Here is a 70,280-nt window from a genome sequence, read left to right as displayed (position 1 = left end):
GATGAATTCTAATTTTTTGCATTAAATGCGGCTAACGTTGGGACAGTGCAAGCCAACATAACCGCGCGTACCAGCTGCAATGAATTGCGAAACTGGTACATGTTCCAAAAATTAGTTTAACATCAATAGGCACCCGATGGGGGCCCTATCAGATATTAAGCTGATAAGAACAGATGTCTCGCACTAATGTTTGCAAACACTAAAGCATGGGCTCATAGCGTGCGTTAACATAGACAGTAAGGTACCACTCGGGTCCGACAAGCGGAGGCCTGCTTCGCTTACGTCTTTAGTGCGAGTCTTTCGATTACTCTATGAGACTTCGTCACGTGTAAGACAGCAAGAGGCTGCTTACGACGTTGACTAACGCCTCGTGAAAGCTGAAAGATAAACTATAAAAAGGTTAAGCAAACATAAACTATACATGGAATAACAATAATAAACTATACACTGACAACAAATATAAACTCTAAACAATTAACAATCATAAACTAATAAAGATTTCAACAATACGTAAACTCTAAAGACACAACAGCTGAGGAGGCGTGGATGTTATCAGGAGCAGCGACGACGTGGACATAAGTTGTCCGTAGTTGTGAAGCACACATTAGAGTTAGAGCTGACCCCAGACGTCTAAGTCCGACGGAAAGTCCTGGAGTCAGCCCAAACGCACACAACACAAATACACAAAACAGCAGGCAATAACGATTTACACATCACTTGGTGGCTCCGGAGGGGTCAGATGTTCGGCGAGGTCAACCCCATCGGTGAATTGCCGATGCCCAGTAATGTGCTCGACGTATATGTCACGAGACCACCTGATACAGTCGCTAACACACAACTTTCGAAACTTGTTGAGGTAGCCCCGCGACATAAACTTCGACAAAAACCTGTCGTTTTCGGGATCCCAAGCTCCCAGTGCTCCAACAACAATAGGAACGATTGTCGCCTGCACTCCATTTGAGGAATAGAGGGGGAGAAGACTCGCATATTTGTCATGCTTCAAGCGTTTAGCCTTCTCGAAGCCCTCCATTCTGTTTTCAAATGGGATGGTTACATCCACGACGAAGATCTTGTTCCCCGACTGCACCACTAAGTCGGGACGAAGATTGTCGGGGCCCACTCGTTGGTTCTCTGAAATAATCGTGCACCTGGTAGCAAGCGCCTTTTTCACCCGTGCTACGATGGTGTCGTGCCGGAGTTGCCAGCCACGAGACCTGCCCTTACAATGGTTGAGGACGTGGGGCAGAGTCTCAAGGTCGGCCTCGTTACATCTCCGACACCTCTTGTTATCTTTCCATGGTTGGCTTCCATTAAGGGGGAGGAGGTTCAATCTCGCCCTGTGGACAAAGCGCCAGTCAGCAAAGCGGGTGTACGTGCCATCAGCAATGAAGTGTGAGCTCGCAGGTGACTGGGCCACACACTCCATTGCCTTACCCTGACTGGGTTTGTTGATTAGGGCGGTCGATCGATTGTTCCTCAACCGGTCCCTAATGGAGAAGATGACCTTTCTTCTACCAGATGCACGAACGACAATTTCGTTATACTTCACCCTTGGCACTCCGTCGTCAAATTCCCACACTACTCCGAGACGTCTGGAGGCGAGTCTGGCACAAGTCCAGACGTTGGAGTAGGCGTTGTCGGAGGTGGAGAACGGGCCCTCCGTCACCCCAGACAGGAACTCCTCCAGGTGTGCATCGGTGGGGGACGGGATCTTCAGCCTGTGGGCGATGGTTTGCCTGAGGTCTTCAGTGGCCAGAAGAACTATCTCTTCGTCTGAGGAAGTCAGAAGCTTAAATGCAGTGTCGATCCTATTAAGATCTGACTCCTCAGCGGCAATTGGTATAGAGCAAGAGCCCTTGCTCTTGTGGCCATACAGGTATTCATTGGCCGCGTTCTCCGGGAGGCCAAGGGTGTTCTTAATTTCGCCTCTAATTGTGGCGTCCAACGCCTGCCATGCAGTTTTCTGGAACTGCGCTGTCCGCATGGGGAACTGGAGAGCCGGGAAGAAAAATGACTTGAGTGCATCCAGTCTCTGCCATGGAGCAAGGGCAGAGGAAAGGATCTTGGCCCCAATGCCGGACAGGTCATTCAAGCTGTTATAGTCGGGCCAGGCGTTGAACCCCACAGGTCTGCCTAGGAATTTGGTGAATTCACCCTCCTTTAGCGGAGAGATGTTTTCACCACCAATTCGAAAACTTGTGTTTTTTACACCGACCGGGGTGCAGCCAGAGAAGTGCAGGGACACCGATTTTCTTGGATTCAATGCCATGCCGAGTGCAGCAAGTTGAGCCTGTACAGAGTCAAGGTTGTTTTGAAGCTCAACTGGACTGGCGGCTAGGAGGCACAGGTCATCCGCAAAGGCCAGCACTTTGTGCTCTACGTGGTCTCCTTGTATGCTCCTGATGACAGGATCTATACAGATGTTAAAAAGGAGACCACTAATAGGGCACCCCTGCTTGACCCCGCTAAGGATTGGAATTTCGGACGTCACGCCGCCGTCCGAAAGGATCTTAGTCCTCGAACCTCTGTACAGGTCTCTAATGATGTCTACAAAAAGAGGACCAGTCCCCACGGCTTCTAGGGCCTCAAAGATGGCTTCATGAGGAAGTGAGCCAAAGGCGTTCGAGACATCGAGCCACCCGATACAAAGGTCTTTCTTGTGTAATCTTGCCGCGTCGAGTCTCCTCTGGAGGGAATAATTGTGTTCTATCACGCCGTCATGAGGAGTGAACCCCTTCTGGCAGCGCGATAGAACCGAGTATTTCTCGCACCAAGTGCTCAGCCTAGCCGTGAGGCACTTGGTGAAGATCTTGTAGATTGTGGAGGAGAGGGCAATAGGCCTCCAATTAACGGGCAGAGTTGGGTCTCCAGATTTGGGCAGGAGGATGGTGGTGGAGGTTTTCCAACTCTCGGGTATTTTCCGCAGGTGCAGGACCACGTTGAAGACTCTTGCCAAAAATTTCGGGGCACCTGGAACCGACCTCCAATGATGGTAAGTAAGGCGGTCCGGTCCAGGTGCAGTGTTTTCGGCCTTCTTAATCTTTTTTTCGATCTCTGCCGGAGTAAACAGAGAAGCAAGAAGGGGCTCCCGTTGGTCGGAGCAGGCGGTGAAGAAGCCAGAGGCGAAGTCAGCTTGACCCCAAGCGTCTCTGAAGTAGGCATCCAGGGTGGAGGTGGGAATGCTACACCTATCCCCAGAGACACCAGTGATCTCCCTGATCGCCCTTCGCCTGTTCCTTCTGTATAACTTTTGGCAGACCTCTGCGTTTTCGATGTCAATCATTGAATCCCCTACTTTAGATGTTCCTCGCCGGCCAGGGTCTCCAGGGACAACAGACGAGTAAATCTCCGCAAGGGCCTGGTCCAGGGTGGCCTGGAAATAGTTGATGCTATTGTCATCGGGGTCCACCGCTAACATTTCGTCAAACATGGCAATATAGGGAGCAAGAAGACTGGAGTCATCCCCACTTGCGTTGTTGGAGGGAGGAGGAGTGGGCAGGATGGAATTTGTGGGCAAGAGCACAGCCGAGGGATGAGATATGCTCTCGTCCACATTGCTCGCAGCGTTAGGATTGACACCCAAGCGACGTCTCCGTCTCCTCTTAGGCACCGCGAGTTGGAGTTGGGGGCCAGAGCTAGCGATGGCATCCTTAGCGTGACTGGCAGAGTGATTCTTCAGCCCATTCTCAGAAGGGAATGAGGCCGGACAGGAGTTGCACCTCCAATTGAAAGGCATAAGCGGGGGAAGAATAGGCCCAGAACTCTGCAGGCACGGGTGGCTCGATGGCGCCTTAGAAATGCGGCCCTTGCACAGGGCGCACCAAAAGTATGAGGCCTCGATCTGGATAGAGTGTTCTCTCTTGAAATGGCGCAGCAAGTTCCCCTTCATTGAGTTCCATGACTTGGACACAAACGAAGAGGAACAGTCCGGCTCAGGACAAGAGAGGCATCCTTCAATGGGAAACAGGATGTTTACAGAATTTCCATTCCTGCACAACTCCGCTGGGATGTTGGCAGGCGCAGGAGTGTGCCGCGTGCTCTGTCTAGAAGAAGGGCTGGAATTCGGGAGATCCGGGGACTGGACCACTGACTGAGTGTTGCTGGGCAAACTTGAAGTAATCTGAGCAGCGCTACAGCCGGCTCGGTCTGGGTGGATCTTGTGAACTACTCCCGAGGGAGGCGGAGATGTTAAATTGGCATCCAGAGTGGTGGGAGGCGGAACATGCTCCTGCGAACGAGTGGTCGACCTCTTTGCAATAGGAACAGAATGCTGACGATACCTGTGGAACCGCAACCCCTTCCTAGTTTTGGCCAGGAAGTTGCAGTCCACACAGGGCAACATAGGCCTTGGCTCCGGTGGAGTAGAAGAAGAAGACACTCCGAGAGCACCTCCCAAGTTTCTGACACATGAAGAGGAGTTGCTTGCGTCGGTGGACTTCGGCTTCTGCGTTGGAGGAGCAGCTTTCGAACTAGTGGCACTGGGCTGGGTGGGCCTCAAGGGATTATGGGAGTTATAGTTATGCTCCCGGAGCGCTTTCTTGTTGTCGAAGAGGATACTACATTGGCAACAAAAGCGTGAAGAGGTATCACCCGGAGCCGAGGGAGCAACCGGTGACATAGGGCACTTGTGCAAAACGTAGGCAGACCGCATGCTAAAAAATGCCAGGCAGCGCGGACACTGGAATGCTGGCCTTGGAGGAGGGTTGGCCGGAAGTTTCCTCGAAGTCGCAGCTGCGTACGAGAGAGACCCTTTATTGGAGACCACCTGTTTGGAGTTGGAAGTTGCAGGGCGTGTCCGCTTTGTAGAAGAAGAGGCCAGTTCAGGGGGATCTGAACCCAGGGGACTCTTGGAGGAAGCGTCAGCCGTTTCTAGGCAGCGATGGGCAAGGAGCGAAGGCTTGAAATGAAATGCTGCCTTGCACTTGTCGCAAACAAATTGAGGCAACAACCTCAGAGCAGGATTTGATCTTGAGGGCGCTACAGGAGCAGCAGATTTTGAAGGGCTGCGGATAAGATGTACCTCTTCGAGATGTAACTTGAGAGATACAGGAGAGGAGAGTACTAGCTCGCAGTATTTGCAGATGGATTTGGTCACAGGAGGCAGAGATGCAAACGCCTTGGCAGGAGGGGGCCCACTTAACAAGCCCAGGAACATCTTTGTCCACTCAGATGGATCGTCAGGAAAATTGGCCAGCGGACTATCATTTAGGGTGACCACCTCCTGAACATCTGGTTTTTCAGGGGAGGGGGACAGATACAGCTGGTCTTCCAGAGAGGAGGGAGGAGATTTGGCCAAGACTGGAGAACTCTGAGATGGGAGAGTATTCAGTCCAAGAGAACCCAGAGAAAAGTTAGGCATCACATTCTGGCACTGTGGATCGGAAGGGTGACCTTTGGGGCAGGCATCCTTGTCCGGCTTCTTCTCTGGAGATGTTACAACGTGGGGGAGGTTCCCAGCTGTAGAATGTGTTCCAAGAGGAAGAGGTTCAGACGTAGAGGCTGCGACCAAGTCAGTGCACTCCTCTGTGGCAAGAAGGGGTCCCAACGGCATTTTCAAGGGATCGCAAGACAATTTCTCTTGAGAGTTAGGAGGCACAGCTTGTGACTTCAACTGAGGCGAAGCGCTGGCTTCAACCTGCTTCTTAGCAGCAAGTTTGGAGCGGGTCCTCTCGCACACAGCAGATCCAGGTTTTGTAGCGACTGTACCCAGACCAGAGCACGACGTAGAACTATCGTTGACAGCAAATTTGTCGCACTGGGAGGGATCCGGGCAATTCAGAGCATTACTGGGATCGGAGTTACGAGAAGGCCGCACAGGATCGTGAGAAGAAGGACTATTGCCCAAGCACGTTTTGTCCGGCGAAGGGGGCAGTGGCGGACCCACATTAGCACAATTGGGAGACCGCGGGGAAAGCACAACACTCGGCAGCGCAAAAGTTTTTGGCGGACTTACTAGCGAGGCAGTCTTAGGGAAAGACAAATTTTCCGAGACCTTAGTCGGGGAAGACATTTTTGGCTATAAACTGAACTAAACTTCAGAAGATCAGACAGGAGTGCCGGGTGAGACATAAGAGCAACATACATAAACCGATCACTTGTTTACTAGAATCCGGAGATGGTGGGGCGTGCAAGGGGGTAGAACTTAATACTGAAAGAACGGAAAGCTAACAGAAATTACATGGGGCCAGTTAAACATAAAAAAAAAAAAAAAAAAAAAAAAAAAAAAAAATAATTATAAAGCAACTAAAAGTCAAGAGAATGGTGTACACAAAAACCAAAATATTAAAACACGGAAAGCGGAAGCAAACAAAACAGATTAAACTAAAAAACAAGAGGGCCGGGGGGAGGACATTACAAAAAAAAAAAAAAAAAAAAAAAAAAAGACACTATTGAGGAGATTATTTAGAACAGATTAGACAAGTTTGGGGGCCGCCTCAGACACCCCACAATCACCAGATCCAGCACAGAGACCCCCCAAGACCGATCATCATGGTACATAGAAGACAATCTTAAACAAATTAAAATTAACATTAGAGGGGAAAAACATTAATGAAAAGGTAACAACTTAGAACTAGAAACAAAAAAAAAAAAAAAAAAAAAAAAAAAAAAAAAAAAACGATTAACTATTGCAACACAAACTTAAGCCGGGGGGGAAGCATTAACAATTTAAAACCAGGTACAGAAAAATAAAAACACACGATTAACTATTAAAACACATTCTCCGAAGAGACCAAAAAATATTTAAACGAGGAGTAACTATACACGATGCAGAGATCGGGATCGCATGTATGAATAGCTAGTCAAATGATCAATACTCAAAATCAAATACAATGACCGAGGAAACCACATAAGTAAGAATTTACCCAGTGGGAGAAAAAACCCTTTAACACTGAGCTCAAATGCATGCAACACAATAAAATAGACCCCACTGAAACAATAAGTATACACAAGCAAAAATCACTTAAACTAAAAAAAAAAGATAAAAATACCCGACTAAATAAGGTCAAAAATAATATAAAAAAAGAGCAATTTGTTATCTGAAAAAGAAACACAAAAAAGGGCACAGTATACTCCAGAACCAACTCGGTTCGAGAGGACAGAACTCAAGACAACAAAATAGTGACAATCAAACAAAAATAAAAAGATAAATAAATAAAATAAAGACAATTAAGAAATAAAATAAAAAAGCTACGTATAAAGCTATCGCATTAATCGGGCACACACAACTAATACAAAACAAATCTAGAAAAGAAGGCGTGAGTGATAAACAAGGTACTAGCCCCAACGCAAACCCATCAAATCAACACGATGACAGCATTGACAGTTGACACAAACACGCGGGCAGAAGTAAACAAACCTAGAGGGAGGGAGGGGGGGGGAACACGAATCGTTAAAACGTATCGTTTCTCCGCGCGCGCTATCACCTGCACCTACTAGGATGTCATACTGCGCTGTGATTGGTCAACGGCCAGGAAAGGAGAAAAATTACGATTTTAGGAAAATTAGGCAAAAGTACTCATTGAAACCACTCCCTATCTATTAAGATTATTCCCCGCGATCAAATAATGCAAAAAGTTCTACAAAAATAATAAGGATAGGAGAGAAATCAGAGCGTTTAATCTCAGATCCGCACTCCGCCGCTAATGTTTACATTAAGAGACGCGAGGAGAAGCACTAGCCGTATGCACCAAATTAACACAACAGACATAGAAATTAAAAGAAAACATGTTTAAAATGATCTAGAATATACAATACAGGTTTTGGAATTATTGGGGGGAAGGAAACGGAGAAAGAAACAAATTCAACTGCATCCTGCCAATTCCGCAGCGGATCGCTAAAATTAGCTCTCCCGTTAACGGAAGGGGATGGCAGTCGAATTTGATCTAATTCCATCGGCCCTAATCCGCGCAATAACACAAAAATAACTAATCTAGGTTACGTAAGAAGGCTATGAGAAGGCTTAAGACACAAAAATAAATGAATACCAATAAAAATAAACAAAATTTCCGCGAGGACACGTGGGTTGGATCGGGGCTCTAGCGCGACGGAAATCCAACTCGATCCATTCCAATCCGCCAGAAATAGCGCAAAATACACAAAATAAAGACACAAAAATGCATAAAAACACATTTAAAAAAAGAAATACACAGAAATAACATTTAATATCAAAAATAAGCCACAACTTTTAAACGCGACCACGTGGGCTGGATCGGGGCTCACGAGCGACGGTAGTCCAACTCGATCCATCCCAAGCCGCAAGAAATAGCACAAAATACTCAAAATAAACAAAATAAATACACTAAAATGCATAGAATCATATTTAAACAAGAAATACACAGAAATACCAATTAATATTAAAAATAAGCCGCAACTTGGAAACGCGACCACGTGTTCCCGCGAGACCACGTGTTGCGTTTTTCGCACAAATTGCAAAATAAAACATACTAAATGCACTCAAATGTAAAAAATAAAAATACCCTCTCATAGCCCGTAAAAAGTTACACAATATACAAATAATAAATCATGGTTAAACATAAATTAAATATGCAAAATAAATTAAAAACTGGGTCAAATCCTGATAACGATAGCGCACGTTGCACGATGTCAACATGGCATCGTTACCAGGCGGATGGCACATAAACACAAAAATAATCATAACTCCCGATCTACTGCACCGAAATTCATGAAATTTGTACCAAAATGATCGGAATTAAAAGATCTCTATGAAAATAAAATCATTATGAACTCACCCGGCACGGCTCCCGAATTAGTTTAATCCAATTTCATCCCCGTGGGTAGCCAACACGGAGGGAGAAGAAAAACACATTTTCTATCACAAAAAACACAAATATTAACCAAAAGTGGTTATTGACACACCAATCGATGAACAATTCACTCTAGAATAGTATTCCAGCAGAAAAACCGCACTTTTCTGAGGAAAACCGGTAGAAAACAACTTTTTTCTGTCGGCGGGGCTTCACTAGACACTCGAAAATGGCAAAGTTCGCGCTAATTTTCTAATTAGCGCGAAAACTAATTAACGCAGAAACACACTAATTAGATCATCTTGTAGCACTAGTCGAGCTGCACACGCACATACAAAAAAATCTCAGCTAACATCAAAATTTCCGCATTTTTTCGACTTAGAAACGGGAGCTCAAAAAACACGACTACACTTTGATCTTAGCCAAAAGGCCGAGAAGCGATAAAGAATTTAAAAATTTAAAAAAATTTGAGGGGGGGCCAATGCTTTCTTCCACATAATTCGGCCCTCCTCTCCCCCACAGAAGGCTTCTGGACCCATCTCGCAGAGACACAACCTCCTCCGTGGGTGACACGCACTGCATCTGGCCTAACTGCTCACTTGGAGAAGCAGCACGTGGTATGACAACTCGTTGCCAACATTTAAACAAATGTCACTGAGAAACAGGCAACGGCACAGTGAAGGAAATGATCTCATCTGATATGTCACATTAAAATTTCTTTGAAATCTACACAAAAGAGAGCTTCTGTATCACAAATACAATTGCAAAAGTTATTTATTTCTATCTCAGTTTCTAAAAGATGTTTCATGTGTTCTGAGAAGAGGGTTCAAATGGAGCTATAGAATACCTTGTAAATATTGCCATTTGGACAGAAGTGCATTAAAATGGCAATTTGATTTCGTTAAGTACATAAAGCAAACATGCATGTCATGTAGATGAATTATCGGGAATTCATTGCAGACAGAAAAAACACTCATCTCAAATTCAGATAATTATAACAATTAACAAAACACCTGGAACTTCCCATGTTTAGAAAGATGCAATTACATTTCATGATAACAATAATAATAACTGGAACAACTAATTTGTAAGAAAACAGAGACAACACAAAAGAAATCATCATGGAACAAATGTTTGGACAATTCGCTGACAACAAGATTCGAACTGACAACCTGTCTGGTTACGAGTGTAGCAAAGAAGCTGATCAAGCCACATTTTCACAGGCAAGGATAACAAATTTGCTACAGCACTTATACATTTAGAATAACTGAATTCACTAAAGCCATTTGTACAGTCAGGAAAAGAAAAACAACTAAAATAAAATTAGGAAAACAATCATACCAAGATAATCCAAAAATGCCCTTTGAAATTCACAGTGAATCAGTCAATCAAATCTCTATCTCACCATTCAGCATTAAATAGCATGATTGCATTGTCCAAGAAATTAGGAAAGCTACAAAGAAACAAACAAAAATTTGATTAAACTTTCTTTGAACTGAAATAAATACACTTAGAAATGAGCTCACATGAGATTATTCTACTCTAACATAAAACTAATTAAAGTGTCAACAACGGAAAACTACTTATCAACTGACTTCAATTCAACTTATGAACCATATTTGCTTGAAAATTACTTAAGAAGCACATCAAAGAATTTAGGAAAGTGGGAGAATAAATAAATAAATAAAAAAGAAGGAGGCATATAAATAACAATAAAAATTCTATGAAATCACAGGCCAAAATAATTTATGCAGCAATACTGAATACAGAAAAAATAACTCAGTTATTGAGGATCTTCAAGATGAGCAACATTACCAGCCATGAAAAATTAGCCTTACTATTTGTAAAAGTAATACTATTGTGGAATGAATATGCATTTGTAAGAAAAGACGACAAAGTAAGCTACAGAAAATAATATACGTGCACATAAATAACATTTCTAATTCCTAAAAAATACAGAACAGTATATATACGCAAGTTCAAATCAAAAATGTTTATATTACCATCACAGTCCAGTTTCAAGCCTGCTCAAAACAGGCTCAGAAAAATGCTGAACACAGATGCTGAATTTCAAGATGAACACAGGGCATTGCAGAGCATAGATAATAATAGTAAGAATTGACATATTAAAAAGTATTAAAAATAAAGTAACAGTTCAAATGAAACATGAAAACACACACACACACACAAAATAATGTACAGGACACATATGTAAGCTAATTAAAAATAAAAGTGAAATTAAAATGAAAGTCACAGAAAGCATACTCACAAGGAGATACATATAAAAAAGGTTTCTCTAAAGAAAAAAAAAAAAAAAAAAAAAATCAAAGGAATTTAGTGATAGCACTGGCAATCAGTTTTTCCACAAGATTTGAGTAATAAACAATGTGGCAAATATTATGCATGAAATAAGAAAGTAATTATGTCGCAAATAAATGAGAGGTAGGAAAATAATAATAATACAAAAAGAAGTGACATTTAGAAATGAAAATTTTTCAAGTATTATGATAATGATTAAAAACTTAAAACAAACAACAAAATACTCACCCTCTGCCATTTTTAACCCTCTCTGAAGCGCAAAACTTCTTATTCAAGTGGGGAATATCCGACACTAGAAAACCAAAATCTGACACGCAATTTCATTTCAAAACATGCCAGCAGCAAGGTTTTCGTGTTGGACTGTGAGGCACCAGTAGCTTGTTACATTGCCTGGAAATCTTTCGAGCAGGAAACTGTTGAAATTGTGGCGGATTGCGATGAGCTAGGATAGAACCCAGGACCTTGTGGTTCGCAGCCCAGTGACATGACCACAGTGCAAACAGTGTTTTCAATGCAAAGGTCAGTTGTGTGCACATATATGGAAGATACAATAAATAGTGTATATGATCAAAAGTATGTAGAAATGATCTCATTGGTAATCATGATAAAATCACAATAAACCCTGAGATATAAAAATATTCAATAAAAAGAATCGCAAAATAAAATGGTCATGAAAGGGGGAAAAATGCATAAACGGAAATATCAAATATATATAAATCGAAATTAATTTAAAGATAGATAAAAAGCATGAAAAAGGAAATCAGTATTAAAAGAATGAAAAAATAAATAAAAACACACAAACAAACAGAGGGGGAAAAAAAATGAAAGTCAGAAATCATTATTACTAAAACAGGATCAGTTTCGGAGAAAAATAAACCGAATACGTGAAATCAACAAGATTAAATAATAAGAAAGAATCATTAAACACATATATTCAGTAAGGTAACGGAAGAAATAAATTATATGTAAAGTGGTTATTAGTAATCAGATTTAGAAATCTGACAGCTCGGGGGATCACGTGACAGTATCATAACAAGTCGATGGGGGGGGGGGGGAGCAAAATCGCTTTGAAACGAAACGCCTTTCTTATCAGTACCCACTGCCACACACAATTTTAGTAAATAGTATGAAATGGAAGTAAAATTTAAATGATTGGGACAGGGGCAAATGAACCAAAATTCAAGAGAGAGAAAGAAAATAAATGAAAGAATGAAAAACACCAAATAAATTGGGGGGGGGGGAGAGAATTCACTGCTTTGTGTGCAGATTGATGAGACAAAACATGACCAAAAAAGAATAATAATAATAATAATAAAAAGACAAAATAGAATTATGACTTGAAAAAGTTAATTCACAACTGGTGATAAGTGGGGAATAGGTTAAAACAAGGCTTCAGTTAGAAATACATTTTTGGGAAAAGCAAGAAAACAAGAGATTTTAAAATTAACAAGGACACTTAAGAAACTTGAGAAGAAACAAGGAAATCAATAAGTAAGAATTTTCATATTGTGAAAACAGATTAATAAACAAAACATTAAAGTAAGGGATCAAAGGCAAAATGAAGAAAAATATAATAAATAAAAATAACAATGACAGGGAAATAGTACATTCAATGCAGAGATCAGTTGTGATGACATGCATGGTATATACAGTAATATATATGTTCAAAAAATATTTAAAAATGTTAATATTGGTAATCGTAATAAAATTGAGATATAAGATCAGACAATATACAGATCCAAAAAACAAATAGGCATAAGAGAAAAATAAATGCATAAATCAAGGTACCAAATGCATAATGAAATAAAATAAAATAAATAAATGGGTAAATAAACGCCTGAAAAGGGATATCAACATTAAAAGAATAAAAGCACATAAAATCCCTTAATGGTAAGAATCAAAAAATCATAATGATCAAAACAAAATTAGTTCAGTGGAAAAAATAATCTGAATATGTCACAAATAAAAGAAATATTTATTAATAAAAACACATAAATAAAAACATACATTCAGCAAGGAACGGAATAACAATATTGAATGTGAAGTGGGAATAATGTTAGATTTCAAGAGCAAATGGAATCGAAACTAGTCAGATTCAGAGACCATGCGACAAAACGACAAGCGGAGGGGGGGGGGGGGCACACGAAGCCCCAAAGAGAATCGTTTTTCTAATCAGTAATCACTGCCCCAAACTGCGCCTTGTTTGGTCAGCAGACGGTGAAAACGAAATTCAAACTAAATTAATTACATAGCATTTACAGTACACTAAAACCACTCCATATCCATTAAAAAAACTCCCTCGCAATAATTTACAGGTATAAATTTCTCCCAATTAATTGAAATAAGAGAGAAATCAAAGCGTTTAATTTCCGAACAGGACGCCACCACCATTATTGTTCATAAGTCAACACGGAGAGAATTAAATATCAATCTTAATCAATTAATCTTAGAGAATCCATCTCCAATGAACTTAAAACATACTTTAAATGTTCAAGATTAATATTAGAGTACTTTTAAAATTATTAGGGAAGAGGAAAACAGAATAATAATCAATTTTAATTCTCCCGCCAGGGCCGGCATTTATGATCAAAGTGTCATCCGAAAGGGAATGACTAATCTTAATCCGACTCCATCCATATCAATCCACAAAATAACCATTAAAAATATCCACACTATATTAAATAATAGACTTATGTGAATGATATTCACATAAGAATAATCAATTTTAGCGATAATAACAATACGATTTTACCGCGATACTCGGAGCATCGGCGAGACCACGTGCTAAAATTAACACATAAAAACTACTGAAATAACACATTAAATCGATTCAAAAACAAAAATGAATACTACAGATCGATTCCCCGATTCAATATGCATACTGTATATATCACATATAAATTTTAAACATTAAATTAAAGCATAAATAAATTAAAAATAGGTAGAATTGTACAGTTAACACAGTATCGTTTCCAAACGGACAATACGAAAACACAAAAATTAACATAACTTCTTATCTACCGCATCGAATCACACAAAATTAGTACCAAAATGATCGGAATTACAAGATCTCTGTGAAAATAAAACCAATGTGTACTCACCCGGAGCGGATCCCGGTTTAAATTAATCCAATTTCATCCCAATGGTAGCACAACATAGGGGGAGAAGAAGAAGAACACATTTAATAAATCACACAGTTTTTGCACAAAACTTGCTTGTAACACACCAATCGATGCAGAAATCACTCCGGAGTATATATTTCACCAGAAAACCGCTCTTTCCTTCGAAGAACAAGCAGATAACAACTTTTTTCCACTCCGGGGGCTTCACTTTTGGCGCGAAAATGGCAAAGTTCACTCATTTTTCGCAAAAAACATGGAAACTAATTGACGAAACAAGACAAAAATAATATGAAGCAGTAGATCTCACTTAGCTGCACACACACATATAAAAATTACGATGCTGGTACCATTATTTCCGCACTTCTGGACCAAAATGCAGGAGCGACGAAAAACACGACTTCAATCCAATGACGCGACCAAGCCAAGTGCATCGCTAGAGGTAAAACTGAACCGGATCTCCACGGGAAAGCTCGCCTGCAGGCAGACTGATTACTCTCGATTCGTGTGCGACGGACACGGAGCCATCTAGCCAGACGGGGGGAGGATGCCATGAAAAAGCAGAAATATATATAACGAAGAATAAAGTCGATGCTTAGCACAGCGCCCTACGTTTCCCTCTTCCTTCTAGGGTGCGTATCGCGCGTCCTGCGTTTGGGCGGCCCCCTTTTCGCCTTTTTTGGGCCCGCGGCTTTAGCCGCGGGCCCAAAAAAGTGGGGGCCCCCCCGCATGGCCGCACAAACGCAGGACGCGCGATACGCACCCTAGAAGGAAGAGGGAAACGTAGGGTAGAGTGGGGCTACATCACAGTAGGAATAATTACTACAAAGACTGGTGAAGTTAAGTTAATGCTTTCTTAAGCATTTATGAAAAGTAATATCACATTTCAAGAGTGTATATGTAAAGTGGATAGCATTTACATGTGAAAGGAAATACAGAGATTACATCAATAATTCTGATGTTTTTAAAGACACAAAGCTAATCTTGCTTTCTTTTGGTCTGTTCGTTGTGTTTCAATGAGTCTTTCCTGTTTGATATATGTTAAATGAACACATTTTGTATGTAACATTGCACTTTTAACTATTGATCAATGGGTGATTTGTATAAAAATCTAATGTTCATTCAAGTCACCCATTTTAACTAAAGAGAAAGTAAATGCAGTCAGCTTTGCCACATTATTACAAAATAAACACAATTCATGAATGAATACAGACAATTTAATTACAAACATATCATTTTACACTTAACAAGCAGAAACAGAGATTCGCTTCAGAGAAATGCAGGTGACGGTGGAAAAGACGAAACGAATGACAAGATTTTAAATAAACAGGGATTTCTGTGTGTCCTGAGGAAGATACAGTTGCAGTATTTTCATTTGGCGACATGTTGAAATTCACACATGGTGACTTGTACTCAGCGACTTGCCAGGGCTTTTCCATGGTTAGGAAAGAGACGGCAAACATTCATGTGAGGAGACATCTGTGGGTGGTAAGGCTTTTTTACTGGTAATTTCTGATGAATTCTAATTTTTTGCATTAAATGCGGCTAACGTTGGGACAGTGCAAGCCAACATAACCGCGCGTACCAGCTGCAATGAATTGCGAAACTGGTACATGTTCCAAAAATTAGTTTAACATCAATAGGCACCCGATGGGGGCCCTATCAGATATTAAGCTGATAAGAACAGATGTCTCGCGCTAATGTTTGCAAACACTAAAGCATGAGCTCATAGCGTGCGTTAACATAGACAATAAGGTACCACTCGGGTCCGACAAGCGGAGGCCTGCTTCGCTTATGTCTTTAGTGCGAGTCTTTCGATTGCTCTATGAGACTTCGTCACGTGTAAGACAGCAAAAGGCTGCTTACGACGTTGACTAACGTCTCGTGAAAGCTGAAAAATAAACTATAAAAAGGTTAAACAAATATAAACTATACATGGCATAACAAGAATAAACTATACACTGACAACAAATATAAACTCTAAACAATTAACAGACATAAACTAATAAAGATTTCAACAATACGTAAACTCTAAAAAACACAACAGCTGAGGAGGCGTGGATGTTATCAGGAGCAGCGACGATATGGACAGACTTGTCTGTAGTTACGAGGCACACATTAGAGTTAGAACTGACCCCAGACGTCTAAGTCCGACGGAAAGTCCTGGAGTCAGCCCAAACGCGCACACCGCGCACACACACGAAGGAAGCACAGATGACTTACCGTTGGAAGTTGTCGAAGTCGACGTCGATTTCAGGCTCACTAGGCACAAGGGCTTCAAGTGGCCCAGAGTCCTCCTCGAATTGGCGGTGGCCAGTGATATGCTCTACATATATGTCTCTGGACCACTTGATCGCCTCACTGACACAGAGCTTCCTAAACTTGTGAAGATAGCTCTTCGACATGAATTTGCTCAGTGAGACGTCGTTGGTGGGGTCCCAAGCACCAAGTGAACCGACAAGAATGGGTACGACACTTGCCACGAACCCTTGGCTTGTAAAGTGGGAAGCAAGGGAGGCGTATTTATCAAGCTTCCTCTGCCTTGCCTCCTCAAAAGCGCTTAACCTGTTCTCGAACGGGCAAGTGACATCAAAGATGAAGATCTTTCTGCCATTCTTGAAGACCAGATCCGGGCGCAGGCCATCCGGACCAATGCTCTGATTCTCCGCAACGAGCGTGTTCTTGGGCAGGAGGGCTTTCTTGATCCTGTCCACGATGTTGTTGTGGCGAAGTTGCCAACCTCTAGACCTTCCCTTGCAGTGATTAAGGACATGGGGGAGGGTTTCAAGGTCGGCTTCATTGCACCTCCTGCACGCTCGGTCATTCCCTGTCTTCCAGGCCTGGGTGCCATTCAGGGGGAGGAGGTTCAGCCTGGCTTTGTGTATAAACCTCCAGTCAGCAAACCTGGTGTAGGCACCGTCAGAGATGAAGTGAGAGCTGGCTGCTGACTGGGCGACGCATTCCATGGCCTTCCCCTGATCAGGTTTTGTAAGGAGCTTGCCAGACCTGGCCATCCGGAGCCTGTCCCGGATCGAGAAGATCACCTTCCTACGTCCAATGGCCTTGATGGTCAAGTCGTCGTAGAGTAACCTGGGGACACTGTCACTGAACTCCCAGGTTACCCGCAGCCTCTTGGACGCTTTCCTGGCACACGCCCAGATATTAGAAATGTCGAAAACTTCGGCCACGCTGGTCCCAGACAGGAAGGCACCTAAGTCCTCGTCATTTGCCACAGGAATACGAAGACGGGCCCGTACCGTCGCTCCGAGGTCGTTCATCGCAAGCTCGACAACTTGTGGGTCTTTGGATGTTAACAACTTGAAGGCGGTGTCGATGCGGTTCAAATCGGACTCCTCGGCAGCGACAGGCAGCCCACACGAGCCAGTCTTCCGGTGTCCGTAAAGGTACTCGTTTGCAGCATTTTCAGGCAACCCCAAGGTGTTCTTGACTTCTCTCCTCATCGCTCGGTCAATTTCCTCCCATTCGGTTTTTTTGAACTGGGAGGTTCTCATCGGAAACTGGAGCGCAGGGAAGAAGAAGCACTTCAGGGCGTCAAGCCTCTGCCAGGGAGCAAGAGCCGAAGATAGAATGTTTGCCCCTAGCTTGGACAGATCATTTAGTTTGGTGTAATCCGGGCAGGCATTGAACCCAACAGGCCTCCCCAAGAACCTGTGAAACTCCCCTTCGCCCACTGCCTTAAGCGTATTGCCGCCAACAGTGAAAGGGGAGGGTAGGAGACCGACAGGTGATCTCCCCCGCAGATGGAAGGCGACCGATTTCCCAGGATTCAGGGAGAGACCTATTTGGGCAAACTGGTCCCCGATACTGTCCAGCATCCCTTGCAGTTCAGATGGAGAGTCGGCGAGCAGGCAGACGTCATCGGCAAATGCGAGGACTTTGTGCTTTGAACTTTCACCCTGAATGTGCCGAATTGCGGGGTCGACGCATATGTCAAACAGCAGACCGCTCACAGGGCATCCTTGTTTCACGCCACTCAGGATGTTGATGTCTGAGGAGATACCACCATTGCCGAGGATTTTGGTCGTTGACCCCAGATAAATATCCTTGATCAAGTTGGTGAAAACTGGGCCAACGCCTGCAGCTTCCAGGGCTTCAAAAATCGCCTGGTGGGGAAGAGCACCAAATGCATTAGTAACGTCCAGCCAGGCGATGCATAGATCTTTCTTGCCCTTCCTTGCCGAATCGAGCCTTTGCTGCAGGACAAAGTTGTGCTCGATCACTCCATCATGGGGTGTAAAGCCCTTCTGGCAGTGTGAAAGCACGGAGTACCTCTCACACCAATCGCTCAGTCGGGCCGCAAGGCACTTCGTGAAGATCTTATATATGGTGGAAGACAGAGCAATCGGTCGCCAGTTGTTTGGCAGCGAGAGGTCCCCGGACTTTGGCAGCAAGATCGTTGTCGACACCTTCCATGATGGAGGAACCCTCTGAAAGTGCAAACAGGCATTAAAGAGGGCGCAGAGATATTTAGCTGCTCTCGGCAAGGACCTCCAATGGTGATAGGTCAGTCTGTCTGGGCCAGGAGCAGTGTTTTCGGCGTTCTTTATCTTTCTCAAGATCTCGTTTGTTGAGAAAGGTCTTGAGAAGAGGTCCTCCCTTGTGTTGTTGGTCTGGGCGTAGTAGCCAGGAGAAAACGAAGAGCTCCCCCAGGCATTTGCGAAGTATTCCTCCAGAGCCGGAAGACCAATCTCGCACCTCTCCCCACTCGTGCCATTTATCTCACGAATGGCTCTTCTTCTGTTCCTCCTGTACAGGGATTGACAGGTACGAGGATCTTCAATGTCAACCGCCCGTACAGGTCTCCGGTCGTTGGAATCATGCAGAGCAGGGCCGGGTAGTAAGGCAGACTGAATTTCCGCCACTGCCTGGTCGGAAAGAGAGCAGAGATACTGGAAGGCTTCTTCAGTCGCCTCGCCCTCGACGAGTTGACTGATTTCACGGATGTAGGGGTCCAGTATTCTGCTCTCACTATCCTCATTCGTATCAGGTGGCGTGAGGACATCAACAAGAGCTCTGTCGTTCAGGTTGGAAAGAGCGGGGGAGGCAGGGGCCGATGGAACTTGTACAGCTTCGTCTTCGGACTCTGGAGGGGTGGGGCCTTGAATGCGACCTCTCCTTCTCCTCCTCCTCGGTATAGAAATTTGCTTCCTCGTCCCACTACCGAGAATCTCTTCCTTCTTGTGGGCTGCAGCATGGTTTTGTAACCCCTTCTCGGTGGGAAACGAGGCCGAACAACTCACACAGGCCCATGGAAATGGTGTGGCAGGTGGAACGATAGGCGAAGAGCCAACTAGACAGCTGTGTCCAGCAGGGCTCTTGGCGATCCTGGCCGAGCAGAGGGAGCACCAGAAGTACGTGGCATAGATTTGGATCTTATGCTCTCTCTCAATGTGGCGCTTCAGGCTCTGTTTCACCGAAGTCCACGTCTCTCCAGAGAACTCCCGCGAACATCCGTTCTCAACACAGACAAGCTTGCCCATGATGGGGAAGAGGATGTTCAGAGAGTTACCCCTTCGACACGTGTTCTCCGGTATCAAGTCGGGACATCTTGTGACAGGGATGTTGCGAGATGTGGACGCAGAAGGACTGGATCGAGGAGAAGGGCAGCTAGTTTGGCTCTCGGTTGTCCCGGAGTTAATCACTGGGATGGAACGAGGGGTCGGTTTCCTCACAGCCACATTCCCAGGCTTCGTGGGCACAGTTTTCTGGTTGTTGGAAGGGCCGACAGACACAGAGCTGGGGGAGACTCTTCTGTTAGAGAACACAGGGCCAGTCTTCGTGTTCCTGTGCTTAGTGTGGAGATGGAACCTAAGACCTCCCGAATTCCGGGCTATGAAAGGACAGTGGGGGCACTTCCGCCCCGGAGAGGGCCCATTCACACTCGGAGGGGCAGAACTCTTGCAATCGTGAGCCTCCAGCGAAGCAGCGAATGTGAAAGCAAGGCCACACTTCAAGCACTTGTGTTGCGGCGAGGAAGGAAGAGGGCCACCTTTACTACTAGCCACTGCACCCGAGCCTGCAAGAGTGGCGGCAAACGACCTGGAGTTTGACGAGGTGCCAGGGCGAGGAGACGTATCGTTTGCAGGCTTGGTGGCAATCAGGTCAAACTTAGCTAGTAGTTTGGTCTTTGCTAGCTGGACCGAGCGGCAAGAGTGGCTTCGGAAGGGTGCTTCAAAGAAGAAGGAGTCACCGCAGGTGGGGCAGCAGAATCTCCTCTCGAATGGATCTCTCTCATTCGGGTTCATCCTCTTGATGGTATCCGGAGAGAACATGTGTAGCTCCCTCATGTGGACTCTCCAGGAGCAGGGGGAAGACAGCACCAGATCACAGTAGTGGCACGTCACTTTCCCTCCAAACGGCGGTTTAGTCGGGGGGCCCGTGCCAGATCCTCCAATCATCCTAACGATCTCGTCGTAGTCAGGCGAGCAGTAGGGGGTTTTCTTGGGACTTCCAGAAGGCGAGGATTGCAACGGCACTGCGGGGGACGCCAAGTCTTGCCACGCAGGCGGAGGAGACCTACTCTCACTGGAATTCGACGACATCAGCTCAACTGAATCTGGACTGAGCGGAGGCAGGGGGTCTACAGGCAGAAGAACAGGTTCTGGATCATCCTCAGTTCCGTTGCCCTTTGACAGGGGGGACACCGGGGAGGCAGAGATAGGCCTGTTTCCCTGTAGGACAGGCGAAGAATGCTCCTCCACACTACTTTTGGCAGCGAGTCGTGCCCTCGTCCTCCGGTAGATGGGAGAATCTGAGTGCTGGAGGTCTGTCAGGAGCACAGAGCAAGGCGTGATGCGGATATGTCCAAATTCCGAGAAGGTTGCCGAGTCAGAAAGTGCACGAAGAGGACTGATCGTGGTTTTGGTGTCAAGGCAATCCTGGAGAGCAGTGAGACTTGACTCGATTGCGCGTTCAGGCGTACCATTGCACGAAGGAACAGAGACTGGCCCTTCCTCTTTAAGGTTTGCGTCGACTTCAGACAACTTCATGGACAAGCACAGAGGCGACGTCGATAGAGAGTGGGTCTTGCCCTTAGGAGACCCAACCACAGTGGAACCACCATTCGGGGACAAAAAAACACTGGGAAGAATAGCCGCTTTCGGAGGGCTAACGATAGACGCAGTCACAGGACCGCCAGAGTCAGACGGGATACTGTTGGCTGAAACACAGATATTCGGTACCTTTGAAGGCGACGACATATTAACAAATGGAAGAAAAACGCTAAGGAAAAGAACAAGGGCTAAGCCAAGGACGCGGGAGTGCCGGGTGAGACACAACGAGACAGGGTTAAACACATAAAAAGACATAGATATTGCAACACTCTCAAAACCTCCACGGAGACCCTCCAAGTCCGATCAAAATGGCACCACGAAAACCGACATTAACTTAAAAAACAAAAAGGGTACTATTAACAGTTAAAAACAGAAAACAAGCTATTGGGGTAGATTAAAGAACCAGTGTTACGATTAATCCTAGGCAGAGAGAGACAAAGATGCACAGAGCAAACAAGAAAACACAAAAATTAATCAAAACCAGAGGGGGGGAAAGTATTACGAATTTAACAAGACCACAAATTTAACAAGTTAAACATCTTCTCTGACAAGACCTAAAACAATTTAAAGGATGAGACATTGAACACGATGCAGAGATCAGGATCGCAAGTATGATTAGTTAACACTCATCAAAAAGATCAAAACTCAAAATAAATAAAAAAATAATAATAAATAAAAAGCAATTTGTTATCTGAAAATAAAAAAAAAAAAAAAAAAAAAATAAAAAAAAAAAAAGGCACAGTATTCTCCAGAACCAACTCGGTTCGAGAGGACAGGCTCAAAACAACAAAATAATGACAATCAAATAAAAATAAAACGATATAAAAAAAAAAAAAAAAAAAAAAAAAAAAAAAAAAAAAATAAAGACAATTAAGAAAGAAAAAACTACGTATAAGGCTATCGAATTAATCGGGCACACACAAATAATACAAAACAAATCTAAGGAAGAAGGCGTGAGTGATAAATAAGGTACTGGTCCCAACGCAAACCCACCAAATCAACACGATGACAACATTGACAGTTGACACAACCACGCGGACAGAAGTAAACAAACCTAGAGGGAGGGAGGGGGGGAACACGAATCGTTAAAACGTAACGTTTCTCCGCGCGCGCTATCACCTGCACCTACTAGGATGTCATACTGCGCTGTGATTGGTCAACGGCCAGGAAAGGAGAAAAATTACAATTTTAGGAAAATTAGGCAAAAGTACACATTGAAACCACTCCCTATCCATTAAGATTATTCCCCGCGATAAGTTAATGCAAAAAGTTCTACTAAAATAATTAAGATAGGAGAGAAATCAGAGCGTTTAATCTCAGATCCGCACTCCGCCGCTAATGTTTACATTAAGAGACGCGAGGAGAAGTACTAGCTGTATGCACCAAATCAATTCAACAGACATAAAAATAAAAAGAAAACATGTTTAAAATGATCTAGACTATAACGATACTGGTTTTGGAATTATTGGGGGGAAGGAAACGGAGAAAGAAACAAATTCAACTGCATCCTGCCAATTCCGCAGCGGATCGCTAAAATTAGCTCTCTCGTTAACGGAAGGGGATGGCAGTCAAATTTGAACTAATTCCAACGGCCCTAATCCGCGCAATAACACAAAAATACCTATTCTCGGTTACGTAAAAAGGCTATGAGAAGGCGAAAGACACAAAAATAAATGAATACCAATAAAAATAAACAAGATTTCCGCGAGGACACGTGGGTTGGATCGGGGCTCTAGCGCGACGGTAATCCAACTCGATCCATCCAACCCGCCAGAAATAGCACAAAATACACAAAATAAATACACTAAAATGCACTAAAATTCATAGAATCACATTTAAAAAAGAAATACACAGAAATAGCACTAAATATCAAAAATAAACCGCAATTTGGAAACGCGAACACGTGGGCTGGATCGGGGCTCACGAGCGACGGTAGTCCAACTCGATCCATCAAAAACCGCAAGAAATAGCACAAAATACACAAAATAAACAAAATAAATACACTAAAATGCATAGAATCATATTTAAAAAAGAAATACACAGAAATAACAATTAATATTAAAAATAAGCCGCAACTTGGAAACGCGACCACGTGTTCCCGCGAGACCACGTGTTGCGTTTTTCGCACAAATTGCAAAATAAAACATACTAAATGCACTCAAATGTAAAAAATAAAAATACCCTCTCATAGCCCGTAAAAAGTTACACAATATACAAATAATAAATCATGGTTAAACATAAATTAAATATGCAAAATAAATTAAAAACTGGGTCAATTCCTGATAACGATAGCGCACGTTGCACGATGTCAACATGGCATCGTTACCAGGCGGATGGCACATAAACACAAAAATAACCATAACTCCCGATCTACTGCACCGAAATTCATGAAATTTGTACCAAAATGATCGGAATTAAAAGATCTCTATGAAAATAAAATCATTATGAACTCACCCGGCACGGCTCCCGAATTAGATTAATCCAAATTCATCCCCGTGGGTAGCCAACACGGAGGGAGAAGAAAAACACATTTTCTATCACAAAAAACACAAATATTAACCAAAAGTGGTTATTGACACACCAATCGATGAATAATTCACTCTAGAATAGTATTCCAGCAGAAAAACCGCACTTTTCTGAGGAAAACCGGTAGAAAACAACTTTTTTCTGTCGGCGGGGCTTCACTAGACACTCGAAAATGGCAAAGTTCGCGCTAATTTTCTAATTAGCGCGAAAACTAATTAACGCAGAAACACACTAATTAGATCATCTTGTAGCACTAGTCGAGCTGCACACGCACATACAAAAAAATCTCAGCTAACATCAAAATTTCCGCATTTTTTCGACTTCGAAACGGGAGCTCAAAAAACACGACTACACTTTGATCTTAGCCAAAAGGCCGAGAAGCCAAAAGGCCGAGAAGCGATAAAGAATTTAAAAATTTAAAAAAATTTGAGGGGGGGCCAATGCTTTCTTCCACATAATTCGGCCCTCCTCTCCCCCACAGAAGGCTTCTGGACCCATCTCGCAGAGACACAACCTCCTCCGTGGGTGACACGCACTGCATCTGGCCTAACTGCTCACTTGGAGAAGCAGCACGTGGTATGACAACTCGTTGCCAACATTTAAACAAATGTCACTGAGAAACAGGCAACGGCACAGTGAAGGAAATGATCTCATCTGATATGTCACATTAAAATTTCTTTGAAATCTACACAAAAGAGAGCTTCTGTATCACAAATACAATTGCAAAAGTTATTTATTTCTATCTCAGTTTCTAAAAGATGTTTCATGTGTTCTGAGAAGAGGGTTCAAATGGAGCTATAGAATACCTTGTAAATATTGCCATTTGGACAGAAGTGCATTAAAATGGCAATTTGATTTCGTTAAGTACATAAAGCAAACATGCATGTCATGTAGATGAATTATCGGGAATTCATTGCAGACAGAAAAAACACTCATCTCAAATTCAGATAATTATAACAATTAACAAAACACCTGGAACTTCCCATGTTTAGAAAGATGCAATTACATTTCATGATAACAATAATAATAACTGGAACAACTAATTTGTAAGAAAACAGAGACAACACAAAAGAAATCATCATGGAACAAATGTTTGGACAATTCGCTGACAACAAGATTCGAACTGACAACCTGTCTGGTTACGAGTGTAGCAAAGAAGCTGATCAAGCCACATTTTCACAGGCAAGGATAACAAATTTGCTACAGCACTTATACATTTAGAATAACTGAATTCACTAAAGCCATTTGTACAGTCAGGAAAAGAAAAACAACTAAAATAAAATTAGGAAAACAATCATACCAAGATAATCCAAAAATGCCCTTTGAAATTCACAGTGAATCAGTCAATCAAATCTCTATCTCACCATTCAGCATTAAATAGCATGATTGCATTGTCCAAGAAATTAGGAAAGCTACAAAGAAACAAACAAAAATTTGATTAAACTTTCTTTGAACTGAAATAAATACACTTAGAAATGAGCTCACATGAGATTATTCTACTCTAACATAAAACTAATTAAAGTGTCAACAACGGAAAACTACTTATCAACTGACTTCAATTCAACTTATGAACCATATTTGCTTGAAAATTACTTAAGAAGCACATCAAAGAATTTAGGAAAGTGGGAGAATAAATAAATAAATAAAAAAGAAGGAGGCATATAAATAACAATAAAAATTCTATGAAATCACAGGCCAAAATAATTTATGCAGCAATACTGAATACAGAAAAAATAACTCAGTTATTGAGGATCTTCAAGATGAGCAACATTACCAGCCATGAAAAATTAGCCTTACTATTTGTAAAAGTAATACTATTGTGGAATGAATATGCATTTGTAAGAAAAGACGACAAAGTAAGCTACAGAAAATAATATACGTGCACATAAATAACATTTCTAATTCCTAAAAAATACAGAACAGTATATATACGCAAGTTCAAATCAAAAATGTTTATATTACCATCACAGTCCAGTTTCAAGCCTGCTCAAAACAGGCTCAGAAAAATGCTGAACACAGATGCTGAATTTCAAGATGAACACAGGGCATTGCAGAGCATAGATAATAATAGTAAGAATTGACATATTAAAAAGTATTAAAAATAAAGTAACAGTTCAAATGAAACATGAAAACACACACACACACACAAAATAATGTACAGGACACATATGTAAGCTAATTAAAAATAAAAGTGAAATTAAAATGAAAGTCACAGAAAGCATACTCACAAGGAGATACATATAAAAAAGGTTTCTCTAAAGAAAAAAAAAAAAAAAAAAAAAATCAAAGGAATTTAGTGATAGCACTGGCAATCAGTTTTTCCACAAGATTTGAGTAATAAACAATGTGGCAAATATTATGCATGAAATAAGAAAGTAATTATGTCGCAAATAAATGAGAGGTAGGAAAATAATAATAATACAAAAAGAAGTGACATTTAGAAATGAAAATTTTTCAAGTATTATGATAATGATTAAAAACTTAAAACAAACAACAAAATACTCACCCTCTGCCATTTTTAACCCTCTCTGAAGCGCAAAACTTCTTATTCAAGTGGGGAATATCCGACACTAGAAAACCAAAATCTGACACGCAATTTCATTTCAAAACATGCCAGCAGCAAGGTTTTCGTGTTGGACTGTGAGGCACCAGTAGCTTGTTACATTGCCTGGAAATCTTTCGAGCAGGAAACTGTTGAAATTGTGGCGGATTGCGATGAGCTAGGATAGAACCCAGGACCTTGTGGTTCGCAGCCCAGTGACATGACCACAGTGCAAACAGTGTTTTCAATGCAAAGGTCAGTTGTGTGCACATATATGGAAGATACAATAAATAGTGTATATGATCAAAAGTATGTAGAAATGATCTCATTGGTAATCATGATAAAATCACAATAAACCCTGAGATATAAAAATATTCAATAAAAAGAATCGCAAAATAAAATGGTCATGAAAGGGGGAAAAATGCATAAACGGAAATATCAAATATATATAAATCGAAATTAATTTAAAGATAGATAAAAAGCATGAAAAAGGAAATCAGTATTAAAAGAATGAAAAAATAAATAAAAACACACAAACAAACAGAGGGGGAAAAAAAATGAAAGTCAGAAATCATTATTACTAAAACAGGATCAGTTTCGGAGAAAAATAAACCGAATACGTGAAATCAACAAGATTAAATAATAAGAAAGAATCATTAAACACATATATTCAGTAAGGTAACGGAAGAAATAAATTATATGTAAAGTGGTTATTAGTAATCAGATTTAGAAATCTGACAGCTCGGGGGATCACGTGACAGTATCATAACAAGTCGATGGGGGGGGGGGGGAGCAAAATCGCTTTGAAACGAAACGCCTTTCTTATCAGTACCCACTGCCACACACAATTTTAGTAAATAGTATGAAATGGAAGTAAAATTTAAATGATTGGGACAGGGGCAAATGAACCAAAATTCAAGAGAGAGAAAGAAAATAAATGAAAGAATGAAAAACACCAAATAAATTGGGGGGGGGGGAGAGAATTCACTGCTTTGTGTGCAGATTGATGAGACAAAACATGACCAAAAAAGAATAATAATAATAATAATAAAAAGACAAAATAGAATTATGACTTGAAAAAGTTAATTCACAACTGGTGATAAGTGGGGAATAGGTTAAAACAAGGCTTCAGTTAGAAATACATTTTTGGGAAAAGCAAGAAAACAAGAGATTTTAAAATTAACAAGGACACTTAAGAAACTTGAGAAGAAACAAGGAAATCAATAAGTAAGAATTTTCATATTGTGAAAACAGATTAATAAACAAAACATTAAAGTAAGGGATCAAAGGCAAAATGAAGAAAAATATAATAAATAAAAATAACAATGACAGGGAAATAGTACATTCAATGCAGAGATCAGTTGTGATGACATGCATGGTATATACAGTAATATATATGTTCAAAAAATATTTAAAAATGTTAATATTGGTAATCGTAATAAAATTGAGATATAAGATCAGACAATATACAGATCCAAAAAACAAATAGGCATAAGAGAAAAATAAATGCATAAATCAAGGTACCAAATGCATAATGAAATAAAATAAAATAAATAAATGGGTAAATAAACGCCTGAAAAGGGATATCAACATTAAAAGAATAAAAGCACATAAAATCCCTTAATGGTAAGAATCAAAAAATCATAATGATCAAAACAAAATTAGTTCAGTGGAAAAAATAATCTGAATATGTCACAAATAAAAGAAATATTTATTAATAAAAACACATAAATAAAAACATACATTCAGCAAGGAACGGAATAACAATATTGAATGTGAAGTGGGAATAATGTTAGATTTCAAGAGCAAATGGAATCGAAACTAGTCAGATTCAGAGACCATGCGACAAAACGACAAGCGGAGGGGGGGGGGGGGCACACGAAGCCCCAAAGAGAATCGTTTTTCTAATCAGTAATCACTGCCCCAAACTGCGCCTTGTTTGGTCAGCAGACGGTGAAAACGAAATTCAAACTAAATTAATTACATAGCATTTACAGTACACTAAAACCACTCCATATCCATTAAAAAAACTCCCTCGCAATAATTTACAGGTATAAATTTCTCCCAATTAATTGAAATAAGAGAGAAATCAAAGCGTTTAATTTCCGAACAGGACGCCACCACCATTATTGTTCATAAGTCAACACGGAGAGAATTAAATATCAATCTTAATCAATTAATCTTAGAGAATCCATCTCCAATGAACTTAAAACATACTTTAAATGTTCAAGATTAATATTAGAGTACTTTTAAAATTATTAGGGAAGAGGAAAACAGAATAATAATCAATTTTAATTCTCCCGCCAGGGCCGGCATTTATGATCAAAGTGTCATCCGAAAGGGAATGACTAATCTTAATCCGACTCCATCCATATCAATCCACAAAATAACCATTAAAAATATCCACACTATATTAAATAATAGACTTATGTGAATGATATTCACATAAGAATAATCAATTTTAGCGATAATAACAATACGATTTTACCGCGATACTCGGAGCATCGGCGAGACCACGTGCTAAAATTAACACATAAAAACTACTGAAATAACACATTAAATCGATTCAAAAACAAAAATGAATACTACAGATCGATTCCCCGATTCAATATGCATACTGTATATATCACATATAAATTTTAAACATTAAATTAAAGCATAAATAAATTAAAAATAGGTAGAATTGTACAGTTAACACAGTATCGTTTCCAAACGGACAATACGAAAACACAAAAATTAACATAACTTCTTATCTACCGCATCGAATCACACAAAATTAGTACCAAAATGATCGGAATTACAAGATCTCTGTGAAAATAAAACCAATGTGTACTCACCCGGAGCGGATCCCGGTTTAAATTAATCCAATTTCATCCCAATGGTAGCACAACATAGGGGGAGAAGAAGAAGAACACATTTAATAAATCACACAGTTTTTGCACAAAACTTGCTTGTAACACACCAATCGATGCAGAAATCACTCCGGAGTATATATTTCACCAGAAAACCGCTCTTTCCTTCGAAGAACAAGCAGATAACAACTTTTTTCCACTCCGGGGGCTTCACTTTTGGCGCGAAAATGGCAAAGTTCACTCATTTTTCGCAAAAAACATGGAAACTAATTGACGAAACAAGACAAAAATAATATGAAGCAGTAGATCTCACTTAGCTGCACACACACATATAAAAATTACGATGCTGGTACCATTATTTCCGCACTTCTGGACCAAAATGCAGGAGCGACGAAAAACACGACTTCAATCCAATGACGCGACCAAGCCAAGTGCATCGCTAGAGGTAAAACTGAACCGGATCTCCACGGGAAAGCTCGCCTGCAGGCAGACTGATTACTCTCGATTCGTGTGCGACGGACACGGAGCCATCTAGCCAGACGGGGGGAGGATGCCATGAAAAAGCAGAAATATATATAACGAAGAATAAAGTCGATGCTTAGCACAGCGCCCTACGTTTCCCTCTTCCTTCTAGGGTGCGTATCGCGCGTCCTGCGTTTGGGCGGCCCCCTTTTCGCCTTTTTTGGGCCCGCGGCTTTAGCCGCGGGCCCAAAAAAGTGGGGGCCCCCCCGCATGGCCGCACAAACGCAGGACGCGCGATACGCACCCTAGAAGGAAGAGGGAAACGTAGGGTAGAGTGGGGCTACATCACAGTAGGAATAATTACTACAAAGACTGGTGAAGTTAAGTTAATGCTTTCTTAAGCATTTATGAAAAGTAATATCACATTTCAAGAGTGTATATGTAAAGTGGATAGCATTTACATGTGAAAGGAAATACAGAGATTACATCAATAATTCTGATGTTTTTAAAGACACAAAGCTAATCTTGCTTTCTTTTGGTCTGTTCGTTGTGTTTCAATGAGTCTTTCCTGTTTGATATATGTTAAATGAACACATTTTGTATGTAACATTGCACTTTTAACTATTGATCAATGGGTGATTTGTATAAAAATCTAATGTTCATTCAAGTCACCCATTTTAACTAAAGAGAAAGTAAATGCAGTCAGCTTTGCCACATTATTACAAAATAAACACAATTCATGAATGAATACAGACAATTTAATTACAAACATATCATTTTACACTTAACAAGCAGAAACAGAGATTCGCTTCAGAGAAATGCAGGTGACGGTGGAAAAGACGAAACGAATGACAAGATTTTAAATAAACAGGGATTTCTGTGTGTCCTGAGGAAGATACAGTTGCAGTATTTTCATTTGGCGACATGTTGAAATTCACACATGGTGACTTGTACTCAGCGACTTGCCAGGGCTTTTCCATGGTTAGGAAAGAGACGGCAAACATTCATGTGAGGAGACATCTGTGGGTGGTAAGGCTTTTTTACTGGTAATTTCTGATGAATTCTAATTTTTTGCATTAAATGCGGCTAACGTTGGGACAGTGCAAGCCAACATAACCGCGCGTACCAGCTGCAATGAATTGCGAAACTGGTACATGTTCCAAAAATTAGTTTAACATCAATAGGCACCCGATGGGGGCCCTATCAGATATTAAGCTGATAAGAACAGATGTCTCGCACTAATGTTTGCAAACACTAAAGCATGGGCTCATAGCGTGCGTTAACATAGACAGTAAGGTACCACTCGGGTCCGACAAGCGGAGGCCTGCTTCGCTTACGTCTTTAGTGCGAGTCTTTCGATTACTCTATGAGACTTCGTCACGTGTAAGACAGCAAGAGGCTGCTTACGACGTTGACTAACGCCTCGTGAAAGCTGAAAGATAAACTATAAAAAGGTTAAGCAAACATAAACTATACATGGAATAACAATAATAAACTATACACTGACAACAAATATAAACTCTAAACAATTAACAATCATAAACTAATAAAGATTTCAACAATACGTAAACTCTAAAGACACAACAGCTGAGGAGGCGTGGATGTTATCAGGAGCAGCGACGACGTGGACATAAGTTGTCCGTAGTTGTGAAGCACACATTAGAGTTAGAGCTGACCCCAGACGTCTAAGTCCGACGGAAAGTCCTGGAGTCAGCCCAAACGCACACAACACAAATACACAAAACAGCAGGCAATAACGATTTACACATCACTTGGTGGCTCCGGAGGGGTCAGATGTTCGGCGAGGTCAACCCCATCGGTGAATTGCCGATGCCCAGTAATGTGCTCGACGTATATGTCACGAGACCACCTGATACAGTCGCTAACACACAACTTTCGAAACTTGTTGAGGTAGCCCCGCGACATAAACTTCGACAAAAACCTGTCGTTTTCGGGATCCCAAGCTCCCAGTGCTCCAACAACAATAGGAACGATTGTCGCCTGCACTCCATTTGAGGAATAGAGGGGGAGAAGACTCGCATATTTGTCATGCTTCAAGCGTTTAGCCTTCTCGAAGCCCTCCATTCTGTTTTCAAATGGGATGGTTACATCCACGACGAAGATCTTGTTCCCCGACTGCACCACTAAGTCGGGACGAAGATTGTCGGGGCCCACTCGTTGGTTCTCTGAAATAATCGTGCACCTGGTAGCAAGCGCCTTTTTCACCCGTGCTACGATGGTGTCGTGCCGGAGTTGCCAGCCACGAGACCTGCCCTTACAATGGTTGAGGACGTGGGGCAGAGTCTCAAGGTCGGCCTCGTTACATCTCCGACACCTCTTGTTATCTTTCCATGGTTGGCTTCCATTAAGGGGGAGGAGGTTCAATCTCGCCCTGTGGACAAAGCGCCAGTCAGCAAAGCGGGTGTACGTGCCATCAGCAATGAAGTGTGAGCTCGCAGGTGACTGGGCCACACACTCCATTGCCTTACCCTGACTGGGTTTGTTGATTAGGGCGGTCGATCGATTGTTCCTCAACCGGTCCCTAATGGAGAAGATGACCTTTCTTCTACCAGATGCACGAACGACAATTTCGTTATACTTCACCCTTGGCACTCCGTCGTCAAATTCCCACACTACTCCGAGACGTCTGGAGGCGAGTCTGGCACAAGTCCAGACGTTGGAGTAGGCGTTGTCGGAGGTGGAGAACGGGCCCTCCGTCACCCCAGACAGGAACTCCTCCAGGTGTGCATCGGTGGGGGACGGGATCTTCAGCCTGTGGGCGATGGTTTGCCTGAGGTCTTCAGTGGCCAGAAGAACTATCTCTTCGTCTGAGGAAGTCAGAAGCTTAAATGCAGTGTCGATCCTATTAAGATCTGACTCCTCAGCGGCAATTGGTATAGAGCAAGAGCCCTTGCTCTTGTGGCCATACAGGTATTCATTGGCCGCGTTCTCCGGGAGGCCAAGGGTGTTCTTAATTTCGCCTCTAATTGTGGCGTCCAACGCCTGCCATGCAGTTTTCTGGAACTGCGCTGTCCGCATGGGGAACTGGAGAGCCGGGAAGAAAAATGACTTGAGTGCATCCAGTCTCTGCCATGGAGCAAGGGCAGAGGAAAGGATCTTGGCCCCAATGCCGGACAGGTCATTCAAGCTGTTATAGTCGGGCCAGGCGTTGAACCCCACAGGTCTGCCTAGGAATTTGGTGAATTCACCCTCCTTTAGCGGAGAGATGTTTTCACCACCAATTCGAAAACTTGTGTTTTTTACACCGACCGGGGTGCAGCCAGAGAAGTGCAGGGACACCGATTTTCTTGGATTCAATGCCATGCCGAGTGCAGCAAGTTGAGCCTGTACAGAGTCAAGGTTGTTTTGAAGCTCAACTGGACTGGCGGCTAGGAGGCACAGGTCATCCGCAAAGGCCAGCACTTTGTGCTCTACGTGGTCTCCTTGTATGCTCCTGATGACAGGATCTATACAGATGTTAAAAAGGAGACCACTAATAGGGCACCCCTGCTTGACCCCGCTAAGGATTGGAATTTCGGACGTCACGCCGCCGTCCGAAAGGATCTTAGTCCTCGAACCTCTGTACAGGTCTCTAATGATGTCTACAAAAAGAGGACCAGTCCCCACGGCTTCTAGGGCCTCAAAGATGGCTTCATGAGGAAGTGAGCCAAAGGCGTTCGAGACATCGAGCCACCCGATACAAAGGTCTTTCTTGTGTAATCTTGCCGCGTCGAGTCTCCTCTGGAGGGAATAATTGTGTTCTATCACGCCGTCATGAGGAGTGAACCCCTTCTGGCAGCGCGATAGAACCGAGTATTTCTCGCACCAAGTGCTCAGCCTAGCCGTGAGGCACTTGGTGAAGATCTTGTAGATTGTGGAGGAGAGGGCAATAGGCCTCCAATTAACGGGCAGAGTTGGGTCTCCAGATTTGGGCAGGAGGATGGTGGTGGAGGTTTTCCAACTCTCGGGTATTTTCCGCAGGTGCAGGACCACGTTGAAGACTCTTGCCAAAAATTTCGGGGCACCTGGAACCGACCTCCAATGATGGTAAGTAAGGCGGTCCGGTCCAGGTGCAGTGTTTTCGGCCTTCTTAATCTTTTTTTCGATCTCTGCCGGAGTAAACAGAGAAGCAAGAAGGGGCTCCCGTTGGTCGGAGCAGGCGGTGAAGAAGCCAGAGGCGAAGTCAGCTTGACCCCAAGCGTCTCTGAAGTAGGCATCCAGGGTGGAGGTGGGAATGCTACACCTATCCCCAGAGACACCAGTGATCTCCCTGATCGCCCTTCGCCTGTTCCTTCTGTATAACTTTTGGCAGACCTCTGCGTTTTCGATGTCAATCATTGAATCCCCTACTTTAGATGTTCCTCGCCGGCCAGGGTCTCCAGGGACAACAGACGAGTAAATCTCCGCAAGGGCCTGGTCCAGGGTGGCCTGGAAATAGTTGATGCTATTGTCATCGGGGTCCACCGCTAACATTTCGTCAAACATGGCAATATAGGGAGCAAGAAGACTGGAGTCATCCCCACTTGCGTTGTTGGAGGGAGGAGGAGTGGGCAGGATGGAATTTGTGGGCAAGAGCACAGCCGAGGGATGAGATATGCTCTCGTCCACATTGCTCGCAGCGTTAGGATTGACACCCAAGCGACGTCTCCGTCTCCTCTTAGGCACCGCGAGTTGGAGTTGGGGGCCAGAGCTAGCGATGGCATCCTTAGCGTGACTGGCAGAGTGATTCTTCAGCCCATTCTCAGAAGGGAATGAGGCCGGACAGGAGTTGCACCTCCAATTGAAAGGCATAAGCGGGGGAAGAATAGGCCCAGAACTCTGCAGGCACGGGTGGCTCGATGGCGCCTTAGAAATGCGGCCCTTGCACAGGGCGCACCAAAAGTATGAGGCCTCGATCTGGATAGAGTGTTCTCTCTTGAAATGGCGCAGCAAGTTCCCCTTCATTGAGTTCCATGACTTGGACACAAACGAAGAGGAACAGTCCGGCTCAGGACAAGAGAGGCATCCTTCAATGGGAAACAGGATGTTTACAGAATTTCCATTCCTGCACAACTCCGCTGGGATGTTGGCAGGCGCAGGAGTGTGCCGCGTGCTCTGTCTAGAAGAAGGGCTGGAATTCGGGAGATCCGGGGACTGGACCACTGACTGAGTGTTGCTGGGCAAACTTGAAGTAATCTGAGCAGCGCTACAGCCGGCTCGGTCTGGGTGGATCTTGTGAACTACTCCCGAGGGAGGCGGAGATGTTAAATTGGCATCCAGAGTGGTGGGAGGCGGAACATGCTCCTGCGAACGAGTGGTCGACCTCTTTGCAATAGGAACAGAATGCTGACGATACCTGTGGAACCGCAACCCCTTCCTAGTTTTGGCCAGGAAGTTGCAGTCCACACAGGGCAACATAGGCCTTGGCTCCGGTGGAGTAGAAGAAGAAGACACTCCGAGAGCACCTCCCAAGTTTCTGACACATGAAGAGGAGTTGCTTGCGTCGGTGGACTTCGGCTTCTGCGTTGGAGGAGCAGCTTTCGAACTAGTGGCACTGGGCTGGGTGGGCCTCAAGGGATTATGGGAGTTATAGTTATGCTCCCGGAGCGCTTTCTTGTTGTCGAAGAGGATACTACATTGGCAACAAAAGCGTGAAGAGGTATCACCCGGAGCCGAGGGAGCAACCGGTGACATAGGGCACTTGTGCAAAACGTAGGCAGACCGCATGCTAAAAAATGCCAGGCAGCGCGGACACTGGAATGCTGGCCTTGGAGGAGGGTTGGCCGGAAGTTTCCTCGAAGTCGCAGCTGCGTACGAGAGAGACCCTTTATTGGAGACCACCTGTTTGGAGTTGGAAGTTGCAGGGCGTGTCCGCTTTGTAGAAGAAGAGGCCAGTTCAGGGGGATCTGAACCCAGGGGACTCTTGGAGGAAGCGTCAGCCGTTTCTAGGCAGCGATGGGCAAGGAGCGAAGGCTTGAAATGAAATGCTGCCTTGCACTTGTCGCAAACAAATTGAGGCAACAACCTCAGAGCAGGATTTGATCTTGAGGGCGCTACAGGAGCAGCAGATTTTGAAGGGCTGCGGATAAGATGTACCTCTTCGAGATGTAACTTGAGAGATACAGGAGAGGAGAGTACTAGCTCGCAGTATTTGCAGATGGATTTGGTCACAGGAGGCAGAGATGCAAACGCCTTGGCAGGAGGGGGCCCACTTAACAAGCCCAGGAACATCTTTGTCCACTCAGATGGATCGTCAGGAAAATTGGCCAGCGGACTATCATTTAGGGTGACCACCTCCTGAACATCTGGTTTTTCAGGGGAGGGGGACAGATACAGCTGGTCTTCCAGAGAGGAGGGAGGAGATTTGGCCAAGACTGGAGAACTCTGAGATGGGAGAGTATTCAGTCCAAGAGAACCCAGAGAAAAGTTAGGCATCACATTCTGGCACTGTGGATCGGAAGGGTGACCTTTGGGGCAGGCATCCTTGTCCGGCTTCTTCTCTGGAGATGTTACAACGTGGGGGAGGTTCCCAGCTGTAGAATGTGTTCCAAGAGGAAGAGGTTCAGACGTAGAGGCTGCGACCAAGTCAGTGCACTCCTCTGTGGCAAGAAGGGGTCCCAACGGCATTTTCAAGGGATCGCAAGACAATTTCTCTTGAGAGTTAGGAGGCACAGCTTGTGACTTCAACTGAGGCGAAGCGCTGGCTTCAACCTGCTTCTTAGCAGCAAGTTTGGAGCGGGTCCTCTCGCACACAGCAGATCCAGGTTTTGTAGCGACTGTACCCAGACCAGAGCACGACGTAGAACTATCGTTGACAGCAAATTTGTCGCACTGGGAGGGATCCGGGCAATTCAGAGCATTACTGGGATCGGAGTTACGAGAAGGCCGCACAGGATCGTGAGAAGAAGGACTATTGCCCAAGCACGTTTTGTCCGGCGAAGGGGGCAGTGGCGGACCCACATTAGCACAATTGGGAGACCGCGGGGAAAGCACAACACTCGGCAGCGCAAAAGTTTTTGGCGGACTTACTAGCGAGGCAGTCTTAGGGAAAGACAAATTTTCCGAGACCTTAGTCGGGGAAGACATTTTTGGCTATAAACTGAACTAAACTTCAGAAGATCAGACAGGAGTGCCGGGTGAGACATAAGAGCAACATACATAAACCGATCACTTGTTTACTAGAATCCGGAGATGGTGGGGCGTGCAAGGGGGTAGAACTTAATACTGAAAGAACGGAAAGCTAACAGAAATTACATGGGGCCAGTTAAACATAAAAAAAAAAAAAAAAAAAAAAAAAAAAAAAAAATAATTATAAAGCAACTAAAAGTCAAGAGAATGGTGTACACAAAAACCAAAATATTAAAACACGGAAAGCGGAAGCAAACAAAACAGATTAAACTAAAAAACAAGAGGGCCGGGGGGAGGACATTACAAAAAAAAAAAAAAAAAAAAAAAAAAAGACACTATTGAGGAGATTATTTAGAACAGATTAGACAAGTTTGGGGGCCGCCTCAGACACCCCACAATCACCAGATCCAGCACAGAGACCCCCCAAGACCGATCATCATGGTACATAGAAGACAATCTTAAACAAATTAAAATTAACATTAGAGGGGAAAAACATTAATGAAAAGGTAACAACTTAGAACTAGAAACAAAAAAAAAAAAAAAAAAAAAAAAAAAAAAAAAAAACGATTAACTATTGCAACACAAACTTAAGCCGGGGGGGAAGCATTAACAATTTAAAACCAGGTACAGAAAAATAAAAACACACGATTAACTATTAAAACACATTCTCCGAAGAGACCAAAAAATATTTAAACGAGGAGTAACTATACACGATGCAGAGATCGGGATCGCATGTATGAATAGCTAGTCAAATGATCAATACTCAAAATCAAATACAATGACCGAGGAAACCACATAAGTAAGAATTTACCCAGTGGGAGAAAAAACCCTTTAACACTGAGCTCAAATGCATGCAACACAATAAAATAGACCCCACTGAAACAATAAGTATACACAAGCAAAAATCACTTAAACTAAAAAAAAAAGATAAAAATACCCGACTAAATAAGGTCAAAAATAATATAAAAAAAGAGCAATTTGTTATCTGAAAAAGAAACACAAAAAAGGGCACAGTATACTCCAGAACCAACTCGGTTCGAGAGGACAGAACTCAAGACAACAAAATAGTGACAATCAAACAAAAATAAAAAGATAAATAAATAAAATAAAGACAATTAAGAAATAAAATAAAAAAGCTACGTATAAAGCTATCGCATTAATCGGGCACACACAACTAATACAAAACAAATCTAGAAAAGAAGGCGTGAGTGATAAACAAGGTACTAGCCCCAACGCAAACCCATCAAATCAACACGATGACAGCATTGACAGTTGACACAAACACGCGGGCAGAAGTAAACAAACCTAGAGGGAGGGAGGGGGGGGGAACACGAATCGTTAAAACGTATCGTTTCTCCGCGCGCGCTATCACCTGCACCTACTAGGATGTCATACTGCGCTGTGATTGGTCAACGGCCAGGAAAGGAGAAAAATTACGATTTTAGGAAAATTAGGCAAAAGTACTCATTGAAACCACTCCCTATCTATTAAGATTATTCCCCGCGATCAAATAATGCAAAAAGTTCTACAAAAATAATAAGGATAGGAGAGAAATCAGAGCGTTTAATCTCAGATCCGCACTCCGCTGCTAATGTTTACATTAAGAGACGCGAGGAGAAGCACTAGCCGTATGCACCAAATTAACACAACAGACATAGAAATTAAAAGAAAACATGTTTAAAATGATCTAGAATATACAATACAGGTTTTGGAATTATTGGGGGGAAGGAAACGGAGAAAGAAACAAATTCAACTGCATCCTGCCAATTCCGCAGCGGATCGCTAAAATTAGCTCTCCCGTTAACGGAAGGGGATGGCAGTCGAATTTGATCTAATTCCATCGGCCCTAATCCGCGCAATAACACAAAAATAACTAATCTAGGTTACGTAAGAAGGCTATGAGAAGGCTTAAGACACAAAAATAAATGAATACCAATAAAAATAAACAAAATTTCCGCGAGGACACGTGGGTTGGATCGGGGCTCTAGCGCGACGGAAATCCAACTCGATCCATTCCAATCCGCCAGAAATAGCGCAAAATACACAAAATAAAGACACAAAAATGCATAAAAACACATTTAAAAAAAGAAATACACAGAAATAACATTTAATATCAAAAATAAGCCACAACTTTTAAACGCGACCACGTGGGCTGGATCGGGGCTCACGAGCGACGGTAGTCCAACTCGATCCATCCCAAGCCGCAAGAAATAGCACAAAATACTCAAAATAAACAAAATAAATACACTAAAATGCATAGAATCATATTTAAACAAGAAATACACAGAAATACCAATTAATATTAAAAATAAGCCGCAACTTGGAAACGCGACCACGTGTTCCCGCGAGACCACGTGTTGCGTTTTTCGCACAAATTGCAAAATAAAACATACTAAATGCACTCAAATGTAAAAAATAAAAATACCCTCTCATAGCCCGTAAAAAGTTACACAATATACAAATAATAAATCATGGTTAAACATAAATTAAATATGCAAAATAAATTAAAAACTGGGTCAAATCCTGATAACGATAGCGCACGTTGCACGATGTCAACATGGCATCGTTACCAGGCGGATGGCACATAAACACAAAAATAATCATAACTCCCGATCTACTGCACCGAAATTCATGAAATTTGTACCAAAATGATCGGAATTAAAAGATCTCTATGAAAATAAAATCATTATGAACTCACCCGGCACGGCTCCCGAATTAGTTTAATCCAATTTCATCCCCGTGGGTAGCCAACACGGAGGGAGAAGAAAAACACATTTTCTATCACAAAAAACACAAATATTAACCAAAAGTGGTTATTGACACACCAATCGATGAACAATTCACTCTAGAATAGTATTCCAGCAGAAAAACCGCACTTTTCTGAGGAAAACCGGTAGAAAACAACTTTTTTCTGTCGGCGGGGCTTCACTAGACACTCGAAAATGGCAAAGTTCGCGCTAATTTTCTAATTAGCGCGAAAACTAATTAACGCAGAAACACACTAATTAGATCATCTTGTAGCACTAGTCGAGCTGCACACGCACATACAAAAAAATCTCAGCTAACATCAAAATTTCCGCATTTTTTCGACTTAGAAACGGGAGCTCAAAAAACACGACTACACTTTGATCTTAGCCAAAAGGCCGAGAAGCGATAAAGAATTTAAAAATTTAAAAAAATTTGAGGGGGGGCCAATGCTTTCTTCCACATAATTCGGCCCTCCTCTCCCCCACAGAAGGCTTCTGGACCCATCTCGCAGAGACACAACCTCCTCCGTGGGTGACACGCACTGCATCTGGCCTAACTGCTCACTTGGAGAAGCAGCACGTGGTATGACAACTCGTTGCCAACATTTAAACAAATGTCACTGAGAAACAGGCAACGGCACAGTGAAGGAAATGATCTCATCTGATATGTCACATTAAAATTTCTTTGAAATCTACACAAAAGAGAGCTTCTGTATCACAAATACAATTGCAAAAGTTATTTATTTCTATCTCAGTTTCTAAAAGATGTTTCATGTGTTCTGAGAAGAGGGTTCAAATGGAGCTATAGAATACCTTGTAAATATTGCCATTTGGACAGAAGTGCATTAAAATGGCAATTTGATTTCGTTAAGTACATAAAGCAAACATGCATGTCATGTAGATGAATTATCGGGAATTCATTGCAGACAGAAAAAACACTCATCTCAAATTCAGATAATTATAACAATTAACAAAACACCTGGAACTTCCCATGTTTAGAAAGATGCAATTACATTTCATGATAACAATAATAATAACTGGAACAACTAATTTGTAAGAAAACAGAGACAACACAAAAGAAATCATCATGGAACAAATGTTTGGACAATTCGCTGACAACAAGATTCGAACTGACAACCTGTCTGGTTACGAGTGTAGCAAAGAAGCTGATCAAGCCACATTTTCACAGGCAAGGATAACAAATTTGCTACAGCACTTATACATTTAGAATAACTGAATTCACTAAAGCCATTTGTACAGTCAGGAAAAGAAAAACAACTAAAATAAAATTAGGAAAACAATCATACCAAGATAATCCAAAAATGCCCTTTGAAATTCACAGTGAATCAGTCAATCAAATCTCTATCTCACCATTCAGCATTAAATAGCATGATTGCATTGTCCAAGAAATTAGGAAAGCTACAAAGAAACAAACAAAAATTTGATTAAACTTTCTTTGAACTGAAATAAATACACTTAGAAATGAGCTCACATGAGATTATTCTACTCTAACATAAAACTAATTAAAGTGTCAACAACGGAAAACTACTTATCAACTGACTTCAATTCAACTTATGAACCATATTTGCTTGAAAATTACTTAAGAAGCACATCAAAGAATTTAGGAAAGTGGGAGAATAAATAAATAAATAAAAAAGAAGGAGGCATATAAATAACAATAAAAATTCTATGAAATCACAGGCCAAAATAATTTATGCAGCAATACTGAATACAGAAAAAATAACTCAGTTATTGAGGATCTTCAAGATGAGCAACATTACCAGCCATGAAAAATTAGCCTTACTATTTGTAAAAGTAATACTATTGTGGAATGAATATGCATTTGTAAGAAAAGACGACAAAGTAAGCTACAGAAAATAATATACGTGCACATAAATAACATTTCTAATTCCTAAAAAATACAGAACAGTATATATACGCAAGTTCAAATCAAAAATGTTTATATTACCATCACAGTCCAGTTTCAAGCCTGCTCAAAACAGGCTCAGAAAAATGCTGAACACAGATGCTGAATTTCAAGATGAACACAGGGCATTGCAGAGCATAGATAATAATAGTAAGAATTGACATATTAAAAAGTATTAAAAATAAAGTAACAGTTCAAATGAAACATGAAAACACACACACACACACAAAATAATGTACAGGACACATATGTAAGCTAATTAAAAATAAAAGTGAAATTAAAATGAAAGTCACAGAAAGCATACTCACAAGGAGATACATATAAAAAAGGTTTCTCTAAAGAAAAAAAAAAAAAAAAAAAAAATCAAAGGAATTTAGTGATAGCACTGGCAATCAGTTTTTCCACAAGATTTGAGTAATAAACAATGTGGCAAATATTATGCATGAAATAAGAAAGTAATTATGTCGCAAATAAATGAGAGGTAGGAAAATAATAATAATACAAAAAGAAGTGACATTTAGAAATGAAAATTTTTCAAGTATTATGATAATGATTAAAAACTTAAAACAAACAACAAAATACTCACCCTCTGCCATTTTTAACCCTCTCTGAAGCGCAAAACTTCTTATTCAAGTGGGGAATATCCGACACTAGAAAACCAAAATCTGACACGCAATTTCATTTCAAAACATGCCAGCAGCAAGGTTTTCGTGTTGGACTGTGAGGCACCAGTAGCTTGTTACATTGCCTGGAAATCTTTCGAGCAGGAAACTGTTGAAATTGTGGCGGATTGCGATGAGCTAGGATAGAACCCAGGACCTTGTGGTTCGCAGCCCAGTGACATGACCACAGTGCAAACAGTGTTTTCAATGCAAAGGTCAGTTGTGTGCACATATATGGAAGATACAATAAATAGTGTATATGATCAAAAGTATGTAGAAATGATCTCATTGGTAATCATGATAAAATCACAATAAACCCTGAGATATAAAAATATTCAATAAAAAGAATCGCAAAATAAAATGGTCATGAAAGGGGGAAAAATGCATAAACGGAAATATCAAATATATATAAATCGAAATTAATTTAAAGATAGATAAAAAGCATGAAAAAGGAAATCAGTATTAAAAGAATGAAAAAATAAATAAAAACACACAAACAAACAGAGGGGGAAAAAAAATGAAAGTCAGAAATCATTATTACTAAAACAGGATCAGTTTCGGAGAAAAATAAACCGAATACGTGAAATCAACAAGATTAAATAATAAGAAAGAATCATTAAACACATATATTCAGTAAGGTAACGGAAGAAATAAATTATATGTAAAGTGGTTATTAGTAATCAGATTTAGAAATCTGACAGCTCGGGGGATCACGTGACAGTATCATAACAAGTCGATGGGGGGGGGGGGGAGCAAAATCGCTTTGAAACGAAACGCCTTTCTTATCAGTACCCACTGCCACACACAATTTTAGTAAATAGTATGAAATGGAAGTAAAATTTAAATGATTGGGACAGGGGCAAATGAACCAAAATTCAAGAGAGAGAAAGAAAATAAATGAAAGAATGAAAAACACCAAATAAATTGGGGGGGGGGGAGAGAATTCACTGCTTTGTGTGCAGATTGATGAGACAAAACATGACCAAAAAAGAATAATAATAATAATAATAAAAAGACAAAATAGAATTATGACTTGAAAAAGTTAATTCACAACTGGTGATAAGTGGGGAATAGGTTAAAACAAGGCTTCAGTTAGAAATACATTTTTGGGAAAAGCAAGAAAACAAGAGATTTTAAAATTAACAAGGACACTTAAGAAACTTGAGAAGAAACAAGGAAATCAATAAGTAAGAATTTTCATATTGTGAAAACAGATTAATAAACAAAACATTAAAGTAAGGGATCAAAGGCAAAATGAAGAAAAATATAATAAATAAAAATAACAATGACAGGGAAATAGTACATTCAATGCAGAGATCAGTTGTGATGACATGCATGGTATATACAGTAATATATATGTTCAAAAAATATTTAAAAATGTTAATATTGGTAATCGTAATAAAATTGAGATATAAGATCAGACAATATACAGATCCAAAAAACAAATAGGCATAAGAGAAAAATAAATGCATAAATCAAGGTACCAAATGCATAATGAAATAAAATAAAATAAATAAATGGGTAAATAAACGCCTGAAAAGGGATATCAACATTAAAAGAATAAAAGCACATAAAATCCCTTAATGGTAAGAATCAAAAAATCATAATGATCAAAACAAAATTAGTTCAGTGGAAAAAATAATCTGAATATGTCACAAATAAAAGAAATATTTATTAATAAAAACACATAAATAAAAACATACATTCAGCAAGGAACGGAATAACAATATTGAATGTGAAGTGGGAATAATGTTAGATTTCAAGAGCAAATGGAATCGAAACTAGTCAGATTCAGAGACCATGCGACAAAACGACAAGCGGAGGGGGGGGGGGGGCACACGAAGCCCCAAAGAGAATCGTTTTTCTAATCAGTAATCACTGCCCCAAACTGCGCCTTGTTTGGTCAGCAGACGGTGAAAACGAAATTCAAACTAAATTAATTACATAGCATTTACAGTACACTAAAACCACTCCATATCCATTAAAAAAACTCCCTCGCAATAATTTACAGGTATAAATTTCTCCCAATTAATTGAAATAAGAGAGAAATCAAAGCGTTTAATTTCCGAACAGGACGCCACCACCATTATTGTTCATAAGTCAACACGGAGAGAATTAAATATCAATCTTAATCAATTAATCTTAGAGAATCCATCTCCAATGAACTTAAAACATACTTTAAATGTTCAAGATTAATATTAGAGTACTTTTAAAATTATTAGGGAAGAGGAAAACAGAATAATAATCAATTTTAATTCTCCCGCCAGGGCCGGCATTTATGATCAAAGTGTCATCCGAAAGGGAATGACTAATCTTAATCCGACTCCATCCATATCAATCCACAAAATAACCATTAAAAATATCCACACTATATTAAATAATAGACTTATGTGAATGATATTCACATAAGAATAATCAATTTTAGCGATAATAACAATACGATTTTACCGCGATACTCGGAGCATCGGCGAGACCACGTGCTAAAATTAACACATAAAAACTACTGAAATAACACATTAAATCGATTCAAAAACAAAAATGAATACTACAGATCGATTCCCCGATTCAATATGCATACTGTATATATCACATATAAATTTTAAACATTAAATTAAAGCATAAATAAATTAAAAATAGGTAGAATTGTACAGTTAACACAGTATCGTTTCCAAACGGACAATACGAAAACACAAAAATTAACATAACTTCTTATCTACCGCATCGAATCACACAAAATTAGTACCAAAATGATCGGAATTACAAGATCTCTGTGAAAATAAAACCAATGTGTACTCACCCGGAGCGGATCCCGGTTTAAATTAATCCAATTTCATCCCAATGGTAGCACAACATAGGGGGAGAAGAAGAAGAACACATTTAATAAATCACACAGTTTTTGCACAAAACTTGCTTGTAACACACCAATCGATGCAGAAATCACTCCGGAGTATATATTTCACCAGAAAACCGCTCTTTCCTTCGAAGAACAAGCAGATAACAACTTTTTTCCACTCCGGGGGCTTCACTTTTGGCGCGAAAATGGCAAAGTTCACTCATTTTTCGCAAAAAACATGGAAACTAATTGACGAAACAAGACAAAAATAATATGAAGCAGTAGATCTCACTTAGCTGCACACACACATATAAAAATTACGATGCTGGTACCATTATTTCCGCACTTCTGGACCAAAATGCAGGAGCGACGAAAAACACGACTTCAATCCAATGACGCGACCAAGCCAAGTGCATCGCTAGAGGTAAAACTGAACCGGATCTCCACGGGAAAGCTCGCCTGCAGGCAGACTGATTACTCTCGATTCGTGTGCGACGGACACGGAGCCATCTAGCCAGACGGGGGGAGGATGCCATGAAAAAGCAGAAATATATATAACGAAGAATAAAGTCGATGCTTAGCACAGCGCCCTACGTTTCCCTCTTCCTTCTAGGGTGCGTATCGCGCGTCCTGCGTTTGGGCGGCCCCCTTTTCGCCTTTTTTGGGCCCGCGGCTTTAGCCGCGGGCCCAAAAAAGTGGGGGCCCCCCCGCATGGCCGCACAAACGCAGGACGCGCGATACGCACCCTAGAAGGAAGAGGGAAACGTAGGGTAGAGTGGGGCTACATCACAGTAGGAATAATTACTACAAAGACTGGTGAAGTTAAGTTAATGCTTTCTTAAGCATTTATGAAAAGTAATATCACATTTCAAGAGTGTATATGTAAAGTGGATAGCATTTACATGTGAAAGGAAATACAGAGATTACATCAATAATTCTGATGTTTTTAAAGACACAAAGCTAATCTTGCTTTCTTTTGGTCTGTTCGTTGTGTTTCAATGAGTCTTTCCTGTTTGATATATGTTAAATGAACACATTTTGTATGTAACATTGCACTTTTAACTATTGATCAATGGGTGATTTGTATAAAAATCTAATGTTCATTCAAGTCACCCATTTTAACTAAAGAGAAAGTAAATGCAGTCAGCTTTGCCACATTATTACAAAATAAACACAATTCATGAATGAATACAGACAATTTAATTACAAACATATCATTTTACACTTAACAAGCAGAAACAGAGATTCGCTTCAGAGAAATGCAGGTGACGGTGGAAAAGACGAAACGAATGACAAGATTTTAAATAAACAGGGATTTCTGTGTGTCCTGAGGAAGATACAGTTGCAGTATTTTCATTTGGCGACATGTTGAAATTCACACATGGTGACTTGTACTCAGCGACTTGCCAGGGCTTTTCCATGGTTAGGAAAGAGACGGCAAACATTCATGTGAGGAGACATCTGTGGGTGGTAAGGCTTTTTTACTGGTAATTTCTGATGAATTCTAATTTTTTGCATTAAATGCGGCTAACGTTGGGACAGTGCAAGCCAACATAACCGCGCGTACCAGCTGCAATGAATTGCGAAACTGGTACATGTTCCAAAAATTAGTTTAACATCAATAGGCACCCGATGGGGGCCCTATCAGATATTAAGCTGATAAGAACAGATACTACACTTTGATCTTAGCCAAAAGGCCGAGAAGCGATAAAGAATTTAAAAATTTAAAAAAATTTGAGGGGGGGCCAATGCTTTCTTCCACATAATTCGGCCCTCCTCTCCCCCACAGAAGGCTTCTGGACCCATCTCGCAGAGACACAACCTCCTCCGTGGGTGACACGCACTGCATCTGGCCTAACTGCTCACTTGGAGAAGCAGCACGTGGTATGACAACTCGTTGCCAACATTTAAACAAATGTCACTGAGAAACAGGCAACGGCACAGTGAAGGAAATGATCTCATCTGATATGTCACATTAAAATTTCTTTGAAATCTACACAAAAGAGAGCTTCTGTATCACAAATACAATTGCAAAAGTTATTTATTTCTATCTCAGTTTCTAAAAGATGTTTCATGTGTTCTGAGAAGAGGGTTCAAATGGAGCTATAGAATACCTTGTAAATATTGCCATTTGGACAGAAGTGCATTAAAATGGCAATTTGATTTCGTTAAGTACATAAAGCAAACATGCATGTCATGTAGATGAATTATCGGGAATTCATTGCAGACAGAAAAAACACTCATCTCAAATTCAGATAATTATAACAATTAACAAAACACCTGGAACTTCCCATGTTTAGAAAGATGCAATTACATTTCATGATAACAATAATAATAACTGGAACAACTAATTTGTAAGAAAACAGAGACAACACAAAAGAAATCATCATGGAACAAATGTTTGGACAATTCGCTGACAACAAGATTCGAACTGACAACCTGTCTGGTTACGAGTGTAGCAAAGAAGCTGATCAAGCCACATTTTCACAGGCAAGGATAACAAATTTGCTACAGCACTTATACATTTAGAATAACTGAATTCACTAAAGCCATTTGTACAGTCAGGAAAAGAAAAACAACTAAAATAAAATTAGGAAAACAATCATACCAAGATAATCCAAAAATGCCCTTTGAAATTCACAGTGAATCAGTCAATCAAATCTCTATCTCACCATTCAGCATTAAATAGCATGATTGCATTGTCCAAGAAATTAGGAAAGCTACAAAGAAACAAACAAAAATTTGATTAAACTTTCTTTGAACTGAAATAAATACACTTAGAAATGAGCTCACATGAGATTATTCTACTCTAACATAAAACTAATTAAAGTGTCAACAACGGAAAACTACTTATCAACTGACTTCAATTCAACTTATGAACCATATTTGCTTGAAAATTACTTAAGAAGCACATCAAAGAATTTAGGAAAGTGGGAGAATAAATAAATAAATAAAAAAGAAGGAGGCATATAAATAACAATAAAAATTCTATGAAATCACAGGCCAAAATAATTTATGCAGCAATACTGAATACAGAAAAAATAACTCAGTTATTGAGGATCTTCAAGATGAGCAACATTACCAGCCATGAAAAATTAGCCTTACTATTTGTAAAAGTAATACTATTGTGGAATGAATATGCATTTGTAAGAAAAGACGACAAAGTAAGCTACAGAAAATAATATACGTGCACATAAATAACATTTCTAATTCCTAAAAAATACAGAACAGTATATATACGCAAGTTCAAATCAAAAATGTTTATATTACCATCACAGTCCAGTTTCAAGCCTGCTCAAAACAGGCTCAGAAAAATGCTGAACACAGATGCTGAATTTCAAGATGAACACAGGGCATTGCAGAGCATAGATAATAATAGTAAGAATTGACATATTAAAAAGTATTAAAAATAAAGTAACAGTTCAAATGAAACATGAAAACACACACACACACACAAAATAATGTACAGGACACATATGTAAGCTAATTAAAAATAAAAGTGAAATTAAAATGAAAGTCACAGAAAGCATACTCACAAGGAGATACATATAAAAAAGGTTTCTCTAAAGAAAAAAAAAAAAAAAAAAAAAATCAAAGGAATTTAGTGATAGCACTGGCAATCAGTTTTTCCACAAGATTTGAGTAATAAACAATGTGGCAAATATTATGCATGAAATAAGAAAGTAATTATGTCGCAAATAAATGAGAGGTAGGAAAATAATAATAATACAAAAAGAAGTGACATTTAGAAATGAAAATTTTTCAAGTATTATGATAATGATTAAAAACTTAAAACAAACAACAAAATACTCACCCTCTGCCATTTTTAACCCTCTCTGAAGCGCAAAACTTCTTATTCAAGTGGGGAATATCCGACACTAGAAAACCAAAATCTGACACGCAATTTCATTTCAAAACATGCCAGCAGCAAGGTTTTCGTGTTGGACTGTGAGGCACCAGTAGCTTGTTACATTGCCTGGAAATCTTTCGAGCAGGAAACTGTTGAAATTGTGGCGGATTGCGATGAGCTAGGATAGAACCCAGGACCTTGTGGTTCGCAGCCCAGTGACATGACCACAGTGCAAACAGTGTTTTCAATGCAAAGGTCAGTTGTGTGCACATATATGGAAGATACAATAAATAGTGTATATGATCAAAAGTATGTAGAAATGATCTCATTGGTAATCATGATAAAATCACAATAAACCCTGAGATATAAAAATATTCAATAAAAAGAATCGCAAAATAAAATGGTCATGAAAGGGGGAAAAATGCATAAACGGAAATATCAAATATATATAAATCGAAATTAATTTAAAGATAGATAAAAAGCATGAAAAAGGAAATCAGTATTAAAAGAATGAAAAAATAAATAAAAACACACAAACAAACAGAGGGGGAAAAAAAATGAAAGTCAGAAATCATTATTACTAAAACAGGATCAGTTTCGGAGAAAAATAAACCGAATACGTGAAATCAACAAGATTAAATAATAAGAAAGAATCATTAAACACATATATTCAGTAAGGTAACGGAAGAAATAAATTATATGTAAAGTGGTTATTAGTAATCAGATTTAGAAATCTGACAGCTCGGGGGATCACGTGACAGTATCATAACAAGTCGATGGGGGGGGGGGGGAGCAAAATCGCTTTGAAACGAAACGCCTTTCTTATCAGTACCCACTGCCACACACAATTTTAGTAAATAGTATGAAATGGAAGTAAAATTTAAATGATTGGGACAGGGGCAAATGAACCAAAATTCAAGAGAGAGAAAGAAAATAAATGAAAGAATGAAAAACACCAAATAAATTGGGGGGGGGGGAGAGAATTCACTGCTTTGTGTGCAGATTGATGAGACAAAACATGACCAAAAAAGAATAATAATAATAATAATAAAAAGACAAAATAGAATTATGACTTGAAAAAGTTAATTCACAACTGGTGATAAGTGGGGAATAGGTTAAAACAAGGCTTCAGTTAGAAATACATTTTTGGGAAAAGCAAGAAAACAAGAGATTTTAAAATTAACAAGGACACTTAAGAAACTTGAGAAGAAACAAGGAAATCAATAAGTAAGAATTTTCATATTGTGAAAACAGATTAATAAACAAAACATTAAAGTAAGGGATCAAAGGCAAAATGAAGAAAAATATAATAAATAAAAATAACAATGACAGGGAAATAGTACATTCAATGCAGAGATCAGTTGTGATGACATGCATGGTATATACAGTAATATATATGTTCAAAAAATATTTAAAAATGTTAATATTGGTAATCGTAATAAAATTGAGATATAAGATCAGACAATATACAGATCCAAAAAACAAATAGGCATAAGAGAAAAATAAATGCATAAATCAAGGTACCAAATGCATAATGAAATAAAATAAAATAAATAAATGGGTAAATAAACGCCTGAAAAGGGATATCAACATTAAAAGAATAAAAGCACATAAAATCCCTTAATGGTAAGAATCAAAAAATCATAATGATCAAAACAAAATTAGTTCAGTGGAAAAAATAATCTGAATATGTCACAAATAAAAGAAATATTTATTAATAAAAACACATAAATAAAAACATACATTCAGCAAGGAACGGAATAACAATATTGAATGTGAAGTGGGAATAATGTTAGATTTCAAGAGCAAATGGAATCGAAACTAGTCAGATTCAGAGACCATGCGACAAAACGACAAGCGGAGGGGGGGGGGGGGCACACGAAGCCCCAAAGAGAATCGTTTTTCTAATCAGTAATCACTGCCCCAAACTGCGCCTTGTTTGGTCAGCAGACGGTGAAAACGAAATTCAAACTAAATTAATTACATAGCATTTACAGTACACTAAAACCACTCCATATCCATTAAAAAAACTCCCTCGCAATAATTTACAGGTATAAATTTCTCCCAATTAATTGAAATAAGAGAGAAATCAAAGCGTTTAATTTCCGAACAGGACGCCACCACCATTATTGTTCATAAGTCAACACGGAGAGAATTAAATATCAATCTTAATCAATTAATCTTAGAGAATCCATCTCCAATGAACTTAAAACATACTTTAAATGTTCAAGATTAATATTAGAGTACTTTTAAAATTATTAGGGAAGAGGAAAACAGAATAATAATCAATTTTAATTCTCCCGCCAGGGCCGGCATTTATGATCAAAGTGTCATCCGAAAGGGAATGACTAATCTTAATCCGACTCCATCCATATCAATCCACAAAATAACCATTAAAAATATCCACACTATATTAAATAATAGACTTATGTGAATGATATTCACATAAGAATAATCAATTTTAGCGATAATAACAATACGATTTTACCGCGATACTCGGAGCATCGGCGAGACCACGTGCTAAAATTAACACATAAAAACTACTGAAATAACACATTAAATCGATTCAAAAACAAAAATGAATACTACAGATCGATTCCCCGATTCAATATGCATACTGTATATATCACATATAAATTTTAAACATTAAATTAAAGCATAAATAAATTAAAAATAGGTAGAATTGTACAGTTAACACAGTATCGTTTCCAAACGGACAATACGAAAACACAAAAATTAACATAACTTCTTATCTACCGCATCGAATCACACAAAATTAGTACCAAAATGATCGGAATTACAAGATCTCTGTGAAAATAAAACCAATGTGTACTCACCCGGAGCGGATCCCGGTTTAAATTAATCCAATTTCATCCCAATGGTAGCACAACATAGGGGGAGAAGAAGAAGAACACATTTAATAAATCACACAGTTTTTGCACAAAACTTGCTTGTAACACACCAATCGATGCAGAAATCACTCCGGAGTATATATTTCACCAGAAAACCGCTCTTTCCTTCGAAGAACAAGCAGATAACAACTTTTTTCCACTCCGGGGGCTTCACTTTTGGCGCGAAAATGGCAAAGTTCACTCATTTTTCGCAAAAAACATGGAAACTAATTGACGAAACAAGACAAAAATAATATGAAGCAGTAGATCTCACTTAGCTGCACACACACATATAAAAATTACGATGCTGGTACCATTATTTCCGCACTTCTGGACCAAAATGCAGGAGCGACGAAAAACACGACTTCAATCCAATGACGCGACCAAGCCAAGTGCATCGCTAGAGGTAAAACTGAACCGGATCTCCACGGGAAAGCTCGCCTGCAGGCAGACTGATTACTCTCGATTCGTGTGCGACGGACACGGAGCCATCTAGCCAGACGGGGGGAGGATGCCATGAAAAAGCAGAAATATATATAACGAAGAATAAAGTCGATGCTTAGCACAGCGCCCTACGTTTCCCTCTTCCTTCTAGGGTGCGTATCGCGCGTCCTGCGTTTGGGCGGCCCCCTTTTCGCCTTTTTTGGGCCCGCGGCTTTAGCCGCGGGCCCAAAAAAGTGGGGGCCCCCCCGCATGGCCGCACAAACGCAGGACGCGCGATACGCACCCTAGAAGGAAGAGGGAAACGTAGGGTAGAGTGGGGCTACATCACAGTAGGAATAATTACTACAAAGACTGGTGAAGTTAAGTTAATGCTTTCTTAAGCATTTATGAAAAGTAATATCACATTTCAAGAGTGTATATGTAAAGTGGATAGCATTTACATGTGAAAGGAAATACAGAGATTACATCAATAATTCTGATGTTTTTAAAGACACAAAGCTAATCTTGCTTTCTTTTGGTCTGTTCGTTGTGTTTCAATGAGTCTTTCCTGTTTGATATATGTTAAATGAACACATTTTGTATGTAACATTGCACTTTTAACTATTGATCAATGGGTGATTTGTATAAAAATCTAATGTTCATTCAAGTCACCCATTTTAACTAAAGAGAAAGTAAATGCAGTCAGCTTTGCCACATTATTACAAAATAAACACAATTCATGAATGAATACAGACAATTTAATTACAAACATATCATTTTACACTTAACAAGCAGAAACAGAGATTCGCTTCAGAGAAATGCAGGTGACGGTGGAAAAGACGAAACGAATGACAAGATTTTAAATAAACAGGGATTTCTGTGTGTCCTGAGGAAGATACAGTTGCAGTATTTTCATTTGGCGACATGTTGAAATTCACACATGGTGACTTGTACTCAGCGACTTGCCAGGGCTTTTCCATGGTTAGGAAAGAGACGGCAAACATTCATGTGAGGAGACATCTGTGGGTGGTAAGGCTTTTTTACTGGTAATTTCTGATGAATTCTAATTTTTTGCATTAAATGCGGCTAACGTTGGGACAGTGCAAGCCAACATAACCGCGCGTACCAGCTGCAATGAATTGCGAAACTGGTACATGTTCCAAAAATTAGTTTAACATCAATAGGCACCCGATGGGGGCCCTATCAGATATTAAGCTGATAAGAACAGATGTCTCGCACTAATGTTTGCAAACACTAAAGCATGGGCTCATAGCGTGCGTTAACATAGACAGTAAGGTACCACTCGGGTCCGACAAGCGGAGGCCTGCTTCGCTTACGTCTTTAGTGCGAGTCTTTCGATTACTCTATGAGACTTCGTCACGTGTAAGACAGCAAGAGGCTGCTTACGACGTTCACTAACGCCTCGTGAAAGCTGAAAGACAAACTATAAAAAGGTTAAACAAACATAAACTATACATGGAATAACAATAATAAACTATACACTGACAACAAATATAAACTCTAAACAATTAACAATCATAAACTAATAAAGATTTGAACAATACGTAAACTCTAAAGACACAACAGCTGAGGAGGCGTGGATGTTATCAGGAGCAGCGACGACATGGACATAACTTGTCCGTAGATGTGAAGCACACATTAGAGTTAGAACTGACCCCAGACGTCTAAGTCCGACGGAAAGTCCTGGAGTCAGCCCAAACGCACACATCACAAATACGCAATACAGCAGGCAAGAACGATTTACACATCACTTGGTGGCTCCGGAGGGGTCAGATGTTCGGCAAGGTCAACCCCATCGGTGAATTGCCGATGCCCAGTAATGTGCTCGACGTATATGTCACGAGACCACCTAATACAGTCGCTAACACACAACTTTCGAAACTTGTTGAGGTAGCCCCGCGACATAAACTTCGACAAAAACCTGTCGTTTTCGGGATCCCAAGCTCCCAGTGCTCCAACAACAATAGGAACGATTGTCGCCTGCACTCCATTTGAGGAATAGAGGGGGAGAAGACTCGCATATTTGTCATGCTTCAAGCGTTTAGCCTTCTCGAAGCCCTCCATTCTGTTTTCAAATGGGATGGTTACATCCACGACGAAGATTTTGTTCCCCGACTGCACCACTAAGTCGGGACGAAGATTGTCGGGGCCCACTCGTTGGTTCTCTGAAATAATCGTGCACCTGGTAGCAAGCGCCTTTTTAACCCGTGCGACGATGGTGTCGTGCCGGAGTTGCCAGCCACGAGACCTGCCCTTACAATGGTTGAGGACGTGGGGCAGAGTCTCTAGGTCGGCCTCGTTACATCTCCGACACCTCTTGTTTTCCTTCCATGGTTGGCTTCCATTAAGGGGGAGGAGGTTCAATCTCGCCCTGTGGACAAAGCGCCAGTCAGCAAAGCGGGTATATGTGCCATCAGCAATGAAGTGCGAGCTTGCAGGTGACTGGGCGACACACTCCATTGCCTTACCCTGACTGGGTTTGTTGATTAGGGCGGTCGATCGATTGTTCCTCAACCGGTCCCTAATGGAGAAGATGACCTTTCTTCTACCAGATGCACGAACGACAATTTCGTTAAACTTCACCCTTGGCACTCCGTCATCAAACTCCCACACTACTCCGAGACGTCTGGAGGCGAGTCTGGCACAAGTCCAGACGTTGGAGTAGGCGTTGTCGGAGGTGGAGAACGGGCCCTCCGTCACCCCAGACAGGAACTCCTCCAGGTGCGCATCGGTGGGGGACGGGATCTTCAGCCTGTGGGCGATGGTTTGCCTGAGGTCTTCAGTGGCCAGAAGTACTATCTCTTCGTCTGAGGAAGTCAGAAGCTTAAATGCAGTGTCGATCCTATTAAGATCTGACTCCTCAGCGGCAATTGGTATAGAGCAAGAGCCCTTGCTCTTGTGGCCATACAGGTATTCATTGGCCGCGTTCTCCGGGAGGCCAAGGGTGTTCTTAATTTCGCCTCTAATTGTGGCGTCCAACGCCTGCCATGCAGTTTTCTGGAACTGCGCTGTCCGCATGGGGAACTGGAGCGCCGGGAAGAAAAATGACTTGAGGGCATCCAGTCTCTGCCATGGAGCAAGGGCAGAGGAAAGGATCTTGGCCCCAATGCCGGACAGGTCATTCAGGCTGTTATAGTCGGGCCAGGCGTTGAACCCCACAGGTCTGCCAAGGAATTTGGTGAATTCACCCTCCTTTAGCGGAGAGATGTTTTCACCACCAATTCGAAAACTTGTGTTTTTTACACCGACCGGGGTGCAGCCAGAGAAGTGCAGGGACACCGATTTTCTTGGATTTAGTGCCATGCCGAGTGCAGCAAGTTGAGCCTGTACAGAGTCAAGGTTGTTTTGAAGCTCAACTGGACTGGCGGCTAGGAGGCACAGGTCGTCCGCAAAGGCCAGCACTTTGTGCTCTAAGTGGTCTCCTTGTATGCTCCTGATGACAGGATCTATACAGATGTTAAAAAGGAGACCACTAATAGGGCACCCCTGCTTGACCCCGCTAAGGATTGGAATATTGGACGTCACGCCGCCGTCCGAAAGGATCTTAGTCCTCGAACCTCTGTACAGGTCTCTAATGATGTCGACGAAAAGTGGACCAGTCCCCACGGCTTCTAGAGCCTCAAAGATGGCTTCATGGGGAAGTGAGCCAAATGCGTTAGAAACATCGAGCCACCCGATACAAAGGTCTTTCTTGTGTAATCTTGCCGCGTCGAGTCTCCTCTGGAGGGAATAATTGTGTTCTATCACGCCGTCATGAGGAGTGAACCCCTTCTGGCAGCGCGATAGAACCGAGTATTTCTCGCACCAAGTGCTCAGCCTAGCCGTGAGGCACTTGGTGAAGATCTTGTAGATGGTGGAGGAGAGGGCAATAGGCCTCCAATTAGCGGGCAGAGTTGGGTCGCCAGATTTGGGCAGGAGGATGGTGGTGGAGGATTTCCAACTCTCCGGAATTTTCCGCAGGTGCAGGACCACGTTGAAAACTCTTGCCAAAAATTTCGGGGCACCTGGAACCGACCTCCAATGATGGTAAGTAAGGCGGTCCGGTCCAGGTGCAGTGTTTTCGGCCTTCTTAATCTTTTTTTCAATCTCTGCCGGAGAAAACAGAGAGGCAAGAAGGGGCTCCCGTTGGTCGGAGCAGGCGGTGAAGAAGCCAGCGGCGAAGTCAGCTTGACCCCAAGCGTCTCTGAAGTAGGCATCCAGGGTTGAGGTGGGAATACTACACCTATCCCCAGAGACACCAGTGATCTCCCTGATCGCCCTTCGCCTGTTCCTTCTGTATAATTTTTGGCAGACCTCTGCGTTCTCGATGTCAATCATTGAATCCCCTACTTTAGATGTTCCTCGCCGGCCAGGGCCTCCAGGGACAACTGACGAGTAAATCTCCGCAAGGGCCTGGTCCAGGGTGGACTGAAAATAGTTGAGACTATTATCATCGGGGTCCACCGCTAGCATTTCGTCAAAGATGGCAATGTAGGGAGCAAGCAGACTGGAGTCATCCCCACTTGCGTTGTTGGAGGGAGGAGGAGTGGGCAGAATGGAATTTGTGGGCAAGAGCACAGCCGAGGGATGAGATATGCTCTCGTCCACATTGCTCGCAGCGTTAGGATTGACACCCAAGCGACGTCTCCGTCTCCTCTTAGGCACCGCGAGTTGGAGTTGGGGGCCAGAGCTAGCGATGGCATCCTTAGCGTGGCTGGCAGCGTGATTCTTCAGCCCATTTTCAGAAGGGAAAGAGGCCGGACAGGAGTTGCACCTCCAATTGAATGGCATTAGCGGGGGAAGAATAGGCCCAGAATTCTGCAGGCACGGGTGGCTCGATGGCGCCTTAGAAATGCGGCACTTGCACAGTGCGCACCAAAAGTAAGAGGCCTCGATCTGGATAGAGTGTTCTCTCTTGAGATGGCGCAGCAAGTTCCCCTTCATTGAGTTCCATGACTTGGACACAAACGAAGAGGAACAGTCTGGCTCAGGACAAGAGAGGCATCCTTCAATGGGAAACAGGATGTTTACAGAATTTCCATTCCTACACAACTCTGCAGGGATGTTGTCAGGCGCAGGAGTGTGCCGCGTGCTCTGTCTAGAAGAAGGGCTGGTATTCGTGAGTTCCGGGGACTGGACCACTGACTGAGTGTTGCTGGGCAGACTTGAATTAATCTGAGCAGCGCTACAGCCGGCTCGGTCTGAGTGGATCTTGTTAACTACTCCAGAGGGAGGCGGAGATGTTAAATTGGCATCCTGAGTGGTGGGAGGCGGAACATGCTCCTGCGAACGAGTGGTCGACCTCTTTGCAATAGGAACAGAATGCTGACGATACCTGTGGAACCGCAACCCCTTCCTTGTTTTGGCCAGGAAGTTGCAGTCCACACAGGGCAACGTAGGCCTAGGCTCCGGAGGTGTAGAAGAAGAAGACACTCCGAGAGCACCTCCCAAATTTCTGACACATGAAGAGGAGTTGCTTGCGTCGGTGGACTTCGGTTTCTGCGTTGGAGGAGCAGCTTTCGAACTAGTGGCACTGGGCTGGATGGGCCTCAAGGGATTATGGGAGTTGTAATTATGCTCCCGGAGCGCTTTCTTGTTGTCGAAGAGGATACTACATTGGCAACAAAAGCGCGAAGAGGTATCACCCGGAGCCGAGGGAGCAACCGGTGACATAGGGCACTTGTGCAACACGTAGGCAGACCGCATGCTAAAAAATGCCAGGCAGCGCGGACACTGGAATGCAGGCCTTGGAGGAGGGTTGGCCGGAAGTTTCTTCGAAGTCGCAGCTGCGTACGAGAGAGACCCTTTATTGGAGACCACCTGTTTGGAGTAGGAAGTTGCAGGGCGTGTTCGCTTTGTAGAAGAAGAGGCCAGTTCAGGGGGATCTGAACTCAGGGGACTCTTGGAGGAAGCGTCAGCCGTTTCTAGGCAGCGATGGGCAAGGAGCGAAGGCTTGAAATGAAATGCTGCCTTGCACTTGTCGCAAACAAATTGAGGCAACAGCCTCAGAGCTGGATTAGATCTTGAGGGCGCTACAGGAGCAGCAGATTTTGTAGGGCTGCGAATAAGGTGTACCTCTTCGAGATGTAACTTGAGAGATACAGGAGAGGAGAGTACTAGCTCGCAATATTTGCAGACGGACTTGGTCACAGGAGGCAGAGATGCAAACGCCTTGGCAGGAGGGGGCCCACTTAACAAGCCCAGGAACATCTTTGTCCACTCAGATGGATCGTCAGGAAAATTGGCCAGCGGACTATCATTTAGGGTGACCACCTCCCGAACATCTGGTTTTTCAGGGGAGGGGGACAGATACAGCTGGTCTTCCAGAGAGGAGGGAGGAGATTTGGCCAAGACTGGAGAACTCTGAGATGGGAGAGTATTCAGTCCAAGAGAACCCAGAGAAAAGTTAGGCATCACATCCTGGCACTGTGGATCGGAAGGGTGACCTTTGGGGCAGGCATCCTTGTCCGGCTTCTTCTCTGGAGATGTTACAACGTGGGGGAGGTTCCCAGCTGTAGAGTGTGTTCCAAGTGGAAGAGGTTCAGACGTAGAAGCTGCGACCAAGTCAGTGCACTCCTCTGTGGCAAGAAGGGGTCCCAACGGCATTTTCAAGGGATCGCAAGACATTTTCTCTTGAGAGTCAGGTGGCACAGCTTGTGATTTCAACTGAGGCGAAGCGCTGGCTTCAACCTGCTTCTTAGCAGCAAGTTTGGAGCGGGTCCTCTCGCACACAGCAGATCCAGGTTTTGTAGCGACTGTACCCAGACCAGAGCACGACGTAGAACTATCGTTGACAGCAAATTTGTCGCACTGGGAGGGATCCGGGCAATTCAGAGCATTACTGGGATCGGAGTTACGAGAAGGCCGCACAGGATCGTGAGAAGAAGGACTATTGCCCAAGCACGTTTTGTCCGGCGAAGGGGGCAGTGGCGGACCCACATTAGCACAATTGGGAGACCGCGGGGAAAGCACAACACTCGGCAGCGCAAAAGTTTTTGGCGGACTTACTAGCGAGGCAGTCTTAGGGAAAGACAAATTTTCCGAGACCTTAGTCGGGGAAGACATTTTTGGCTATAAACTGAACTAAACTTCAGAAGATCAGACAGGAGTGCCGGGTGAGACATAAGAGCAACATACATAAACCGATCACTTGTTTACTAGAATCCGGAGATGGTGGGGCGTGCAAGGGGGTAGAACTTAATACTGAAAGAACGGAAAGCTAACAGAAATTACATGGGGCCAGTTAAACATAAAAAAAAAAAAAAAAAAAAAAAAAAAATAATTATAAAGCAACTAAAAGTCAAGAGAATGGTGTACACAAAAACCAAAATATTAAAACACGGAAAGCGGAAGCAAACAAAACAGATTAAACTAAAAAACAAGAGGGCCGGGGGGAGGACATTACAAAAAAAAAAAAAAAAAAAAAAAAAAAAAAAAAAAAGACACTATTGAGGAGATTATTTAGAACAGGTTAGACAAGTTTGGGGGCCGCCTCAGACACCCCACAATCACCAGATCCAGCACAGAGACCCCCCAAGACCGATCATCATGGTACATAGAAGACAATCTTAAACAAATTAAAATTAACATTAGAGGGGAAAAACATTAATGAAAAGGTAACAACTTAGAACTAGAAACAAAAAAAAAAAAAAAAAAAAAAAAAAAAAAAAAAAAAACGATTAACTATTGCAACACAAACTTAAGCCGGGGGGGAAGCATTAACAATTTAAAACCAGGTACAGAAAAATAAAAACACACGATTAACTATTAAAACACATTCTCCGAAGAGACCAAAAAATATTTAAACGAGGAGTAACTATACACGATGCAGAGATCGGGATCGCATGTATGAATAGCTAGTCAAAAGATCAATACTCAAAATCAAATACAATGACCGAGGAAACCACATAAGTAAGAATTTACCCAGTGGGAGAAAAAACCCTTTAACACTGAGCTCAAATGCATGCAACACAATAAAATAGACCCCACTGAAACAATAAGTATACACAAGCAAAAATCACTTAAACTAAAAAAAAGATAAAAATACCCGACTAAATAAGGTCAAAAATAATATAAAAAAAGAGCAATTTGTTATCTGAAAAAGAAACACAAAAAAGGGCACAGTATACTCCAGAACCAACTCGGTTCGAGAGGACAGAACTCAAGACAACAAAATAGTGACAATCAAACAAAAATAAAAAGATAAATAAATAAAATAAAGACAATTAAGAAATAAAATAAAAAAGCTACGTATAAAGCTATCGCATTAATCGGGCACACACAACTAATACAAAACAAATCTAGAAAAGAAGGCGTGAGTGATAAACAAGGTACTAGCCCCAACGCAAACCCATCAAATCAACACGATGACAGCATTGACAGTTGACACAAACACGCGGGCAGAAGTAAACAAACCTAGAGGGAGGGAGGGGGGGGGGAACACGAATCGTTAAAACGTATCGTTTCTCCGCGCGCGCTATCACCTGCACCTACTAGGATGTCATACTGCGCTGTGATTGGTCAACGGCCAGGAAAGGAGAAAAATTACGATTTTAGGAAAATTAGGCAAAAGTACTCATTGAAACCACTCCCTATCTATTAAGATTATTCCCCGCGATCAAATAATGCAAATAGTTCTACAAAAATAATAAGGATAGGAGAGAAATCAGAGCGTTTAATCTCAGATCCGCACTCCGCCGCTAATGTTTACATTAAGAGACGCGAGGAGAAGCACTAGCCGTATGCACCAAATTAACTCAACAGACATAGAAATTAAAAGAAAACATGTTTAAAATGATCTAGAATATACAATACAGGTTTTGGAATTATTGGGGGGAAGGAAACGGAGAAAGAAACAAATTCAACTGCATCCTGCCGATTCCGCAGCGGATCGCTAAAATTAGCTCTCCCGTTAACGGAAGGGGATGGCAGTCGAATTTGATCTAATTCCATCGGCCCTAATCCGCGCAATAACACAAAAATAACTAATCTAGGTTACGTAAGAAGGCTATGAGAAGGCTTAAGACACAAAAATAAATGAATACCAATAAAATAAACAAAATTTCCGCGAGGACACGTGGGTTGGATCGGGGCTCTAGCGCGACGGTAATCCAACTCGATCCATACCAATCCGCCAGAAATAGCGCAAAATACACAAAATAAATATACTAAAATGCATAAAAACACATTTAAAAAAAGAAATACACAGAAATAACATTCAATATCAAAAATAAGCCACCACTTTTAAACGCGACCACGTGGGCTGGATCGGGGCTCACGAGCGACGGAAATCCAACTCGATCCATCCCAAACCGCCAGAAATAGCATAAAATACACAAAATAAACAAAATAAATACACTAAAATGCATAGAATCATATTTAAAAAAGAAATACACAGAAATAACAATTAATATTAAAAAATAAGCCGCAACTTGGAAACGCGACCACGTGTTCCCGCGAGACCACGTGTTGCGTTTTTCGCACAAATTGCAAAATAAAACATACTAAATGCACTCAAATGTAAAAAATAAAAATACCCTCTCATAGCCCGTAAAAAGTTACACAATATACAAATAATAAATCATGGTTAAACATAGATTAAATATGCAAAATAAATTAAAAACTGGGTCAATTCCTGATAACGATAGCGCACGTTGCACGATGTCAACATGGCATCGTTACCAGGCGGATGGCACATAAACACAAAAATAATCATAACTCCCGATCTACTGCACCGAAATTCATGAAATTTGTACCAAAATGATCGGAATTAAAAGATCTCTATGAAAATAAAATCATTATGAACTCACCCGGCACGGCTCCCGAATTAGTTTAATCCAAATTCATCCCCGTGGGTAGCCAACACGGAGGGAGAAGAAAAACACATTTTCTATCACAAAAAACACAAAAATTAACCAAAAGTGGTTATTGACACACCAATCGATGAAGAATTCACTCTAGAATAGTATTCCAGCAGAAAAACCGCACTTTTCTGAGGAAAACCGGTAGAAAACAACTTTTTTCTGTCGGCGGGGCTTCACTAGACACTCGAAAATGGCAAATTTCGCGCTAATTTTCTAATTAGCGCGAAAACTAATTAACGCAGAAACACACTAATTAGATCATCTTGTAGCACTAGTCGAGCTGCACACGCACATACAAAAAAATCTCAGCTAACATCAAAATTTCCGCATTTTTTCGACTTCGAAACGGGAGCTCAAAAAACACGACTACACTTTGATCTTAGCCAAAAGGCCGAGAAGCGATAAAGAATTTAAAAATTTAAAAAAATTTGAGGGGGGGCCAATGCTTTCTTCCACATAATTCGGCCCTCCTCTCCCCCACAGAAGGCTTCTGGACCCATCTCGCAGAGACACAACCTCCTCCGTGGGTGACACGCACTGCATCTGGCCTAACTGCTCACTTGGAGAAGCAGCACGTGGTATGACAACTCGTTGCCAACATTTAAACAAATGTCACTGAGAAACAGGCAACGGCACAGTGAAGGAAATGATCTCATCTGATATGTCACATTAAAATTTCTTTGAAATCTACACAAAAGAGAGCTTCTGTATCACAAATACAATTGCAAAAGTTATTTATTTCTATCTCAGTTTCTAAAAGATGTTTCATGTGTTCTGAGAAGAGGGTTCAAATGGAGCTATAGAATACCTTGTAAATATTGCCATTTGGACAGAAGTGCATTAAAATGGCAATTTGATTTCGTTAAGTACATAAAGCAAACATGCATGTCATGTAGATGAATTATCGGGAATTCATTGCAGACAGAAAAAACACTCATCTCAAATTCAGATAATTATAACAATTAACAAAACACCTGGAACTTCCCATGTTTAGAAAGATGCAATTACATTTCATGATAACAATAATAATAACTGGAACAACTAATTTGTAAGAAAACAGAGACAACACAAAAGAAATCATCATGGAACAAATGTTTGGACAATTCGCTGACAACAAGATTCGAACTGACAACCTGTCTGGTTACGAGTGTAGCAAAGAAGCTGATCAAGCCACATTTTCACAGGCAAGGATAACAAATTTGCTACAGCACTTATACATTTAGAATAACTGAATTCACTAAAGCCATTTGTACAGTCAGGAAAAGAAAAACAACTAAAATAAAATTAGGAAAACAATCATACCAAGATAATCCAAAAATGCCCTTTGAAATTCACAGTGAATCAGTCAATCAAATCTCTATCTCACCATTCAGCATTAAATAGCATGATTGCATTGTCCAAGAAATTAGGAAAGCTACAAAGAAACAAACAAAAATTTGATTAAACTTTCTTTGAACTGAAATAAATACACTTAGAAATGAGCTCACATGAGATTATTCTACTCTAACATAAAACTAATTAAAGTGTCAACAACGGAAAACTACTTATCAACTGACTTCAATTCAACTTATGAACCATATTTGCTTGAAAATTACTTAAGAAGCACATCAAAGAATTTAGGAAAGTGGGAGAATAAATAAATAAATAAAAAAGAAGGAGGCATATAAATAACAATAAAAATTCTATGAAATCACAGGCCAAAATAATTTATGCAGCAATACTGAATACAGAAAAAATAACTCAGTTATTGAGGATCTTCAAGATGAGCAACATTACCAGCCATGAAAAATTAGCCTTACTATTTGTAAAAGTAATACTATTGTGGAATGAATATGCATTTGTAAGAAAAGACGACAAAGTAAGCTACAGAAAATAATATACGTGCACATAAATAACATTTCTAATTCCTAAAAAATACAGAACAGTATATATACGCAAGTTCAAATCAAAAATGTTTATATTACCATCACAGTCCAGTTTCAAGCCTGCTCAAAACAGGCTCAGAAAAATGCTGAACACAGATGCTGAATTTCAAGATGAACACAGGGCATTGCAGAGCATAGATAATAATAGTAAGAATTGACATATTAAAAAGTATTAAAAATAAAGTAACAGTTCAAATGAAACATGAAAACACACACACACACACAAAATAATGTACAGGACACATATGTAAGCTAATTAAAAATAAAAGTGAAATTAAAATGAAAGTCACAGAAAGCATACTCACAAGGAGATACATATAAAAAAGGTTTCTCTAAAGAAAAAAAAAAAAAAAAAAAAAATCAAAGGAATTTAGTGATAGCACTGGCAATCAGTTTTTCCACAAGATTTGAGTAATAAACAATGTGGCAAATATTATGCATGAAATAAGAAAGTAATTATGTCGCAAATAAATGAGAGGTAGGAAAATAATAATAATACAAAAAGAAGTGACATTTAGAAATGAAAATTTTTCAAGTATTATGATAATGATTAAAAACTTAAAACAAACAACAAAATACTCACCCTCTGCCATTTTTAACCCTCTCTGAAGCGCAAAACTTCTTATTCAAGTGGGGAATATCCGACACTAGAAAACCAAAATCTGACACGCAATTTCATTTCAAAACATGCCAGCAGCAAGGTTTTCGTGTTGGACTGTGAGGCACCAGTAGCTTGTTACATTGCCTGGAAATCTTTCGAGCAGGAAACTGTTGAAATTGTGGCGGATTGCGATGAGCTAGGATAGAACCCAGGACCTTGTGGTTCGCAGCCCAGTGACATGACCACAGTGCAAACAGTGTTTTCAATGCAAAGGTCAGTTGTGTGCACATATATGGAAGATACAATAAATAGTGTATATGATCAAAAGTATGTAGAAATGATCTCATTGGTAATCATGATAAAATCACAATAAACCCTGAGATATAAAAATATTCAATAAAAAGAATCGCAAAATAAAATGGTCATGAAAGGGGGAAAAATGCATAAACGGAAATATCAAATATATATAAATCGAAATTAATTTAAAGATAGATAAAAAGCATGAAAAAGGAAATCAGTATTAAAAGAATGAAAAAATAAATAAAAACACACAAACAAACAGAGGGGGAAAAAAAATGAAAGTCAGAAATCATTATTACTAAAACAGGATCAGTTTCGGAGAAAAATAAACCGAATACGTGAAATCAACAAGATTAAATAATAAGAAAGAATCATTAAACACATATATTCAGTAAGGTAACGGAAGAAATAAATTATATGTAAAGTGGTTATTAGTAATCAGATTTAGAAATCTGACAGCTCGGGGGATCACGTGACAGTATCATAACAAGTCGATGGGGGGGGGGGGGAGCAAAATCGCTTTGAAACGAAACGCCTTTCTTATCAGTACCCACTGCCACACACAATTTTAGTAAATAGTATGAAATGGAAGTAAAATTTAAATGATTGGGACAGGGGCAAATGAACCAAAATTCAAGAGAGAGAAAGAAAATAAATGAAAGAATGAAAAACACCAAATAAATTGGGGGGGGGGGAGAGAATTCACTGCTTTGTGTGCAGATTGATGAGACAAAACATGACCAAAAAAGAATAATAATAATAATAATAAAAAGACAAAATAGAATTATGACTTGAAAAAGTTAATTCACAACTGGTGATAAGTGGGGAATAGGTTAAAACAAGGCTTCAGTTAGAAATACATTTTTGGGAAAAGCAAGAAAACAAGAGATTTTAAAATTAACAAGGACACTTAAGAAACTTGAGAAGAAACAAGGAAATCAATAAGTAAGAATTTTCATATTGTGAAAACAGATTAATAAACAAAACATTAAAGTAAGGGATCAAAGGCAAAATGAAGAAAAATATAATAAATAAAAATAACAATGACAGGGAAATAGTACATTCAATGCAGAGATCAGTTGTGATGACATGCATGGTATATACAGTAATATATATGTTCAAAAAATATTTAAAAATGTTAATATTGGTAATCGTAATAAAATTGAGATATAAGATCAGACAATATACAGATCCAAAAAACAAATAGGCATAAGAGAAAAATAAATGCATAAATCAAGGTACCAAATGCATAATGAAATAAAATAAAATAAATAAATGGGTAAATAAACGCCTGAAAAGGGATATCAACATTAAAAGAATAAAAGCACATAAAATCCCTTAATGGTAAGAATCAAAAAATCATAATGATCAAAACAAAATTAGTTCAGTGGAAAAAATAATCTGAATATGTCACAAATAAAAGAAATATTTATTAATAAAAACACATAAATAAAAACATACATTCAGCAAGGAACGGAATAACAATATTGAATGTGAAGTGGGAATAATGTTAGATTTCAAGAGCAAATGGAATCGAAACTAGTCAGATTCAGAGACCATGCGACAAAACGACAAGCGGAGGGGGGGGGGGGGCACACGAAGCCCCAAAGAGAATCGTTTTTCTAATCAGTAATCACTGCCCCAAACTGCGCCTTGTTTGGTCAGCAGACGGTGAAAACGAAATTCAAACTAAATTAATTACATAGCATTTACAGTACACTAAAACCACTCCATATCCATTAAAAAAACTCCCTCGCAATAATTTACAGGTATAAATTTCTCCCAATTAATTGAAATAAGAGAGAAATCAAAGCGTTTAATTTCCGAACAGGACGCCACCACCATTATTGTTCATAAGTCAACACGGAGAGAATTAAATATCAATCTTAATCAATTAATCTTAGAGAATCCATCTCCAATGAACTTAAAACATACTTTAAATGTTCAAGATTAATATTAGAGTACTTTTAAAATTATTAGGGAAGAGGAAAACAGAATAATAATCAATTTTAATTCTCCCGCCAGGGCCGGCATTTATGATCAAAGTGTCATCCGAAAGGGAATGACTAATCTTAATCCGACTCCATCCATATCAATCCACAAAATAACCATTAAAAATATCCACACTATATTAAATAATAGACTTATGTGAATGATATTCACATAAGAATAATCAATTTTAGCGATAATAACAATACGATTTTACCGCGATACTCGGAGCATCGGCGAGACCACGTGCTAAAATTAACACATAAAAACTACTGAAATAACACATTAAATCGATTCAAAAACAAAAATGAATACTACAGATCGATTCCCCGATTCAATATGCATACTGTATATATCACATATAAATTTTAAACATTAAATTAAAGCATAAATAAATTAAAAATAGGTAGAATTGTACAGTTAACACAGTATCGTTTCCAAACGGACAATACGAAAACACAAAAATTAACATAACTTCTTATCTACCGCATCGAATCACACAAAATTAGTACCAAAATGATCGGAATTACAAGATCTCTGTGAAAATAAAACCAATGTGTACTCACCCGGAGCGGATCCCGGTTTAAATTAATCCAATTTCATCCCAATGGTAGCACAACATAGGGGGAGAAGAAGAAGAACACATTTAATAAATCACACAGTTTTTGCACAAAACTTGCTTGTAACACACCAATCGATGCAGAAATCACTCCGGAGTATATATTTCACCAGAAAACCGCTCTTTCCTTCGAAGAACAAGCAGATAACAACTTTTTTCCACTCCGGGGGCTTCACTTTTGGCGCGAAAATGGCAAAGTTCACTCATTTTTCGCAAAAAACATGGAAACTAATTGACGAAACAAGACAAAAATAATATGAAGCAGTAGATCTCACTTAGCTGCACACACACATATAAAAATTACGATGCTGGTACCATTATTTCCGCACTTCTGGACCAAAATGCAGGAGCGACGAAAAACACGACTTCAATCCAATGACGCGACCAAGCCAAGTGCATCGCTAGAGGTAAAACTGAACCGGATCTCCACGGGAAAGCTCGCCTGCAGGCAGACTGATTACTCTCGATTCGTGTGCGACGGACACGGAGCCATCTAGCCAGACGGGGGGAGGATGCCATGAAAAAGCAGAAATATATATAACGAAGAATAAAGTCGATGCTTAGCACAGCGCCCTACGTTTCCCTCTTCCTTCTAGGGTGCGTATCGCGCGTCCTGCGTTTGGGCGGCCCCCTTTTCGCCTTTTTTGGGCCCGCGGCTTTAGCCGCGGGCCCAAAAAAGTGGGGGCCCCCCCGCATGGCCGCACAAACGCAGGACGCGCGATACGCACCCTAGAAGGAAGAGGGAAACGTAGGGTAGAGTGGGGCTACATCACAGTAGGAATAATTACTACAAAGACTGGTGAAGTTAAGTTAATGCTTTCTTAAGCATTTATGAAAAGTAATATCACATTTCAAGAGTGTATATGTAAAGTGGATAGCATTTACATGTGAAAGGAAATACAGAGATTACATCAATAATTCTGATGTTTTTAAAGACACAAAGCTAATCTTGCTTTCTTTTGGTCTGTTCGTTGTGTTTCAATGAGTCTTTCCTGTTTGATATATGTTAAATGAACACATTTTGTATGTAACATTGCACTTTTAACTATTGATCAATGGGTGATTTGTATAAAAATCTAATGTTCATTCAAGTCACCCATTTTAACTAAAGAGAAAGTAAATGCAGTCAGCTTTGCCACATTATTACAAAATAAACACAATTCATGAATGAATACAGACAATTTAATTACAAACATATCATTTTACACTTAACAAGCAGAAACAGAGATTCGCTTCAGAGAAATGCAGGTGACGGTGGAAAAGACGAAACGAATGACAAGATTTTAAATAAACAGGGATTTCTGTGTGTCCTGAGGAAGATACAGTTGCAGTATTTTCATTTGGCGACATGTTGAAATTCACACATGGTGACTTGTACTCAGCGACTTGCCAGGGCTTTTCCATGGTTAGGAAAGAGACGGCAAACATTCATGTGAGGAGACATCTGTGGGTGGTAAGGCTTTTTTACTGGTAATTTCTGATGAATTCTAATTTTTTGCATTAAATGCGGCTAACGTTGGGACAGTGCAAGCCAACATAACCGCGCGTACCAGCTGCAATGAATTGCGAAACTGGTACATGTTCCAAAAATTAGTTTAACATCAATAGGCACCCGATGGGGGCCCTATCAGATATTAAGCTGATAAGAACAGATACTACACTTTGATCTTAGCCAAAAGGCCGAGAAGCGATAAAGAATTTAAAAATTTAAAAAAATTTGAGGGGGGGCCAATGCTTTCTTCCACATAATTCGGCCCTCCTCTCCCCCACAGAAGGCTTCTGGACCCATCTCGCAGAGACACAACCTCCTCCGTGGGTGACACGCACTGCATCTGGCCTAACTGCTCACTTGGAGAAGCAGCACGTGGTATGACAACTCGTTGCCAACATTTAAACAAATGTCACTGAGAAACAGGCAACGGCACAGTGAAGGAAATGATCTCATCTGATATGTCACATTAAAATTTCTTTGAAATCTACACAAAAGAGAGCTTCTGTATCACAAATACAATTGCAAAAGTTATTTATTTCTATCTCAGTTTCTAAAAGATGTTTCATGTGTTCTGAGAAGAGGGTTCAAATGGAGCTATAGAATACCTTGTAAATATTGCCATTTGGACAGAAGTGCATTAAAATGGCAATTTGATTTCGTTAAGTACATAAAGCAAACATGCATGTCATGTAGATGAATTATCGGGAATTCATTGCAGACAGAAAAAACACTCATCTCAAATTCAGATAATTATAACAATTAACAAAACACCTGGAACTTCCCATGTTTAGAAAGATGCAATTACATTTCATGATAACAATAATAATAACTGGAACAACTAATTTGTAAGAAAACAGAGACAACACAAAAGAAATCATCATGGAACAAATGTTTGGACAATTCGCTGACAACAAGATTCGAACTGACAACCTGTCTGGTTACGAGTGTAGCAAAGAAGCTGATCAAGCCACATTTTCACAGGCAAGGATAACAAATTTGCTACAGCACTTATACATTTAGAATAACTGAATTCACTAAAGCCATTTGTACAGTCAGGAAAAGAAAAACAACTAAAATAAAATTAGGAAAACAATCATACCAAGATAATCCAAAAATGCCCTTTGAAATTCACAGTGAATCAGTCAATCAAATCTCTATCTCACCATTCAGCATTAAATAGCATGATTGCATTGTCCAAGAAATTAGGAAAGCTACAAAGAAACAAACAAAAATTTGATTAAACTTTCTTTGAACTGAAATAAATACACTTAGAAATGAGCTCACATGAGATTATTCTACTCTAACATAAAACTAATTAAAGTGTCAACAACGGAAAACTACTTATCAACTGACTTCAATTCAACTTATGAACCATATTTGCTTGAAAATTACT

The 70,280-nt window shown here is 40.6% G+C and overlaps 6 non-coding genes across 6 annotated transcripts; all 6 read right to left on the bottom strand.

Moving 5' to 3' along the window:
* Positions 1-20: 20 nt before the first annotated feature.
* LOC129982000 (U2 spliceosomal RNA) lies at positions 21-205 on the bottom strand. The gene has a single exon (XR_008785407.1). It is a non-coding gene; the product is annotated as a U2 spliceosomal RNA (small nuclear RNA).
* Positions 206-15,737: 15,532 nt separating this feature from the next.
* LOC129981993 (U2 spliceosomal RNA) lies at positions 15,738-15,925 on the bottom strand. The gene has a single exon (XR_008785401.1). It is a non-coding gene; the product is annotated as a U2 spliceosomal RNA (small nuclear RNA).
* Positions 15,926-30,733: 14,808 nt separating this feature from the next.
* Positions 30,734-30,918, bottom strand: LOC129981997 (U2 spliceosomal RNA). Its single transcript, XR_008785405.1, has one exon. It is a non-coding gene; the product is annotated as a U2 spliceosomal RNA (small nuclear RNA).
* Positions 30,919-46,450: 15,532 nt separating this feature from the next.
* On the bottom strand, positions 46,451-46,643 carry LOC129981992 (U2 spliceosomal RNA). The gene has a single exon (XR_008785400.1). It is a non-coding gene; the product is annotated as a U2 spliceosomal RNA (small nuclear RNA).
* A 6,530-nt stretch (positions 46,644-53,173) lies between these two features.
* On the bottom strand, positions 53,174-53,358 carry LOC129981996 (U2 spliceosomal RNA). The gene has a single exon (XR_008785404.1). It is a non-coding gene; the product is annotated as a U2 spliceosomal RNA (small nuclear RNA).
* A 15,536-nt stretch (positions 53,359-68,894) lies between these two features.
* On the bottom strand, positions 68,895-69,087 carry LOC129981991 (U2 spliceosomal RNA). The gene has a single exon (XR_008785399.1). It is a non-coding gene; the product is annotated as a U2 spliceosomal RNA (small nuclear RNA).
* Positions 69,088-70,280: the final 1,193 nt, after the last annotated feature.

This window comes from Argiope bruennichi, chromosome 8 (genome assembly GCF_947563725.1).
Source record: "Argiope bruennichi chromosome 8, qqArgBrue1.1, whole genome shotgun sequence".
NCBI lineage: Eukaryota > Metazoa > Arthropoda > Arachnida > Araneae > Araneidae > Argiope > Argiope bruennichi.
Note: the sequence above shows the minus strand (reverse complement) of the source record. Positions and strands in the feature narration are given on the sequence as shown.